This window comes from Ambystoma mexicanum, chromosome 4q (assembly GCF_040938575.1).
Source record: "Ambystoma mexicanum isolate Mex_15411 chromosome 4q, UKY_AmexF1_1, whole genome shotgun sequence".
Lineage (NCBI taxonomy): Eukaryota > Metazoa > Chordata > Amphibia > Caudata > Ambystomatidae > Ambystoma > Ambystoma mexicanum.
In genome coordinates this window covers 1,122,419,500-1,122,491,588 of record NC_090928.1, presented here as the reverse complement: position 1 = coordinate 1,122,491,588, position 72,089 = coordinate 1,122,419,500, and positions in this window count along the sequence as shown.

Sequence of the window (72,089 nt, the reverse complement as noted above, 5' to 3'; positions counted from 1 at the left end):
GGGAGTGAGAGAAAGAGATAGAGAGAGAAACAGGGCGCAGAGATACAAGGAGAGAGAGAGTGAGGGAGTACTAGGCTCTGGGGCAGCTCAAATACTGATACTCTTTTTGCCTAAAACATGTCTCGAAAATTAAGACATTTTAGATATTGTACTAAATTGATTTCCAAAAGGTGATTTTCTATGGCAAAAGCAGAAAAAATGAGAATTAATTGAGCTGACAAAAAAGCTTAGATTGGTATCAGCATGATACCAATTGTAAAACAATTTGAAACGAATACAGCTACGAGCGTCTTCAATTGGTATCATGGGCTGCATGATACCAAATGAAGATGCTCATAGCTGCATTCGTTTTAAATTGCTTTACAATTGGAATCATGCAACTGTATTTGTTTCAAATTGTTTTCCAATTGGTATCATGCAGCCCATGATACCAATTGTAGAAAACCGTAGCTGTATTTGTTTCAAATTACTTTACAATTGGGCTCATGCAGCCCAGCCTTGAATCAAGGGTGTTGTTTTTATGAAAGGCAAATGCTATTCGTCCTGTGCAATTTTGGTGGTTATGCAGAGCCAATTTAATGAAATATGCATATTTCACCTTGATATGCTAATTTCTGGTGACATCACATGCCATTGCATTTGTTGATGAATCCCCCCACTTTAATTTGTAGGACTTGACCCCTGGTAGTGTTCTGATGTTTCATTTCTGTTTGTGGGTTTATTAAGTCACCATGTGTGGGTGGCATAACCAAGGAATGATGACCCCTCCAAGAGAGTTCATTTTTTGGCTAGGTATTATGGGCTCTTGCAGTTACTGCTACTGCATTGCCCCTGTGTCTTGGGCCTCATGACTTCCTTCCATGGAGAAGTATAGAGTTGTTCCCCCTCTCTCCTGGGGTCATAGGACGAGCAAAAAGTAAACTGAGGGGCTTGAACCAGGGTTACACCTTTGAATTCAAGCCCCTCTGTTTATTTGCTTTCCACTTGTCTGCTGGAAGTAGTGGCGCAGCACCATTTCCATGGAGCTGATCAGGCTATAGCCCTCCTCCCCCACCACAATCCAAAATGTTAGGCTGTGGTGACTCGACCTGGCTGTCCTACAGAGCGTGGCCAGACAGAACAGGACACAACATTTTGTTCCTCACTGACAAAGGCTTTGCAATTACCAACTAACAGCAGCACCTGGCAATTCCTATACACAGTTGTGTTAAAAGCAAGTCAATACTGTTGGATTAGCGATTGCTTGTTTTTAATAGGACTTCAGTGACGGACACTCATAGTGCTTATAAATCAACTTGCAGAAGGCATTAACTCAGAAGACTGCTTTGAAAAAACACTGACAGGCACTTCTGTCTCACAGTGTGATGGTAATGCTTGATAAAGTTACCTCGAAGAGATTCCAGGAGGATGTGTTCTGGGCAGGCTGGAAGTGGGTGGGAATGGCCATATGGATGTGGGGGGAATTAAGTCTGGATATGAAATGCAGCCTGCATCGTGTGTGATGCACTAAAGTCATGAAGTTAGATATATTGCTGTGTAATGAGACTGCCAACATATTCCAATTGCACTTTTTACAGTAGACAACGAAAAGTTCCTGGTTAAAGAAGAGTGCCAGAGAGCAAAGACCAGTTAGCAAGGTTAGTCTTCCATGCCACAGTGGGCAGGTGGGATGTCAAGGGTAATGTGCAGATCACTGCTGGTTGGGGATGTGGCATTTTGAGGAGTTAGAGTAAGTAATCAGGATCAGGCAGTTATGGTTGCGCCAGTCACTTCCCTAACTTCGAGCATTCTCAACTACTATTCAGTCACTCCATAAACATACCAAAATAAGGAACCCACACAGTCTGTTGGATGCAACCTGGGGAATTAATTTTTTTTCCGTTTGAGCAATGACAATGCAGTGTTCATAATGTAATTGTTTGTGCAACCCTGGCTGCTCCAACAGTATGCATACTCTGTTGGGTTGGAGCAGCAAGGGAGATTGATTAATTGTTTTCTGCTTTTAAAAGTATGCAATGTGCAGCTTAGCAAGGATGCATCTTTGTTCTGTATTCCACCAGGAACATATTTTGACATTCCTGAGCTAAGAAGCAGGATCTGTACATCACAGAAGACACCACTGCAGCTGAAACCGCAGCTGGCTTTTTCCTGACCGGTCAATTGGGAAGGAGAGCACCACACCGCAGCAGAAGACTGCTAGCCCAGTCAAAGGACACAATGGAGAAATTCTTGCAACCGTCGAAGCCTGAGAAGAATCGCTCCCATTTGGCCACACAGATAAGTGCATCTGACAGGGCAAAAAAGTACAGCAAGATAATGTATGCAGATGGTGGAGTCATGTTTTGCTCTGTATGTAATGTAGCTGTGGACCACGTTCGAAAATACACTGTTGATGTGCACATGCGCTCAAAAAAGCACACAAAACATTGCGGAGATGATGCTGAGCCTCATTGAACCTCAAAACGTCCCAGGCAAACTACTGTTACCTCAAGCTTTGGAAAAATTACAGCTGCTAGGGCAGCCAATCATGATCTAATCATTGACTGGATCAATGTGTGCACAGCCCTAAATATCCCGCTAAGCAAAACCGACCACCCTGTGTTGCGCAGGTTCCTTCATGACAAAGTCCGCAATGGTGGCGCCATCCCTGGAAGTCACCAGCTCCAGGAGAGGTATTTGCCTGAAAGATACAGGCAGGCCAAAAATGACCTCAAGGAGAAACTGAAAAATCAAGGCATATGCATCATATTCGATGAGACACCGGATGTTGAAGGACGCTGTGTCCTCAATATATTATTTGGAGCAGTTTGGATGATTGATGGCAGTCAAAGAATACACACATACCTTGCTGACACAGTGTTCCTAGCGCAGTGCAACCATGCCACAGTTGCACAGGCAGTTGTGAGGGTTCTCACTGACTACGACATTGCATTTCAAAATGTTCTGTGCTTCAACAGGGACAATGCTGCATACATGCTTAAGGCATACAAAACTGTTCTAAAAAATCTATATCCAAACTCAATCCACATCACATGCTTGGCACACATCCTCAACCTTGTTGGGGAGTCTTTCCGAAAACCATTTTTGAGCTGAATGCGTTTATAATGTACTTCTCTAGGATTTTCTATATGGCTGGTAGCAGAAAGCGGAGATTCTTACAACACCTCACTGAGACCCATGGAATGCAACCCCGAATGACACCCGACCCATGCAGTACCCGTTGGAATTCTTGGTTTGCTGCAGTTCAGTATCACTGCAAACATTTCCATACATATTCTGGTTTTGTGGAATCTGAGAAGCATCTCAGCAAGTCACCCCCCGATTCCTTAGAAAACCTTCAAAGGATTCTTAGTGGCAACAGCAAGAATTGCATCAAAGTTCAGCTGGAGATGGTGGCTGACAAGTGCCAGAGCATCCTGTTTCTTACTGACATCTTTCAGAGTCAGATACCTGTTGCCATGAAGGTGTACGATTATCTTGAAGACCTACACATTAACTTTACCAACAATTCTGTGCTGACATTGGAGTCACTGCAGCCTTTTCTTGACTCCAAAGAAGGAACTACATTGAGTCTGAATCAGAAAGAACAACTCATGGATCAGCTTACTCAGGCTTTTGAAAATGTTCTCGACAAGCTAGGCAAATACATGGATCGTGGTCAGCCTGGGATAAACTTCTTAAAACAGGTACGCATATTTAATCCAGCACGCCTTAGCATTCTAACACAAGACAAAAATGATTATTCTGCTATGCCAGGACTAAGTGAGGTTCCTGATCAGGAGTTTCTTCTGTACTTTGAAATTTTAGGTCCAGAGGCAGTTCGTGCATCCGTCTCTGGAATAATTGACACACACATTTTCTGGCAAGGGATGGCTGACCGTCTACCTGTACTATCAAAAGTAGCTAGGGCATACAAAGGCTGTGTCATAAGTTCTGCCGATGCAGAGAGGAGAAACAGCATTTACAAAATTATTTTGTCTGCTAGGCGTCGATCGCTTGTCGAGAAAACAATACAAGCACTTGTGTTTTTGCACTACAACCAGCAGCAACGGGATGTTGAGTTTGCTTGTGGTTCAACTGAGGACTTGCAACAAAACTGTCTAGTTTTAGAAGCAGAGTCTGAAGATGAGTCTGATGAAAACTAAAATACTATTTGTAGGTTTGTTAAAAGTTCCCCACACCACCTCAAACGTTCCTGTTTCAATGTGCAAAACTCTTTACTGTTCAAGTTCTTGGTTTTAGGCTAAAAAAGATGTTAAATTATGTATTTTTCAACAATAAAAAATGCCGCAAAAAACGCAGTTGTGTGCCGCAATTTTTTCATTTTTGTGCTGCAATATTTTCCATTTCATGCCGCAATATTCTGGAGGGTCTGACATATGAAATACACAGGATCTCCCACATATATTGGTTCCACTTCTTTATCAAGGAATGCTATATTCCTGCATCTGGTAAATGTTCCTACCTGGAAAGAACCCTTTTTCTTTAGACAGAATGGGACAGAATGAGGGTTATAATTCACTGTATATGAAGGGGGATCCGCATCCTTATTCCCATGTAGGTTCATGTGGAACGTGATCACAGAAGTTTTATAAGGTACAGACAATCTATCCTGTGGCATTATTGCTGGTGTAATTAATCGTCTTTTTTGGAACATGGAGCAACCCACCGGTTTCATAATCACTTCCTCAAATTCATTCATATTTGTTTTATCTAGTTAACCAGTTTCACTTTCGTTCCATTTCCCATAATATAGGGCACTCAGAGAAGCATGACATGCAGAAGTTAAGGGCGGGGGCTGTACATACCATCCTATTCCCTGACCACCATGCTGCGGCAGGTGGGCACAAACCCAACAATTATTTTTTCTTAGGATTGAGTGTGTCATATTCATTATTAACAGCAATGTGTTGTTCCCATATCCTTCCCTATGTTTCTCTTCCATTGGGGACAAGGTATAGGAAATCACATGGACTGGGCTTTCCGTTGTGGAAATGTTCATCATGGGCAAAAGTACTTCAAGAGGGTGCATTTCCTCTAGGTACCATAACACTGTTATGGTCAACACTGGGGCTAATATACTCATTATTCACATTACTATGGTTAGACCCAGCATACAATTATTTTTACCATGTCCTTTTTTCACCTTATTATGTACTACGTTTAACTCGCTATCAGCATTGGTGCAAGAGGAGGCATTTGCTGGTTCCGATATTCTTCTCGTCCTTCTTCTTCTGCTGTGCTCGTCGTGAATATTGTTTGCTCTTGTGCTTCTCCGGATGTTGTAATAGTTCAATCAATTTCTACGATCTTTTTATGCCAGTTTTCTGTCTGCCTATTCATCTGGCAAGGCCTCCATGTATTTTGCACATCGCTCTACAATTTCAGAGCAGCTTCCTTTGTACCACGTGCGCCCCGCTTGTTCACTCGGGTTCCTGACACATGGATTTAGCACCGAGGAGTTGCGTTTCGTGAGCTGTCTAATTTGCACAACTCTTACGCCACCCTCCTCTAGGCCTCCGTTCCCACTTCATCCGAAAATAGGAAACAGAGGCAAGAAATTCACCAAGAGATTAAAAATGTGATCACTCCTTCTTTCTGCTCCGCAAGTTGTACTGATTTGCTCCTGGTACCGTGTGATCAACAAATAGTGCGGGTGCACTTCCGGTCTCGAGCTTGGAGTCAGCCTGGGGCACAATGGCAGATGATGATGGGTACCCAGGCGACAATGCAGGCTGTGGCGCAACAGAAGATGGTGGGCGCCACAGAGGTATGCACTTGATGTCGGCCAGCAGAGATGCAGAATCTGCTGGACAGCGTTGAGGCACTCTTTGGTCTTCTGTTTTTATGGCAATCTCATCAGGCTTTGGTTCAGGATCAGGCAGTTTCTGTGGCAAGGGACTGGCAATGGCATTTTTCGTTTCTGGAACCGCTGCTATCTTTTTCTGGTCTTTGTCCCGATCAGTTGACGTGTTGAATGGCGATGGGACTTTCTTGGCGTGCGTGGCATGAATCAACACCTTGCGTCCATCCACGCGTAATGCTGTCTGCGTGGTGAAAAGTACCTGGTAGGGCCCACGCCACCTGGGTGCCAGCGATGTTTTCCGCTCATAGTTTCTGATGAGCACCCAGGTTCCTGGCTCTTATGCATGTCCTGGGCCAGTATACCGCACCGGTAATGCCTCCTGCACCTGCTGATGAATCAAAGCCAGTTTTTTTACTAACAAATTACAATAAATGCTGAGTACAGGGTATTCTACCTCGCACATTTTCTTAGGCTGAGGTGCGCACCACACATTCGCCGGTCTCCCCATTATAATCTCATAGGGGGAGAGCCCAGTTCTGACCTGCACTGACGGTCGCATGCACAGTAACGCATCTACCCAGCTTAATTTGCTACCTGCACAGATCTTACTGATTTTGGATTTCAAAATTCCATTATGGCGTTCTATAAGACCAGCCGAACTCGGATGTCTCGAACAATGGAATCGCTTATCGATCTGCAATCCTGCACAAATCTGCATTATCACTGCACCTACTAAGTGCGGACCATTGTCCGACCATAAGACACGGGGCAGACCAAAGCGAGAGAAATACTCTTTTAGCATTACCTTTGCCGTGCTCATGGCTGTGCAATCTTTCAAGGGATATGCTTCTACCCATTTGCTGAATGCACATATGATCACCAGAATGTATTTCAGATTTTGGCATCTCTCCATCTCTATGAAGTCAAAGTGAATCACTTTGAATGGCATGGAGAGAGGTCCAAAAATTCCTGTTGGAGTCACTGTTCCTTTTCCCACATTATGCTCTAGGCACGTGATGCAGTTTTGCACCAGCCTCTCAGCATTCTTTTTTATGCATGGATTTTCCCAGACTGTGGCTAAATGCTGGACTATTTTCTTTGCACAGATGTGTGTGGGACTATGAGCCATTGTAACCATTGCGTTTACATATGCATTTGGCAACATCCAATTCCCATTTTTTTGTCCACCCAGCAGCCCTCCAAATCCAGTTCTGCAGAGCCCTTGGCCCATCCCTGTATTTCGTCGGCAGTAGCTTCCGCCTGCATTTTTTTAACAGTCACAATTCCATTTTCTATCATGCAGGGCACTTCCTCTGATTGTACTGTCAACATTTTTGTACTCAAATCAGTAGCAGTCTGTTTCGCAATCTTGTCTGCAAATGCGTTTCGTTCTCCCACTTTACATGTTACCTTTTTATGCGCCTCGCATTTCACTATTGCCAGGTGCTTTGCACACGTAAGTTCAGACAGTAATCGCACAATCAGAGGGCCATGTTGAATTCTAGCCCCATGGGATGTCAAGAAACCTCTCTCGGCCCATAATCGGCCAAAATTATGAACTACGCCAAAGGTGTACTGGCTATCAGTATAGATATTTACGCTCAAGTTCTCCGAAGTTTCACAAGCTCTTGTTAAAGCAATTATCTCTGCTGCTTGGGCGGAGTTATAAGGAATTATTTTACTCTCCACAACACTTTTTAATGTCGTAACAACATATGGAGCAGTTGATGCGCCGTCAGGTAGTTTAAAACAGGAGCCATCACAAAACAGTTCCCCATCTGGTTCTTTTAGTGGTGTGTCACTCAAATCAATTCTCCCTTTGTTTCTTCCTCAGTAACCTTTAGGCAATCATGGGGAGGCAATTCAGTCCCACCACTATTTTCCCCGGGCATTGGCATTAATTCTGCTGGATTCAAAGCGCTACACCTCATAATTTGGATGTTGGGCGCGTACAATACAATTTCATATCTAGTCAATCTAGCAGAGGTGAGGTGTTGCGTCTGTGTTCTATTGAGTAGAACATCTATGGCATGTGGCACCATCAAAATTAAAGTGTTCCCCAAAACCATCCCTTCTGTTTGTTTCACTGATGCAGCAGCCGCTGCAACAGCTCGCAAACATTGTGGTAGTGCGCGCGCTACAGTGTCCAGCGCAGAAGAAAAATAGCTGCACGGCCTATTTCTTCCACCTTGTTCCTGTGTTAAGACAGACAACGCGCATCCTTCATTCACATGCACAAATAGCCTAAAAACCGTTTCATAATTTGGTGTGCCCAAAACTGGAGCAGAACTCAAAATGTTTTTTAGCGAATCAATTGCTTTTTGACATTCTTCATTCCATTGCAAAGGCATCACAGCATCCTTCTTTGTTAATCCCACCATTGGCTTCACAATTAAAGCGAAGTTCATAACCCATTGACGACAATAAGAAGCCATCCCTATTATCACTCTCACACCTTTCTGTGTTGTTGGAATAGGCATACCAGAAATACTCTTTATTCTCTCTGGTGTTAATCTTCTCCCTTCCTTTGAGAGTAGGTAACCCAAATAAGCTACTTCTTTCTGATAGTACTGGAATTTCTTTAGGCTTGCTTTATGGCCATGCGTGGCTAGATGAGTCCATAATAGAACAGTACCTTCTTTACATATCTCCTCCGTGTCAGCAGCGATTAGTAAATCGTCAATGTATTGTAACAATACACAGTCTGCTGGTAATTCTAACATGTCCAACTGCTCTTTCAACGCTCTACTGTATATGCTCGGACTTTCAGTATAGCCTTGTGGAATGCGTGTGAATGTGAATGATTGTCCTCCTAAAGTGAAGGCAAATGAATACCTGCTTTCTTTGTGTACTGGAATGCTGAAGAAAGCGTTTTTCAAATCAATAACACTAAAGTATTCTGCCGAAGCAGGGATCATTGTCAAGATCGTAGTGACGTCTGGCACTAACGGGAATTGGGGATCTACCACTTTGTTCAGTGCACGGAGATCAATTATGAAAAGGTACGGTACCTCGTTACCCCCTTTCTTGTACACGGGAAGAATGGGGCTGTTACATACACTACCTGTAATCTCTTCAATCACTCCCAATTTCACCAAATCAGAAACAATACTTTTCAATCCTTTTTCTCCTTCTGCTGAAATTTTATACTGCGGAATACGCGGTAGCGTTATTCCTTCTTTCAATGTAATTTTTACTGGCTCTATTTTCAGACATCCCACATCACTGTCATTCACGGCCCAAATGCAAGTTGACACTGTACTCAATTCCCCTGTTAAGGGTTCCGCCATAAATTCAGAAGTCGGCATAGTCTGGGGAGAAATAGTCAAAAATACCCCATCTGGTGTACAATGGATAACTGCGCTTAGTTTTTTCAATAGATTCAATCCTAAAAGATTCTCCCCACAATGCTCTGTTAAAAGAAATGGACAATGTTCAGTAAAAGGCCCTATTGTCACTGCCACTGATTTGGACTCAGGGTTTATTACTGGGGTACCTGCGAACCCTACTGAGATATTTTGTCGCCCTGACAGAGGTATGTCTGGAACCAAGTGATGATCTATCGAGCACTTTTGTGCCCCTGTATCTACGAGGAATCTATGCTCTTCATTCCCGATTTTCATCTCTACATAGGGTCCTTTCAGGTTCACAGGAATTGACACTGGTTCCGACCCCTGTCCTGGGCTGTCCTATTGGGGTAACAACACGTCATATGATGTGTAGTCACCACTTTTATTATAGTATGCACTTGTCTGGTTATCAAAAATGTTCCCCCCTCTCCCTCTATTTCCCATTTGTGCACCTTGCTGATTTTGACTCTGAATAGTTTGATTCGGAGCCTGGCCTTGATTCTGTGCACCATTCCCTTGATCATTCTGATGCTGCTGCATATGATTTCTGTTATGACCATTTGTTCCCATGTGCCCTCTGTGAGGCCTTCTCTGACTATATCCACCTCTATTTTGCAAATGCGGACATTGTGCCCGCCAGTGTCCTTCCTCTCTGCAGTATGCACATTGATTTAATCCCAAAGGCCCTCCATGCATATTCGAATTTCCCCTACTCTGTGCATTTCCCCTTCCTCTGTGGTGTCCTGCTATCTGCTGGAGTAACACCCATGTTTTCAAGTTCGTTCTATCCTTTGCTTCTCTTTTCTTCTCGGTATTTACCCGGTTCTCATAATATTGGTGTCATGATGCCTACCCCCGGGCATCTGGACCAAGCCCATTAGCCCCGGAAGCAGGCATCCAGACATTTATTAAAACCTCAGCAGCCCTGGCTAGGGGCTATCTGGGTTCAGTCCTGGCGCCTTAGGCGCCAGGCTCATAATAGAAATCAGTCCTGGCGCCTAAGGCGCCAGGCTCATAGTCATTGCTTACCTCAGGCAGACCATGCTGCAAATGAATCCAGGCCAACGTGAAGCCTGGAGGGGACTATTTTACTACAGGGACTATTATTTACTTGGGTGTGGTTCTAGGGACTTCTTACCTGGGACTACATTTGAGGCTATTTAAACCACGCCCGACCAGCACCAAACGCTTTGCGTTATTCTGCATTCTGCAGCGTAACGCTCACCGTGACTGCAAGCCAGCATCCAGTCTTCTGCCACGCCCGCCTCGAATCCGGAGCTCCTAGAAAAAGGGGAAAGAAGGAGAAAAGGTTAGATCACGGACATTATTTTAATTCCTTACCTGATTCTGGATCTTGCACGACTTCGAGCCTGAAAGGACATTACTTCAGCACGCGTCGCATCCCCAGCAGCAGCGCCGCGCCATACTCACCAGTCCACAGCATCTTTCGACTCGGCGCTGCCTCCATCATTTTCTTCGGCGAACTCCAATACCTGGGGGAAAACAAAGGAATAACAAGGTGAGCCTAGAGAGCCGACAAAAGCAATCACTTTTACCACCACGCTTACCTGATTTACCACCGGAGGCATTACCCTTCAATACGCCATATCTTCTTATGCCGCATCTATAAAGGGAGAGAAAACAACAAGTTAAACTCACGCAACTTTTACTGGACAGTGTTGGGTAATACAGACAATATTTTTTAGCTGCAATTCAACAAGGGGATGCAAGAGTGAACATCGGACATATTGAACTCTTTGAACTTTATAAACCCCGCAGTCAATATTCCTCCGGAACTCTTCCAGTACCCCAAACCAGTGAAGTAACTGGTATCTACGCGCCCCTGCATGCCACGCAGGATGGAGAGCTCGTCATTTAAAAACATAAGGTGATGATACTAATTGGGAATATCGGAGGTGACTAGTGGGGAGAACGAGAACAGTGGGGAGGGACCATCACTAAAATCCACGGGGCTAAATCCCTTTCTCCACTTGCAGGAGAATACTTCTACAGGTCAAGCAGACAAGATCTTGTCCCATTGAATTCTTTTCTCTGGGACCAATTCTTTTAACTTCTGTACTATTTGTGCTGGTAATGCTAACATATTCGCCCCTGGCTGTGCACCCACTGCTTTATTTTTATCTTCCAGTATTAAATTTGCCCACGTGGCGCCATAGGCCGTCTCATCTTCTACCTTTCTTATTCGTTTCCATATGTCCGCTGGCAAAATTACGGGGAATATTAGATGTATATCACCCATCGTGAACACTGAAGATTGCAATAAAGACTCCACTTCTTTATAAAAACCCAATGGATTATTTCGTATATCAGGAATTGTCTGTTTTATATTATTCACTTCCTGTCTAGAGAAGGGAACGTGCACATATTGGGCTGTGTAATGTGCTGAGATTACCACAGGTGGCACATTGCCTGCCCCCGGAGTCTCTACCTTCGGTACAAAGGTAGGGGGCACTTCTCTCGTGGGGAAAGCCACACTCACTATTCCTCCCCCCTCTCTCATATTCAACAATATTCCAAAGTCGAGGGATAAGGCTATCTCTCCTGTCCCCCGTTCCATCGCTCTCCTATATACCGCCAACAATTCAGGAGGGCTCACCTTCTCCTCGCTTATATCTTTCTTTATCAAATATTCAACCATCGTTTGTAACACTCTCCTTTTCATTGCTAAAGTGTATTCATCAAATATTCCATGTATTTTCATTGTGGGGATCTGAAATCCATTTTGTGCCTCCCGTATGCATACTTTTAGCTCTGCACCAATTTGCGCTGCTGGTGATGCAAATCGCTACTTTCTACCCCTCTCAATATTCTTTCTCTTATTCCCCGGTGTGGAGTACTTCAAAATACTCTTCATCCAATTCATTCTTTATTTCAAACAGTCGCTTCACATGCTCTTCTAATTCTTCATCTCTCCCTCTACAAAGGGCTAATGCATTTAAATCCAACAATCGTTGCGGTGTTAACTTCCCAATTAACTTTTTCCATTGTCCCGACAAATATTCCCCTCATGCATTCCAACAATACCTGTCTTTCGCTGTTACTTCTGAAGTCATATAGGGACGCTAGCGTGGATACCTCACCATTATCATCTATATACATTTCTGCCTGTTCTTGCAGCTCACGCTTTCTCTCCTTACTGATCGTGCTGCGAGTTACTCTCGTACATTCATTCTGCTCAATTCCACTCATGGGAGGGGCAGTCGGGACAGTGGCACCCTCTTGATCAGGAGGTGCAGAGGGGGCAGCGAGAGTGGGATCCGTCTGCTGGGGCCGTGGTAATTGCGGAACACTCGGGGCTAGCTGGCTAGTGGGCAGTGCAGTGTCTGATGTAGCCTGTGGCTGTCCTGGTGTTGGAAGGGGCTGAGCAACGGGAGGGGGTTGAGCGGCAGGTACTGCTATAGTCTTTTTAGTTTCACTCCTCGGGCCCTGTTTTGTTTCAGTTAAGATTCTGTTTATTAATTTGTCCGATGAGTGTAGCTCTCTTTGTGGATATATTTTTCCTATGATTAATTCATCACGCCGTCTCGCCTTTCTCAAGCTATTACTCCACTCCTCCTCCTCCTTCTCCTCAGCTTTCTCCGTCTCTGACTTAAGCCTGCGCGCATGTTTCTCTCTACTTCTAAATCGGAGCATTGCTTCCCTCCTCCAGTCCCTAACGATATCAAGTGCTCCAGGGCGTGCTCTTTTACTTATCAACATCTTTTCCAGGTTATCTATACGTTCCATCTCAAAACTCCCATCCCTCGGCCACTGAAGATTTTCCTGTTTTCTGGTTTGCTTATGCCAAGTTTCACAAAACATTATCGCTCCCATACCATACTTTATGTACATATCATAAGCCGGCGTTCCAAAGATTGTTCACCGCAGCGGAAAAATCTTGCTAAGGTGGACAATACCCCAGGCATGTTTTAACCTTCCCCTTGGCTAATCAAACTTACTGTGGGTGTTTGATTTTGCAAAATCAACTCTCAACCAATATCAGGATCACTTACGAATCGGGGCACGACTCACCTGATTAGTCAATTTGTCTTTTCAGGACACAATTCGTCTGTATACTGACGCAACCAATGACGTTGTGTCTTTGTATCTCGGCTCTGCCTCGTTTCGGGACCCTCGCCTCCTTGTTCACTGGCCAGGGACGTCGATCAGGGATTAGCTGTGTGCAGATTTGCAGCAACGAATCTCATCACTTACGCAGGGCGCCCCGAACACCTCTTGATCCCGGCTCGATTGCTCCCGTCCTCGCCGTTCTTACCGCCTTCCTTATTTTGCAACGTACACGATTGAACAAGTGGGGGAGGGTCCCTGTTCGGGCACCATCTTGAAGGGGCCCCTGAGGGACCCTCGAATGTGGAAACAAGGCACAGTCACCACACACGAATAGATACGCCAGACACAAGGTTCTTTTCCCTAAATCTAGGTTTTATTGCAATACAAAATAGTCCCAGTTGGCCAAGTGGTCCCACGCCCCGCGACGTGTGTCTAACAAACCTCGGGGGGTGCAAGAGAGCGTGAAACGTACATCAGTTACATATATACGAACGGAGCATCTTACAATCAGTAATGACACATTTGATGCCGCCCCCAATTCATTTCCCTTTCAATTAGAGGTGATGATTGACCATTGTGACAAATATGATACCTTAGACCACCATATTTAGTAACAGTTTGCAATCTCCAATTTTACAGACACCATTCTTTGTTTGCGAGAACACAGCGTTTCTGTTATTCATGGGCAAGCTGCGCGTAGGAGACTGGCACATACCAGGTCTCACTATCTCTAAGTTTCGATTCTCGCTCTAGAAGTCAGCCCGCTCTCCGTGGCCTCACTGGGCTCAGAAAGGGGGGCCGTATAGAAGATCATAATTCAACTCTTTAAATGCTAGTTTCGTACATTGCTATTCTTTCGGGAGACTCGCTGGCATTTGTATACTGATTAAATGCCTTGCTCCCTGTCTTCAAGGATACGTGAGGAAGGGAACCGGGCATTCCTGTCTGGCTCTCCAGTGTAATGTTTCAACATGTTTCTTAGCCTTGGACCATTGAAGTGAAATAATATCTACAGCAAAGCAGTTTTACATGAGGCAAAGTGGCAATGTTAGAGAGAGCAGAGAGAGAAAACAAAATGGCGATTCTGGTCATCTTAAAATGGCTTCACTCTAGTTAAACTAATAGCTACGTAATAACTAATGACTAATGAATATATATTCTTACACTGTAAATGAGGCGGTTGGTCTTCGGCCAACCAATTATCATTCATTTCCAGACCCTCAAGGGGTGCTTAGTTTTTCAGGACTGACAGGACCTCTATATCCTAGCTATCACCGAGACCTGGCTCCACAGCACCGCAGGGCCTGCTCTCACCCATGCCATCCCACAGGGCTACTCTATTATCAGGCAAGACCACCTCAACTCAATAGGAGGTGGTGTAGCACTCATCTTGAAAGATCACCTAGAGGCCAGCCAAATCACATCTAACCTGGGTGATAACATGGACGCCCTTGCAATAAAAATCGCCCTCTCCCCTAATTCCACCATCACCAACAACCTCGTTTACGCCCACCTGGCCCACTACTGGAGTTCCAGGAGAACCTCTTACACCTACTAGCAGAAAACCTAAAAATCACCTCTAAAAGCATCCTCTTAGGTGATCTCAACCTTGGTTTCAATGACAAAAAGGACAAACCAGCCAAATCTCTTACTCTAGCCCTAAAGGAATTAGGCTTCAAGCAAAAAATAATCTCACCCACACACAACACAGGCCGCATCCTTGACTGGATAGCCGACCACAATTGTGAGGTCGACATCAGCTCCATCACACCCACTACCTGGTGAGATCATCACCACATTCATTTCCTCATCCCCACCGCTACTCATAAGGCCAAAAAGCCTAACCATATCCCCCCAGCCTTGGCAAGATGTGCTAAAAACCTTACCAAAGATGAGATCTTACCACACCTCAGCACCCTCACGACAGATCTCAGGTCCTCCAACCCATCAGTGCTAGCAGATATTTAAAAACGCATCATACGCTCCACAATAGATATTATTGCCCCTCTACAGAACAAAAAAGCTAAAACAGTGAAACACTCAAACACCTGGTTCTCCACTGAACTAAAAGAGCTCCACTCTCATAAACGTAAAGCACTGAACATCTGTCAAAAGCTACCCTCCCCATCCACGCTATCCGCCTACAAAAGAATTACCTCACAATACAAAAAAGCTGTAATTACAGCCAAGTCAGCGTCCTATAATGAAAGAATTACTAATGCTAGCTCCGAATCCAAAGAACTCTTCACCATTTTCAAAGAACTCACTACAGCAGCTACCAAATCCCAAGATATTGTTAAAGACCAAACCTGGTGTAACACTATACAATCTGCCGTATTGAATAAAATCGAACTCCTACAGGAAAAAATCAAGGAGCATCACAAGAACCTGTCCCAGCACATTAAATTAACCACCAGCACAGACCAAATGCTCACCCCCAGCCTAGTGCCTCCATCCGCAAATGCCCCCATAACTCCATTTAAATTTAGGGAAGTGACTGAACATGAAGTCATTGAGATAATGAACAGGATTAAACCATCCAACTGCAAAGGAGACCCTTGCCCAGCTAGCCTAATTAGAGACTGCACAGAAACTCTCGCCCCATTTCTCAAGTCCTTCATTAACGCCTCATTCAACTCCAACACAGTTCCAGACAGTCTAAAAGAAGCCTGGTAAGCCCCCTTCTAAATAAAACCGACTCTCGACACAGAAATTGCTAATAATTATAGGCCCATCACCACCGTGCCATTCCTGCTCAAGATCCTGGACAAAGTTGCCTACACGCAAATTCAGGAATTTCTAGAAGCCAACCACATTTTAGGCAAAAGACAGTCAGGCTTCCGACCGGGACACGGGACTGAGTCAGCCCTTCTCGACCTAAAGATAAAACTTGGGGACATCATGGACAAAGGCAAACTGGCACTTCTCCTCCTACTGGATTTGTCCGCCGCCTTTGACCTTGTCAATCACGACATCCTAGGCATGCACCTAAAAAACGAATCACACTTCTCACCAGAAGCCATCGCCTAGGTGGCCGCCTTTCTAAACGGAAGATTTATGAAAGTCTTCTCAGACACATCATCTGCATCCCCTACCAATACCATTGTCCACTGCAGTGATCCTCAGGGTTCTTGCACCGCCCCCACACTCTACAATATATTCACCCTCCCGCTCTTCAATGATCTCGACGCTCGCAACATAGCGTACACCAACTATGCTGACGACACGCAGGTACTACTCCCACTAACTGGGACCTATGAAGAAGATGCAACAGCACTAACCAAAATCTACAAAGCCATACAGACTTGGATGGCTGCCAATGGCCTTTGCCTAAACAGGGGCAAAACAGAGATCCTCCTAGTAGGTACCAGTGAAACTCTCTACAAACTCCCCCCGCAATATAAAACCTTCAATATCGACAACTCCACCATCACAGTCTCCAAGACTGTCAAAACCTTAGGTGTCTACCTAGATGCCTCACTATCCATGTCCCGCCAGGTTAACACCATAGCCTCCTCTGCTGCACTCACCACCAAGGTCATCAACGCAGTCAAGCCCTTTCTCTCCACAAAAAACTGCCTATCCATCGCCAGAGCCACAGTAGGCACCAAATTGAATTACTGCAATGCCCTATTCCTAGGTACCTCTGCTAAAAATCTAAAAAAACTCCAAGTCACACAAAACAACGCACTCCGAGCAGCACTGACCATCCCCAAAAGGGAACATATCTCTCAAGCCAGGAAAGAAGCCCATTGGCTGCCAGTAAAGGAACCTATACTCTTTAAAGCCATGGCCATCACACACAGATGTCCCTCATTAGATGCCCCACCCTACCTCTCTGAAAGAATCACCCTCAATTCCTCCAACAGACCCACCAGATCACACCTCGCCAATCAGATCTATGTACCTACTTTCAAAAGAACCAAAGCGGGAGGATCTAGCTTCCAACACCTCGCACCTAAAAATTGGAATGCCCTGCCAACCACACTAAGGAATGAAAAATCATACACCATCTTCCGTAAAACCCTAAAAACCTTACTGTTCTGCTAAATGTACAAAATTAGCCTACATAGTCATGCTATTGCACTGTAACCATAGTAATAGCATAACATCTTCATCTTTATATTACAACATCTCATTCATATCTTTACTACTGTACTGGATTACTGTATTCAACACTGTATACACTATTGTAACCAACTTTGCTTCATATTACCTATGTAAGTTTAAGCTCACTGTAACAGCGCCATGATGCCCCAGGGCCGCCTGTGCATTTTATAAATGCAAATAAATAAATAAATAAATAAATACTTGTGCCCCACTGAGATGGCTGACCGGAAGGTATTGACGGTCCTGAATGCCTTCCCCTGCATGGCCAAGGATGCTAAGAAATTAACCACATGATTCACATCCCCTGAAGCGGGATGGACATCCCTAGCCAGGCTCCAATCGGTTCATCTCGCCCAGGCTGCTCTATTACACTTGGTTGTTCTGGGTGCCCATGATTCTCCAATGAGCCTTTCCTGATAGGCCTGTCTTTCTTCAGGCAATCCTGAAATCGTCCAGGCCACCAAGTGAAGGGTACCCGTGAGCACCATTGGGTGGGGACACCCCTCAGATCCCGAAGAATCCTATGCCAACTGGGTAACAACACCGGATCATCACATGACAGATCCAGCAGATTGGGGAACCAGGCTTGGCTCTTCCAAGCTGGCGTGATGAGCACCAGACTTGCATGTAGCCTCCTCGCCTGCACTAGGGTCCTCACGATCACTGGTGTAACGTGGGCCCCCGCATTGCCCGTGATGCGGGTGCCCCATGTTGGCCATGCCCAGCGTGGAAGCTTGGCGGTGGGGGAGGCCACCTCAGCAGGGCTTCCAGGGGGCCCCCACATTTTGTGCCAAGCCACTGCTCGCTATCATTGCAAATGGCGGGAAAGCGTAAACTGGCTTTGAGCCCCATTCCTGCAGGAACGCGCCCGTGGCGGCTGCCTCTGGGTCCGGCCTCCAACTAAAAAAGCACATTCAGCCTGGATGTGAACCGGTCCATTGCACAGGGGTCTTTCTAGCTAATCTTGCTGAGAAAGACTTCCTTGTCCAGTCGCTACTTGATTTGCCAGCCTGGGCAAGTACTAGGCTGTCACGCTTATTTTCCTGGCTAGGCAGAGGTGGCAGATTTCTTTTGGCTATCTCTGGTAGCATCATGGACTTTGTTCCGCCCAGCCGATTGGTGTACCTTACTGCTAAGACGTTGTCCATCTTCCGCAAGATGCAGCATTGTACTCTGTCCTGCATCACGATCCGAATTGCAAAGGAATCTGCTAGCAGCTCCAGGCAATTGATATGCAGCCTGGTTTCCGAGAGAGACCAGCGTCCCTGCGTCAAGATCACTCTGAACCGGGCTCCCCGGCCCCTGCGGCTGGCTTCCAACTCTATCAATAAATCCAGTTGGGAGCCAACTAGGGTCTTCACATTCAAGGCATCCATGTGCTGCATCCACCACTGCAGCTCTGTCCTTGCCTCCTGCCTCAGCTGACCTTTGTGCACGTATGAGCGGCCCTGTCATAGATGCTGTATCTTCAGCCGCTGCAGTGCCCAGTAATGCAGAGGGCTGTGTATAGAGGATGCAAGCCTCCCAATTTAACTGGCCAAATCCCTCAATGACACCCGTCCTTTTGATAGAATCCCCTTCATTTGCTTCCTGAAGTTCTTGATTTTCTGCAGCGGCAGACTCAATGTCACCTGCACTGAGTCTACGACGATCCCCAGGAATTCTATCCTCTGGGTGGGGGTCACTTGGGACTCCTCCCAGTTCACCACAAACCCCAGCCTCTCCAGCAGTTGAGTCGCCTCTGCCACCTGCTCTCGTAGCAGCTTGGAATCCTGGGACAAGTTGTAGATATCGTCCAAATAGACTATCAGCCGCATCGCTGCTGCTCTGTCACAACCGGCTTTAGCACTTTGGTAAAGCAACATGGCACTGAGGATAGCCCAAACGGGAGGCAGTTCCCATAAGAACTGAAGGAAACGTTGATGCGGCTCGTACATGGGGACTGCTCGGTACACGGCCCTGAGATCTATGCACGCTTTAGGATGTCTCGTAGTAGATGGATGCCTTCCATCTTCAAAATGTCGATAGAGCAGGAAAGAATTGAGCGCCCTGAGATTTATGATGGGCCTTATCTTTTCCTTCCTCTGCACAAGGAAGAGATTGCTCCCGAAGCCTTGCGCTCCGTTGCTGGCCTCCCTGATAGCTCCTTTTCTTAAAAGCTTTGCAACCTCCTGTCACAAGCCCTCTCGCCTGTTCAGAGAAAACTGATGTTCTGGACAGCTCTGTCTGCACGGGCTCTATGTGAAACTGTAGCTAGAAACCCTGACCTGTACCTAGTACCCAGGTGTCTCCGGTGATCTCCTGCCATGCTTGCAGGTACGTGGCCAACCTGCCGCTTAACACCGGATTGTGCCGCAGGTGCTCTCTGCTGTGGCGTTCACTCTCACCAGGACTATCTCCTGGCTCTCCGTTGGCACCTCTCCAGCTTCGACCTCTGCCTTGTGCCCTGCTGGAAAAGAAGGGGTTTGGTTTCCTTGTGTCCTGTGCTCGACAGGAACACCTGTAGGAGGACCTTCCTCCAGTATGGCCGACCGAGTGTCCTCGTCCTCTAATGGGCCAGCCAAAAACACTAGGAGCAAGCACCTTCTTCAGCGACACCTGTGCCTTGTCCAATGCGGTAAATGTTTGCACAAACTTTGTGACATCCTTGATGAATGCATCTCCGAAGAGGAACCGCTTCGCGGAACCGACCACATCTGATGCTGCCAAATCCACTAATTTAGGGTCGGTTTCTACTAGGATGGAGCACTACATCTCGGCCGCAAATGCAGCTAGCATCATGCATACCGCCCTCTGCGCCCATCCTGCCATCACCTGAAGGTCGATCTCACTCTTGAGCCATTTGGCCTCCTCTGCCATCTCCATGATTTTATGTCATGATTCCTGCCCCTCATGTCCCCAGCCCTCCAAGATGTCAGGCTGGAGCCAGGCCACAATCACCTACATGGCCCTCAAGGGCCTCTCCATCCCTCCAAAGACCCACTTGGAGTCAGACTTGGCGCTTGTGGCACTAGACTCACTCCCATAGGATAACATTGGGGATTGGACTTGTAGTGCATTGATGGGGACAAGATGGATGTCCCCACATATTTCGGTTCCCAGAACTGCATGTGCGGTCTAGTCTTTTGGGTGTGGTTCAGCCCAGAGACACCTGGGATACCCAGAGACTATTTAAGCCACACCCAGGCTGAGAAACATGCTTTGCGTTTTCTGCACCTGCAGCGTGACACTAACTGTGTTCGGATCGGTCTCCAGTAGGCCTGCATCTTTCTTCTGCGCTCAGCTCCTACAAGAACAAGAACACCGTTAAGAACAGCCTTACCTTGCGGCGCTTCTGCCCATCATTCATCGCTCCTTCTGTTCTGCGGGTATCTTCGGCGGTGCCATTCCCATCCCGGCACGCCACTTCTTAAGGAAAAGGGAAAAGAACAGAAAAAAGGCATCAGTAAGCATTCTGCAAATCTTTGCTTATTTTTAAATACTGTACGAGCTTCAAACGCTTACCTGAATCACAGCCACTCTGGGGGAAATCTGTCTCCGGAACTTCTCATCCATCTGCAAGAGGGAAAAGACACTCCAGGTTAGCGTGGAAACATTTAGAGGCGCCGCATACCACGCTTACCCACCGCATTTGTTCTTCATAACCAGCATCCACGCTGAAAATGTTCCGGCACCTAAAAGACACAGAAAAAGAACTCAGTTCAATGCAAATACGAAAGGAGTGCATTGGGCATCACGCTCTCACTTACCTTCAGCGCTACTCATCTCAGCAGCATGCTGCCATCCCCGGACGCCGGCCATCATCTAAGGAAGGAAAGGAACGAAGTTAGAGAACTGTTCAAAAGACTCATTATACTTACCTGTCGGACTCTTGCCAGTGAAGTAACTAGGCAGCAACGAGCCTGCATCAATCAACGCAACCCTGCGCTGAAAGCAGGACAGAGAGCATACTATCCAAAAAAACAAGGTGAGCTGTGGATCAAAGGGAAGAGTTGGACCCTGGGGAAGAAGGGGTTCAAGCACACAGAGACAATAGGGAGTTAAACTCTACCAATCCTGTGTTTCAGGCCCAGTATCCAGTCGAATATCCTCCAGAGAAGGGTTTGAGGTCGTAAGAGGTCAGAACAGGCTGAGTGACGTCCCTGTGGATACCAGATGAGTGTTACAAAACGCAAAGCCTCACATCAAAATCCACCTGGGCGTCATGGAAACGTCAGAAACCGACCAGTTGGCCCACAATTTGGGGCAGCTATGTTCCGAAGTACATGCAGCCAGGCAGGAGACCAACACCCTGAGGAGAGAGCTGATAGTAGCCAAAGAACGCACTGATGATTCAAGCCGGCAACTTCTCAAATCACAAGCAGGGCATGCACCATTGCCGGGAAGCGTGCCATCGATGCCAGCGCCATCAGCCAATCCCGTTCAGATAACCCTTCCTGGGGCAGTTCTCTTGGCCCCACCCGAACGATTTACGGTGGATCCCAAGAGGTTTGCAACGCTCATGAACCAGTGCCACCTACACTTCCTTTGTAGGCCAGGGGCCTTTCCGAATGACCAATCACGGGTCACTTTTGTGCTATCCTACCTGAGTGGTAGCGCCACAGACTGGTCTGTACCCTTTGTGGCCCAAGACGATCCTCTGCTGCATGACTTCAGGGGCTTTCAGCAGGAGACGGAAATGCTGTTCGCCCGTCGTACTCATGGGCAGGCATTAGACAACGAACTTCTGTCCCTACGCCAAGGGAATCAAGACCTATTAACATACATAGCCACGTTCAATAGACTCGTAGTTGAAGCAGAATGGCCAGTGGAGAAGAGAACCATGTTATTTCATCAGGGGTTGCGGGGGGAGCTCAATGATGTTCTCGCACAAGTAGTGAACCCCCAGAAAGACTGCTCAGAATTCATTGACCTTGTTGTTCAACTGGATCATAGGTTGCAGGACCAAAGAGCAGATCGAACCAGACCGGACCCTCGCCCTATGTATGTGTGTTCAAAGGACAATACTGCCCGAACAACGGAAGGTTCAGGAGAACCAATGCAAATCGGGGGGTTAGATCCCCCTTGACTAAAGTGGAAAGGGATAAAAGAAGAAAGCAGCAGTTATGTCTGTACTGTGGAAGGTCAGGTCATTTCCTTAAAAAATACCCTGTGAAGCCACCGACGAGGACGGTAGGGGCCACGGACAAGGAAGATACCATCAAGGAATCGGAAATCGACCCAGCCCGGCAAGTGTAGGGGTCCATTTGTTGAGCGAAGAAAGTGAACTACAGACCTCCCATTTTGCACTATCTGTGGTCTTGATAAATCACCAACAACCATCTCGGATGCATGCAGTAAGAGCGTACATGGTCAGTGGAGCTGTTGGGAATTACATCGACCAGGATCTTGCGCCAAAGATGGGGCTTCCGTTATGCCCTAAATCAACCACCAACACTGTTACCACTGTCGACGGCAAGGAACTAGTTTCTGGTCCAGTATCCCAATGCACTGTAGATTTAACCCTTCTGTGCCAGGATGGACACCAAGAATCTATCGTTTTCGACCTCATTAAGGCACCACAGTTCCGGTTCATTTTGGGAATGCCATGGTTGGTAGCTCACAATCCTCGAATCAATTGGCAAGCAAAAGAATTGGCCTTTCCCGAGACTTGCGCCTGAACATGTTATCGCCAAGAGAAACAACCAATAGACACCAGAACCTCCACGCTTGCAACTGTGGCAATCGGCACCCTACCAAGTGAATACCAGGACTTTCAAGATGTCTTTCAGAAAGAACAGGCTAATACCCTGCCACCGCATAGACCATACGATTGCCAAATCGACCTGATACCCGGCGCACAAATTCCTTGTGGGCGAATTTACGCACTCACGGAACAAGAAAACCAGCACCTGAAGGCCTATCTTGACCAATACCTGGCCACGGGTTCATCCGTCCCTCAAAGTCTCCAGCAGCCAGTCCTCTATTCTTCATACCGAAAAAGGGGGGAGGGGGCTTGAGAACGTGCATCGACTATCGCGCACTGAACCAGATTACCGTAAATAATCGCTACCCCTGCCACTGATTCCTGAATTGCTTGATCAAGTCAAAGATGCCCAAATCTACACAAAACTAGACCTGAGGGGGGCATATCACCTTGTTCGCGTAAAACAGGGTGACGAATGGAAAACCGCTTTTCACACCAAATACGGCTTGTACGAATATCAAGTAATGCCCTTTGGTCTTTGCAACGCGCCTGCAGCATTTCAATACTTCATGAACAATGTCCTATGGGAATTGATTGATGTCTGTGCTCTAGTGTACATCGACGATATCCTAGTATATTCTGCATCAAAGTAGGACCACGTTAAACGTGTCCAATCCGTATTGGAGAAACTCGATCAACACCAGCTCTACGCCAAGCTCGAAAAGTGCTCATTCTACCTCTCTGAGGTGGAATTCCTGGGCTTTATTCTCAGCCCGAATGGAATCCGAATGGATGTACACAAGGTAGATGCTATCCTGAACTGACCATCCCCAAATTCATTCAAGGGGGTTCAAATTATGCTGGGTTTTGCAAACTTCTACCGCTGGTTCATCCCAGGATTTTCGCAAATCGTGCATCCCATCACGTCATTACTAAGGAAAAGCAACAAAAAGTTCCAGTGGACAACAGAAGCCGAGGAGGCTTTCCAGGAACTCAAAGCAAGATTCACATCTGCCCCAATCTTACGCCACCCTTGCCCTGATCTCCCATGTCTGTGGAAACAGACACCTCAAGCATGGCTATGGGAGCCATCCTCTCACAAAAGGACCCCAAAACGGGCCAGTTACACCCTGTTGCCTTCTGGTCATGTAAATTCACAGCCCCTGAACTCAATTACGCTATCACAGACAAAGAACTCCTGGCCATTAAGTCAGCCTTTAAGGCATGGCGGCACTACCTCTTGGGCGCCAGACACACAATCACCGTAATAACTGACCACCGGAACCTCCAGTACCTAAAAACGGCAAAGGCCCAATCCTCACGACAACTATGTTGGGCTCTTTTTTTTGCTGAATATGACTACGTGATTACATTTCGACCAGGGGTGAAAAACGGGAAGGCCGATGCCCTTTCCCGTATGGGGGTGGAAGAGCAAGGGTATCAGACCCCTGACCCAATAGCAATCATCCCGAGTGACAAGCTCCTAGGAATCACAGCAACCATAACTCAGAAAGAATTACATGAAGAAATCCAAAACCTGATGAGTCCGGAGCAATTACAAGCGTGGAGTGCACAAGGAGAATATTACATGATAAAAGATCAGTTGCCCTACTTCAGGAATCGTTTATTCTTACCAAACCAAGAACTACGAGAACAAGTCATGTCCGGTTATCATGATTCCTTGATCGAGGGCCACCCCGGAATCGCTAAAACCCTAGGCAAGTTAAAACGAAATTATTGGTGGCCCACGTGGCGTAAAGACATTTTCCAATTCATCCTATCATGTTGAGTGTGTGCTCAAAACAAGTCATCCAAGCAGAAACCGGCTGAGCTATTACAACCATTGGAAATCCCACCAGCACCCAGGCACACATAGTCCCTCGATTTTATTACTGACTTACCACCCATTCAAGGGTTTAACACTATTCTTGTAGTCGTGGACCTATTTTCAAAAATGGCACATTTCATTCCTCTTAAGGGGCTCCCAAATGCTTCCACTCTGGCAAAGGTATTTCTTGAAGGCATCATACAGCTCCATGGGTTTCCTTCAGTTTTTGTCTCAGACCGAGGTACTCAATTCGTATCTAACTTCTGGAGAAAATTCTGCTCTATGGCCCAGATCGACATCCGACTATCCACCAGTCACCATCCACAAACGGATGGTCAAACTGAGAGGACAAATCAGATGCTCGAGCAGTATCTGCGTTGCATGTTACACCAAGCTGAAGGAAGATGGTTCGACCTATTTTGGATAGCTGAATATGCTTATAATAATTCCCTACACACCAGCACTGGGCAGACACCGTTTTATACCATGTATGGCAGGCACCCGCGTACTTCTGAGTTGGACGTTCCTACAACCCTGGAAATGCCAGTAGTCAAAACAATACACACGACCATTTCTCAAACCTTTAAAACGGCAACTGAACACCGACTTCAAGCGAAGAATCGCCAAAAGAAGTTTGCTGATCAACACCGAGCAAAGGCCCCCAACTACCAAGTGGGAGACAAAGTCTGGCTGGCGTCTAAACACCTGTCCATTAAAGGAGCCCGAACCTTCCGTCCAAGATACCTGGATCCATTCACCGTCACCTCTGTGATAAATCCTGTGGCGGTCAGACTAGCTTTGCCATCAAACATGCAGATTCATCCTGTGTTCCACGTGTCTCTCCTTAAACCTGTTCAACCTGGGACCCGGGTAGCAATGCCACCGCAGCCAGTAGTAGTCGCCAGGGAGCCAGAATTCGAAGTCAAGGACATCCTAGATTCAAAGTTCGTCAGATCCAAATTAAACTACTTAGTAGACTGGAAGGGGTATGGTCCACAAGACAGGACATGGGAGCCTTGTGAGTACATCCATGCACCTCGCTTGCTTAGACGATTTCATCAAAACCATCCAACCAAACCAGGACCAGACAGAACAGCCACCTTGAGAGGGGCCTTGGGGGGAGTGCTGTCATGATTCCTGCCCCTCATGTCCCCAGCCCTCCAAGATGTCAGGCTGTAGCCAGGCCACGATCACCTACATGGCCCTCAAGGGCCTCTGCATCCCCCCAAAGACCCACTTGGAGTCAGACTTGGCGCTTGTGGCACCAGACTCACTCACTCCCATAGGATAACATTGGGCATTGGACTTGTAGTGCATTGATGGGGACAAGATGGATGCCCCCACATATTTCGGTTCCCAGAACTGCATGTGCGGTCTAGTCTTTTGGGTGTGGTTCAGCCCAGAGACACCTGGGATACCCAGAGACTATTTAAGCCACACCCAGGCTGAGAAACATGCTTTGCATTTTCTGCACCTGCAGCGTGACACTCACTATGCTCGGATCGGTCTCCAGTAGGCCTGCATCTTTCTTCTGCGCTCAACTCCTGCAAGAACAAGAACACCGCTAGGAACAGCCTTACCTTGCGGCGCTTCTGCCCATCATTCATCGCTCCTTCTGTTCTGCGGGCATCTTCGGCGGTGTCATTCCCATCCCGGCACGCTGCTTCCTAAGGAAAAGGTAAAAGAACAAGAACAGAAAAAGGCATTAGTAAGCATTCTGCAAATCTGCACTTATTTTTAAATACTGTACGAGCTTCAAACGCTTACCTGAATCCCAGCCACTCTGGGGGAACTTTGTCTCCGGAACTTCTCATCTATCTGGAAGAGGTAAAAGACACTCCAGGTTAGAGTGGAAACATCTAGAGGCGCTGCATACCACGCATACCCACCGCATTTGTTCTTCATAACCGGCATCCACGCTGAAAACATCACGGCACCTAAAAGACACAGAAAAAGAACTCAGTTCAATGCAAATACGAAAGGGGTGCATCGCGCTCTCACTCACTTCAGCGCTACTCATCTCAGCAGGACGCCGCCATCCCCGGACGCCGGCCATCATCTAAGGAAGGAAAGGAACGAAGTTAGAGAACTGCCCAAAAGACTCATTATACATACCTGTTGGACTCTTGCCAGTGAAGTAACTAGGCAGCAACGAGCCCGCATCAATCAACGTGCCCCTGCTCCGAAAGCAGGATGGAGAGCACACTATCCAAGAAAACAAGGTGAGCTGTGGATCAAAGGGAAGTGTTGAACCCCGGGGGGTTCAAGCACACAGAGACAATAGGGAGTTAAACTCTACCAATCCTGTGTTTCAGGCCCAGTCTCCAGTCGAATAGCCTCCAGGGAAGGGTTCGAGGTCGTAAGAGGTCAGAACAGGCTCAGTGACATCCCTGTGGATACCAGGTGAGAGTTACATTTTAGTGAGTGGCCCCAGGATAGATATCCAGTAACTTGTCCTGGCATGATGACCAGGATCTATTGATGCCCTTCCTTATGTCCTTTGCATGTTTGGGCATAAAGGTCTGCATTTTAGGGTCGATTACAGGCGTAACCACCCTCTGTCTGGCAGCAGGGGTCTGGGGCGGCCCGCTCAGAGCTTTCTGCGGGCTTCCTTTGACAATGGCATCTTCAGGCACTTGCTCAGGTAAGTCGCCACCTTCCTGCATGGGTCCCACTCAGCTGCCCTCGGGTGCACCATGAGGTCAGGGTCAAACTCCCCTTCGGAGTGTTCTGGCTGGCTATTGTGCCTCTTGCACTTTCTTTTCGCTTTCTTAGGCTCAGAGTCAGGCCTTGATGAAATGTCTGCAATGTCCAACTCCTCATCCCCGGAATAGCCAGAAGTGCTGCTGTCAATCTCTCCCATTCGCTCTTCCTCCGGGGCAGACAGTACACCCCACGTGAAGCGCGGTTTGTGGACTCAGGCAGTCTCTTCTTAGAACAGCCAGGCTTGGCGTGGTGTCTGAGTAGTGAACCCGGGGGGGTCAAGTCACTCTCTTCCCTATGGGTCTTGTGCTTCTTGGCACAGTCTTCCCCCTGCTTTAATTTGCTTTTCACTGATTTCTGCAGAGGACAAAAAGTCTGGGGCCCTGCAAAAAGGAGAGCCAGTCTTGCGGCAGGTCTGTTTTGCCAGTAATACGCACCCAATCCTGCCCAGAGTGCCGTTTGCAGAATCCTCTCCTGGTCTGCAGGCGGCCAGTGTGAGCTTGATGGTCCCTCCTGAGGGTACTCTGATCCTGAAGTGTCGCCTTCTCCATACTCCATCATCTTGCTGCCTGATCACACTGTAGGCTGTTGCCACTCTGTGCTAGTTGAAATTGCTCAGGTTTCCTATGTCGTGTCAATGTTTGCGGGCGTGCATGTGTTGCAGGAGAAGCCGGTGACGAGGGCTCTCTGGTCGTGCAATCATGCCTTCACCCTCGTTCTCCATGGCAGAGCTTGTCGCTCAGCTAAACTAAGTTGACCTAACGTTTGAGCTACCCAAACGCGAGCAAGTTTAATAAAATATGAAAGCACTTATCTTCACAGCTCCTCAGCAGCGAGAAAAGAGGAGACAGAATATGCAGGGACAGTTATGTGAGGAGACACGACCGGATTGGAGGGCAGTATCACGTGTGGACATTCAATAAAGAGAGCAGAGCATAAATACAAGCCTCTGTGCCTTGACGTAGAATTCAATATGTGTTATTTTGATGTTATCCATCTTATCGGAGTTATCATGACCTCCTGATTGTAGAATACAATATAGTGGGTCAACGAACAGCCTCTAATTTTAAATTCACCAGAAATAATGTGGCAGTGATAACAAATTTACATCAGGAATAATACATTGGAACGAGTTACCCCATTTATACATTAAAACTAAAGCACACAGATGCATGGTGTTTACTATGTTTCTTTTCATTTCCATGTGCATTTATGTATATTTGTTTGTTCTTATATACTTCTCTGTAATTAATTCTATTCTACAAAAACAAGTTGCAACTAATATTTTTCGACATTTATTCAAATAGGTTATATACAACATCACTTGTATGTAACCTAAGATACCACTGCAATGATTTAACATGTTAACATGCAAAGCAACAACCGCAGTTCGACATGCAGAAGGCATCTGTTTTACTGCAGCATCATTACTTGCTGTGGTGTTGAGATGAAAAGACTACTGCTCTGCCAAGTACCAAAGTACTGGAGCGAGTAGTGGTTAAAGCACCTACTCATCCCCCCACTACTACTAAACCAGCACTGATTCCAATCATGATGGTGAAATAGGCACAGCCCGGCAGATATAACTTCTTCGCCATTTGGTGTAGTGCAGGCCCAGCGCAGGCTATACTCTTCATGAGGGGTGTGCGCTGGTGCAGAAGCAAAGAAGCAACAGCGGTATGGGGGGGTACCAAAATTAACGGTGCTAACAAAATGGGATATTTTATTAAGTCAGTCAGCATACTTTTGTTCGATATAAAAATCTTCAAGTCCTTACGTAACATATTTCCATAACAAATTACAGTTGTTAAAATTCATTTATGGGCATATTTCCAAAACTTGAAAAAGAAAAAGAAAATTAGAGAAAGAAACAACAGAGGAGAGCCTCTAACGCACTTTGCCAAAGTCTTGCACTCAATTAGCAATTGAGTTCTAAATGGATGGGAGGGGTGACGACGTAATGTGACTTGTCTACATTGATATCTATTGCTAAAAATGTTAAAACCTGTACTCGAATGGCGGTGAGTTTGTGTGTGGTTACTATGTTCATAAAACAATAGAAATAATTTTATTTTAAAAAAAATAGTCATTGAGTTCAGTAGCTCCTTCCTTATCATCAAGATCTGTAAGTAAATCGAGCTGTTGCAAAAATTATGTGAGTATGTAGGCTCTGCCATAGGAACATCATGGCTAATCTGGTATCCCTGACCCCTACCTCATTCAAAATTGGCTTCAGATACCTGCTCCTCAGATGCTTCGCCTTCACATAGATTGACATAAAATGCACCGTTGACTCTCTCGCCGCCCCACACATAACACATTGGTCCAATTCGGACCCTTTCCAAGATTACGTGAAGGCAGCCACGGGGAGAATCCTCAGTCTCAGTTGTACGTATAGGGACCTTTCATATGGTGGTGTGATAAGGTCTAAGGGCTTTCTGCGGGCCCTTGTTTTAACTTCATAGCACCAACCATCAACTGGTCGCTTGCCCTCTGGATCACTCCATTTCTTATTGTTTTCCTCCTTTCCCTCGGCTGATTTTGGGGGTTATACCAAAGGTCACCTTCTCCTGCACCTTGGAGGATCTTTTTGACATGGATAAGCCAGTCAATTGATTTTTCTCCACCCATGAGCATCGAGTAGCGTAGGGTGTCTCTATATTTTTCCAGCCCTTCCTGATTTCACAGTATCGACCATAATTACACTGGGCTGAGTGGCCACAGAACCCTCCCCGGGGTTACCTCCAAATCTAGGAGTACCAAGGCAGAGGGGGCACTCTTAGGTAACAGGGTACATTTTTTCATAAATGTGTGTTTGCTTGTTGTTATTTTTGCAAGGTTGGTGTGCCCCCATAGTTCAGCCCTGTATACAACAGCAGGGACAGCCTACCTTCCATATAGATCTAGGGCAGGGGAGATAGCCCCACGGCCATGTCTTGCATGGAAGGCTAGAATTGACCCCCCACGTTTTTCTAGTGTGGAGACTGATCTTTTCATCTGGACAGCCATCCTTCAGACTCTTGGAACCAAACCCCTGGGTAATCTAAATGTTTAACTTGTTCAAGCTGAACTCCATTCGCCTTCAGCAGCATGGGCCTGGCTTTTGCAAACACCATAGCCTTTGATTTTTCAATGTTCAGAATCAAGATCGCCATTAAATTATCTAATCTTTTTGGAGTCGTAGACAGTAAAACAGCGTTGTCCGCATAGAAGAATGTGGGGCACTTGTCGAAGGCCATATTTGGGCAGACCTGGCATCCTTCAAGCAACGCCCTAATTACCTCTTCAATATACAAATTAAATAGGGGGGGGGCAAGGCACAGCCCTGCCTCACCCCCTTCGTAACTTCAAAGGAATAGGTCTTTTCTCCTCCCAGGTCATATCGAACAGATGCACTATTTCCCGTGTAGAGGAGTCTAATTATCCAAATCAAGTGGGCAGGGGTGTTATGTGAGATTAGTACATTCCATAGGGTTTCCCTAGATACTGAATCAAACGCTGTCCAGAGGTCTAGAAATACAGCATACAATTGAAAGCGATCTTTAATTGAACAAACAAAAATGCACACAAACTAATAAAAACACTACCACCCACCCCTGCAAGGCGAAATACAGAGAAAGCAGACGTTAAAATAAGGGGCACTCAGGATTTGTAGACAGCAGTGCTCAGGCAAAGGTTTTAGCAGCAAAACATCAAAGTTATTGAATATGCTTTTCAAAAGTTAGAGAAAGGGGCTTAAATATCACTAGCGTTCTTTAAGACAAACTAGAGGACAGGGCCCCTTCAAATATTTTTTGTTTCTTGTCTTTGGGGCTCAACAGCATCAAATCAGGCTTTTATGTGCTTTACTGCTGTCAAGTCTATGTTAAGACAATTGAATTGTGCTTTCACAAAAGTGAGTTGACATTTTGTTAGTTTTAAGTGAGGGCTCCTGATGAATCTAGTTAGCGTTTAAGATGACTTAAGTTAATGTCTCCGGGAGGGTCAAGTCAGCTGTCGAGTAGGCATTGAGACAATGTTTATGCTGGGGTTGAGTCAGCATTCACGGCAGGCGAGGTCGAGCCAGCGGTTGAGTCAGGTCAAGATGATGCTTCTGTTGGGACATGTCTTCAGTTTAGACTCAAAGAGTCAGTTGCTTCCACAGAATTGAGCCGGCAATCGGGTCGAGTCGAGGTGATCTGCTTCAAAGGCTCAAGTCAGCATCTGAATGCCAGGAAGATCAGGTATGCAGTTTGTAGGACTTGGAATGCCAAAGGTCGCACCATCAGTCCGGTAGCGGCTTGAAGTGAGTTGAACTATCTCGAAAAGTGTCTCACAGTAATGGACAGGCTTTTGGCTGCCATGTGGGCTTTTTAGTCACTGGGAGACCCAGATCAGGGTCTCAGGGGCAAGGTGAGTCCTTTCTTCTGCCCCTACCAATGAGAAAGGTTGTACAGAGCATTTGCATGGTGCAGCCAGCTCTAGAGAGTAGATTGTGTGTGCTAGTGTCTCAGGCCTTGTGAAGCCTGCTGGTCATCACAAAAAAGGCCCTTAGGATGGTTAGGGGGCTTCCTTGGAACAGCGGCAGAGCCAGCAGGACAGTATCAGGGTCGGCAGCCAGCGTGCCACTCACAGGAATCTTTCTATTTTTAAATATCACTGGGGCTGGCAATCAGTCAGGGCCCCAATGATATTTAAAAAATACAACCGTGTTAGTGGCAGACCAACATGTGCGGTCCAGCGCAGCGCTCACAGTGTTGCCATAGCAACCACATTAGTGTTGCTGCATGCAGAGCTAGCGTGGCCCATGGATTCATGTCCTTTCGGGGTGAGCCAGCACCAAGCACCCACATTTGTCCACAATGCTGCTGCCTGCCGCTGCCCCAGAAGACCGAAGATAGGTGTGTGTGTTTTTCTGCTTTGATGTATGTATGTACATACTGTGAGGTACCAGAAGTAAGGCTTGGACTAAAGGTCGGCATGTTTTTGGGTATGGACTTTTATTGATCATGAAGGGTTGGGAAAAAGGCCTCTCTATCCCTAAATCTAAGAGAGGTTTCCCTGCCTTGACAGAACTAGTGAAAACAGTAAGAATATCCAAAAGTATAAAGTATGTCCAAGTAACTTCCCCAAACTCTATCTCTGTCCCTCACACTACATACTAACAATACGGTGAAAACGTGATCTCGCTTTAAACAAAACAGCGTTGACCAAGACTACATAAATGTTCTCGTCCATTCGGCCTTCCAAAGGATTTAAAGAAAATGTTTGAGAAAATAATATTCCAATACTGGCGCGTTGCTCCTTTCCCCTAGACTTCAAAGGGATACATGTCTTTCCAGTTTCTTCACATAGAAAATGCAAGAGTTTCTTCAAAAGTGCAATGCATTCCTCAGTCCCAGGGTTTTAAAACCCTTTGGATCCAACCTTCTATTTGGGTGCGAAACCTAGACTTGCTAGACTTGAGGGGTCTTGGTATACTCTCCTGCCAAGACCCAGTTATCTCATATACTGTCTTTGTTTCTTGTATAGGGTTCCAGCCCCTGTTATTTCTGATTATGGTCAGAGACACTTTTATCCTTGGTCTCTCCTTTGGCTGTGGGTCCCAGACTCGCAATGGAACCTTTGGTACATTTGGTTTACTCTTCTGCCAAACATAGGGTTCCTTGTTTCCAATCTTGCTTTCATAAGGAGTCTCTAACTCCCTTATACTTTCTACTTTATGTGGGTGCGGGTCACAGACACGCAATTGTTGTCTGCAATAGCCTGGTTCAGTCTCCTGCCAAGCTAAGTTTCCACTTGTCATATATTCACTTGTCATGCAATTATTAATGACTGGGGTATCTGCCCGTTGCTTCTCTGTATTCCTTTTAGTGTATTAGTCCACAATACTTTCTGACCCTCATTTGATCCTGTATGTACTTCACCCGGCTTCCCCGAACCTCCTGCCAATCTCCACCGGCCTGCATACCTTTGTTTTTGGGACGCATCTTCTGGGCAGTGGGAATTCCTCTCGAGGCCCCGGTAGCCTTTGGACTTGCTCTTGGTTCAGTTGTTCTTCTGCAGTGTCCTGCATCCTTCTCGTGGTCCACTCTCGCCTCAGCGTTGCTGTGGACATGGAAAGACGTGACGCGTCTAGTCGATAAGTGAGCTTCAGAGTATCCAGCTCACTGGCTACATTCATTCTCTCTCCTTCCCCAGCAAGCGGCGGCTTGTCTGCATTTTGGTATTGCGTCTTGCGTGTACTGCTTTCAGCTGAGAGCTGTGCTTCCACGGTCACTGCTAGCCAGAGGGATTCTCATTTGGCTTTCAGCTGTGCTAGATTTAAACTCCTGCATTGGGAAAGGGAGTTGTTCTGAACCAGTCAGAATTGTTAAAGGACTAGACGGTTCACTTCGGTTTACTAAAGTGATCTTAAACCTCGCAGTCCTCTTCCTCGTCTCAGTACATGGTTTCAGATGTAACAAGTCAATGGGTCTCATTACACGGACGGCGGTAAGGGTTAACAGTCACCGTTAATGGTACCGGTGACCGTTAACCCTTACCGCCTTACTACGAGGTCCCTCTGCGGGTTGTAGACTTTAACGCCTGCTTTTTGCAGGCGTTAAAAACCAACCCGCAAAGGGACCAGGGTGCTAATTACGGTACCACAATTTGCGGCACCGTAATTAGCTCCTTCCCCATTCCCATAGAGCCCTATGGGGCAAAAATGGGAATGGGGAAGGGCAATGGGGGAAAGGGGAATTACCGCCCCGCCAACCTTGGAATAGGGCGGTAATTCCCTTTTCCACCAAGGCTGTGCCGGTATTTTACCGGCATGGACCAAGGTGCTAATAGCACCTTGGTCCTCCGCCTACCGTGTAATGAGGCCCAATGTCACTACTGGTTAGCTCTTTACTCTGCATTAATAAGCTAGTTGGATTGGTTCCACAATAAAACGTATCAGTCGTATCAGGGCAGATGGAAGGGGAATTTAATTCTTGAAAAGACGTTGAAGGACTTTCAACAGGGTGATACCACGTCTCTTGAAGATGATCGTCCTTAGTCTCACAAGGGGCTTACCTCCTGCTGCGCACTGCCCCCTGGGGCATTATTGTACTGTGGGCACACCTCCCTGGCCCCCTGGGAAAGGTCTCCCCTAGAGGAGAAGAGAAGACATCCTCAGATTCATCACAGTACTTATGTATGTAAGTACGTAGCAAGGGATTTACAGTGACCATGCACTTAAGAGGCTAGGACTTTAGGACTGACACAGTAGTAATGCATTTTGAAATCTGCAGCAGGTAGAGGGTGTTGACCTGTAAAGAATGGGTGTGGAGCACATTTCAAATGCCATTGAGCAGAACAAGTGAGCTGCCATGCCTGCATGTTTGGTTTTGCTGGTGAGGACACTGTTACAACATGGTAAATGTTTTAATGTGTAGTTGGAGATGGTGATGTGAAAAGTGAGGTAATGTACGTTTTTACTGTATAAAAAAGTCTGACCCCACCAAAAGACCTAAAACAAACACCACGAAAAGTTTGGACTACCAAAAGTCTGAACTTTTCGTGGTGTGTGTTTAGGTGTGTCGGTGGGGTAAGACTTGAGGCTGGAGGTTTGTCCCCCGCAACACCCCGCTCTCTATGCTATACAGTATAGTGAGCGGGGTGTTGAGGGGGACACCCCGCAGCACACCTGAGAAAAGAAAATGGGGGCTGCTGGGGTGTACTTTACAGTATATTGAGCGGGGGCTGCGGGGGAAACCCCTGCAGCTTCTGAAATAAAAAAAAAGAAAAGGACCCTGCGGCACCAGTTCCCGATCACGGAAGTGAAACGTGACTGGCACCGCAGGGAGACAGCGTGAAGGAAAGGTAAGTAGGGTATGGGTATGTTGGAGGTGTGGGTGGGGTGTGTTAAGGGTGTGGGTGGGGGTGTGTGGTGGATGTGTTGTGGGTGTGGGTGGGGGTGTGGGTTTGTAGGGGTTTTAATGCGTGTTCGCATGGGAAATGTGCAAACCTTTTATGGTTTGCTCATTTCTCATGCAAACTTTTCCGTCGCTGACTTTTACGTGACGGAAAAATCACGCAGATCCAAAAAGTGATGCAGTGTGGGAACTGGGTGCTGGGTTTGCATACTGTTAGTATGGAAGAGGATATGGTAGAGGTGCACCTTAATTGTGCTTGGTAACTATGCTGTGTGCTGAACTGTTGCACTAGGGCCAATGTCGTGAAACAGTTGTGGTTAGGTTGGTAGTGTCACAATAGTTTGTGAATGGGTCTGGGTAGGGGTGGTGGAGGTTATTTTGGGTGCATGGCCGAATGCCATGCACTGAAGAGGCTAGGACTTTAGCATAGACCTTGTAGTAATGCTTTTTGGAATCTACAGCAGGTAGAGGGTGGTGAACTGTAAAGAAGGGTGTGGCGCACATTTCAGATGCAATAGAGCAAAACAAGTGAGCTGCAATGCCTGAATGTTTGGTTTTGCTGGTGAGGACACTGTAACAACATGGTAAAGTTTTTGATGTGTAGTTGGAGATGGTGATGTGAAAAGTGATGCAGTGTGGGAACTGTGTGCTGTGTTTGCATACTATTACTATGGAAGAGGATATGGTAGAAGTGCACCTTAATTGTGCTTGGTAACTATGTTGTGTGCTGAATTGTTGTAATAGGGCCAATGTTGTGAAACATTTGTGATTAGGTTGGTAGTGACACAATAGTTTGTGAATGGGTCTGGGTAGGTGTGGTGGAGGCTGTGGTATGTTTGTGGATTCTGCTCATAGCGACCTGTTTTAGTGAATGGGTGCAATGCAGAGGTTCAGTATGTGATTGGTGGATGTGTGTGCAGGTCACCTGTTTGCGGCCACCTCATTCTGTGGTAAGTGGTGGCAGGTACATTTTAGAAGGGGAATGAATTGCACATGACATAGGTTGAGTGGGAGCGCAGGTGACTGTGCTATGTGGATGGAATGCGGTACTTGGGCATATGGTGGCATGCATGGGTTAAGGAAGCTGCGTTGGGTTTGTGGAAGGATTATAATATTGGCTGCATGGACGAAGGCCGTAGACCGTAGGGCATGCAGTGAAGAGCGTAGGCCTTTACCATATCCACCGCAGTAAACCAAGTGTGGGTGTACATCTGGTGCAGGGTGGTGCTTGCATAGTGTGGTATGTGCACATTGATTGCAGTAGGCTAGTGTTGCGAACCAAATGTGGATACTTTGCAGTGGCACTATAGTTTGGGAATGGACATGGGGATGGCTATAATATGTGAATGAAAGTGTACAGGGGTACAGGAGAGTATTTTGTTTCTACATTATGGTAAGTGGTGCAATTTGTTGCTGTCTAGGTCCATGGCGGTGCACAGGTTGGGTGGTAGTGCTGGTGGTAGTGCTGTGTATGTGGATAGGCGAAGTTGGTGAAATGGATGGTGCTATTATGTAGCAGTGACAGTCTTGAAGGTCTAGACTGTTGCATGGCTGAAGGCCGTAGGTCATGTACTCAAGAGGCTAGGACTTTAGGACACACATGGTAGTAAGCAGCCAGAGGGTGGTGACCTGTAAAGAATGGGTGTGAAGTACATTTCAGATGCAATAGAGCAGGAGAAGTGAGCTGCCATGCCTGAATGTTTGGTTTTGCTGGTGAGGGCACTGTTACAACATGGTAAAGATTTTGATATGTAGTTGGAGTTGGTGCTGCGAAAAGTGCTGCAGTGTGGGCACTGGGTGCTGGGTTTGCATACTGTCACTATGGAGTTGCGGTGCCTGTGTTGAGGGTGTAGCCTATTGAGTGTATGGCCGAAGGTGGTAGGCTGTAGTCCATGGATTGAAGAGCCTACAACTTGAGGATACCCATGCCACTAATGCAATGTTGACTGTGTATCTGGTAGACGGTGATGACCTGCAAAGAATGGTTGTGCAGTACGTTGCAGACGCCATAGAGCAGTACAAATGAGCTGGCAGGTGAGTATGTTTGGTTCCGCAGGTGAGGTGGCTGGTAGAATATGCTAAAGTTTTGGATTTGTGATTGGCAATGGTGCAATGAAAAGTCACGCAGTGTGCTCACTGGGTGCAGTGTGTGCATAGGCACAGGTATGGTTAAAGGGCAGCTTCTATGGGTTGTTTGCTATGATGTGTGCAGAATTGTTGAGGTAGGGCCAATTTTTGACAACGTTGTGGTTAGGTTGGTAGCGAAAAGATACTTTGTGAATGGCAGTGGGTAGAGGTGATGGAGGCTATGGTATCTTTGTGGATGGTGGTAATTGCGACCTATTTTCGTCAATGGGTGCTTTATGGTGTGAGGGAGTTGGGTTGAAGTGCCGCTATGTATGTTATGTTTGTGCACAATCTTAGCTGCCTACATGGTTGTATGCATGCATTCACAGTGTTGTGGGTGTGAGCAAGGGTGGAGTGTCCAGGTATGCCGTGGAAAGAGGCTTCAATACTTTCAGTTGGAAGGAGTGCAGGCTTTTTGGGCTACAGTTTATGAGTGGGGTTTCGGCTGCATGGATCTCCTTTGCAAATATGTGGCGTCTGTTGGTACTGTACATATGGTGGTCGTGCATTTTGGAGGACAACATTTGGGGCACACGTCGTGTTTATGTTTGCTCGCTTATTTGAAGAAGTTGATGAGAGCTGTGATGCAGATATTTCCTACTGCAAAGGCGATTTGCTCAGCGATGACACCAAGAGGACAATGGGAGCATGCGGGTGTGAGTTGTCCACAGCTAGAGGTTGAGAGATGTTGGATAAACAGAAGCATGTGCGACTTTATGTCCGGTGTTGGGATGTTCTGCACGGACTATGAAAGCATTAATAACCATCAAGTGTTCCAGTGGTTCCTGGGAAATGGCATTTATTTTTACTTCCATTGGCAATGCTGTTGTGTTTGCTACTGTGAACAAAGCGTTGCAGAGAATCCTGTAGAAATGCAAGATAGCTGTTTATCTTCAGTGGAGAAAAATGTGAGGAGGAGAAGCAAACAGACAGTGAGCAAAAGAGAGAAAAACAAGAAAAGAAAGATGGAATGCACATATATAACAAAAACAGGACAAAAAAGAAAACTAAATATATGTGTTTTTAAACACCATCCTAAAGACACAATACCCACCCCTTTATTTCATTTCCACCCCTCCACCAACCCCAACACCCTCTCAACCCCTTCCCCCTCCAGTGTCTAGCACTGTAATGCAGAGCAAACCGCAGTACTTTGAGGATTAGACGTGGCACATGCGGTTGTTTTTAGGATGGCAGCTATAGCATTGCCACTGTGGAAGCAAAGCAATTGGGCATTGTGCTTACTGGTGGTGTATACACAAAGACTGTGAGAGAAGGTTTGTTTGTACAGATAAATATAGGAGGCTATGGTGAAAGTGTGCAAGGTAAGGGGCATGCATTCTGTTTGTATACATGCACTGCACGCACTTGCTTAACGTTGCTACTATAACTTCTCTGCTGCTTTTGTGGGATCCCTTTTCCGACATTTGTAGTACATGCATTACAATGGGAAGACCATATTGTGAATTGTATAAGGTACGTGGCAGGCATGATGTTGTCATGCATGCAGTGTGTGCATCATATCATATGATGGGCTATGGTACTTTTTGCCGTTTGTATCGCGCCTACATACAAATGTGTGACGGAGCGCCGAGGAAAGGGAAGCAGAACGTAGGCCACACAGAGACATTGATTCCTCTAGGCCAGCTGACATTCGCAGTGCGCAAGTGATTGGGAAGGGGGAGGGCAAAGTTCAGTATATGGGAACAATAAGAAATAGAAATACATGCAACTATGGCCGGTACTGGCAAGTGGAAGGATAAGTGTCGACATAAAGTGGTGGCTGCACTGTTAGGGTTCTAGAAAGCAGTATGCAAGTGCAGGGGTTGGCAGAAAGCTAGTGCAAGGGTGGAACTGTAGGGAGGGAGCTGGCATGGGACACAGATTATAGGATGGGTAAGAAACCAGTGCAGAATACTTTTTAGCCAGGAAATGAGCAGGGAAGAGGAGGGGAAAAATAAGAAGTACATGGAAAGGTTTTCAAGTGCTTTCAGAGCCTACCATACTTCTCCTCAAGGTCCAGGGAGACAGAGAGCATGTTGTACAGGGAGGCCGCAGCAGATGAAACACATGTACCACCATCTGGTTGCGTGTACAAGCAACTGATCCAGATGGAGTAGGAGGCTGATGAGGGAAAAGCTAGAGCAAGCAGATATTTAGGAAGTGAGAGGGGAAGGTATGTCATTCTGCGTAATGCACAGGGCTTTTATTTTATTTTTCGCAGTCACTGGGAGCTACTGTACACATTTTAGTACAGCAGAGATAGGATCCCTGCCATGCAGGCGAAGGACAAGTTGCGCACTCGGATGAGTTGCTGAGGACAGAAAGTGGAGGGGGTCACATTTAAAAAGATCCTGTGGTAACAATGCAGCGTACACAGCACCACACCCGTGCAGACACCCATGCAGACCTTTTGGAAAGTGCCTGTAGGTTAAAATACATTCAGTGGTGCATTTAGTGCCTTGTTTTTACGAGTTATGTAGTAGGTGGGTTAGTGGGGAACCCATTTTGTACGATTGTGGGAAGGAAAGAACAGAGTTATTGTTTTTTCGCTAATATAGTGTGCAATATGGTTAAATGAAAACATTGGAAGCACATACCAACAAATTGCCACTTCATGGTGGCAGATGGGAGGAACATCAGTATGCCTTTCAAAGACGTAGTGGACACTTACAAGCAAATATCGTGCGCACAGGCACTTATAACAGAGTTGTGCACATACCGCCCAAAACATTTTCATAACTGTGGTTTGTGGTGATGGGTGCTTATGTGGATGAATGTGCATGTATAACTCCTGCAATGTTTTACTGCAGTTTCCACTGGACGTGCTTCCAATAACAGCCCACATGCAGCCTGATGTTGTAACTGTACATATAAAGTGTTGTGGAGAACTGACATTGTAAGATGCTGCAGTCTTGGAGGGCATTGGTGGAAGCGTGTTTGAATACTTACAAGTATCTAATAAGGGCGTGGTGGGAAGAGGATAGTGTAAAGGGAAGAAGGACTGTTCATGAACTGCTGGGGTGCGGCTCTAACTGTACTTTGCAAGGCGCACATTCTATATCCTGTGCTTTTGAACATGCTGGCCAATGGAAATGCGATTGTTGCAATTGTCCAATGAGGTGATTAGAGTGTGCATCACAGGAAAAGGAGGCCATATTTTGTTTCATTACTGTGTGTAGTGAGGTGGGCAGAGATGGCAAAACGCAAAGTTTTCATAGTGGGTGATTGGTTTGTGCTCGATCTGCTCCAGTATGCTGTGGAAAGAGACCTTAATGGCGATTTGAATTCGGACGAAGTGGACGTTTTGTGGTGCGGTGTCCTTGTCTGTACTTTTGACCATTTGGTTGAATAATGTCGACAAGTGGCCACTTTAGGAACTGTAGACGTTGTGGTACTGCACTATAGAGCATTGCTTTTGGGTTCAATAGCGTGTGCAAGTGTGTACTGTGAACTCAAAAAGATGATGAAAGAAGTGTAGCGCATTTTTGCCACTGCGAAGGTGCTTTTCTCATGTACACCACCAAGTCAAGTATATAACTATTCCAATTAATGTTGTCGGCAGCCCGAGGTGGGAAGGCGTCTTATCAACAAAACGCCATTCATTCCCCTACTCCCGCGCGTGCACACCTGCAGAAATTCGCAGACATCGCCACAGTTGCAGGGTTGTATGTGTAACATACGTCCATTTTGCAAATGCACATATTCTGTTTGTGATTGTGGAGGGCACAGGATTGCGCAGTAAGCTTTGTGGGTGTGGAGTGCATGCCGAGACTGTGGTATACAGTATATTTGTTCACCTTAATGCAGAGGGTGAGCTTATGGCTGTGTGTTGTGTGAGTCACAGCGTATGCTTTGTGGGTGAATTGCACATACATTACTTGACAGTGAATGAAAAACTGCGTCCGATGGGAGTTGTGTGCAGTGTATCATGTAGGTTTGTATGCGGCAGGAGCACCTACACTGAAGTGATTGCTTTTAATTTGTCTGTGTGAGACTTTGGTGATGCTCAATCCCGATGACATTATTGTTGTTGATTGTGTAGGGAGAAATGCACACCATGTAACACGATGTTTAGTGGCGTTTGTGCTGAGGGGGGTAGTAGGACAGGAAATGATTTTGTTTCCGATCTCCTGCATAATGTTCTTTCCCAATATGCAGCCACCCATGTAGGGACATTATTTTTTTATTTGGTGCGGAAATGGAGGAAGCGTGGTACATTGTGAAGAAGTGTATTTGTGTCTTTTTACAACTTGTGCCATTGTCGTACTGTATAAATGGGAATCTATCCTTTGACAGCACGCGCATTTTTCCCACACAAATAGCGTTCTTTTTCCTATTACTGCACTTTCCATTTCTGCACGCTCTACACTCATTGCTTTGGTGCCCTTTTTGGAAGTATAGGAACAATGTTTCTCCTTGCTGTTGCACACTTGCACCTGTGAAAACGCACGGCAACACGCACAACCATCTCTTTCAACAGCCACCTATTTCTACCCGTTTCCACTGCAGTGTTTTCCAGACTACCACCGTTCCATCCATTTAGCATACAATTGTGTGGCTGGTATACGAGGCGGGCACTGGCTCCCTTCATTGACAGTTACATTGTGACACTCTAAAAGGAGCTTTCTATGATGATTCCGCACTAAAACCATTCTTAAAGGGATGTTAAGGTGCAGGTGCAATATTACAAACATAGCATCATTTCTAAATACAGTATCCTAAAACAACGTTATGTTTACAGTGCCCTAATAAAAACCTATGAAATTCACTAAGAAAAAACATTGTTAAAGGGACGTTATGGTTAGGTTGCACTACTAAAAACCTTTTGCCTTTACTGAAAAAAGAAACCTACAGCAATGTTATGGTTAAAGTGTCCTACTAAAAACCTATGAAATTCAATGGAAAAATGTTGCTACAGGGACGTTATGGTTACAGGTAAAACCTAAAAAAAACAGAAATTCGCAAGTTATGGTACGGTTTGCAACCATAACTCGCGCTACCACTGTGCACTGCAAGGACTAACATCCATGACATCAAAGATGACATCACAAATGGCATTGATGACATGACTTATGACATCAAATGTGTGCCTCCCTCTTTTTTTGTTTAGTGACATATGTACACCAGGTGCTTTTCTTCACTGACAGCCAGGAACTAAAAATTGAAAAGGTACTATATTTGTAGACCTTACCCTTCTTATATGGTTTTACACTACTTTCTTTAGGGTTCAGGCACATGATAAGATACATATACATAGGGGAAGAAGTAAGCCTGAAACACAGCAATCATTTTTATTTTTTTATTTTTTATTTTTATTTATATGGTTAATAAAATCAACCTTTCAAATATCAAGAGATAACACAATATCAAAACACTACAATTCATAAAGGCAAATTTGCAGTTTGTTCATTCACCCCAGTCAATTACGCTAATTATGAGTATGCACTAAATATTTCATCCAAAAATCGTACAATTGCTATTTTGGTCCTTAAGGCAGTTGATGAAAAGATACAATGCCACAAGTTCTTATGAATATGTGCATTTTGGTCTTCAAAAAAATTTCCAAAACATTTTTTCCGGATAATGGCTAAATTTGTACAAAACACTAAACAATGTTCCAGCGTTTCTTTTTTGTCAACATTCTTACAAAATCGACATACATTTTCTGATTGCATAATTTGATTTCTGCGAGCCTGAACATCTAATGTCGGCCAAAGGTTCAACCGAAAACGGAGAAACTTCTGACGAGTCTTTGAACAAGGAAATTTGGCCAAATAATCAGACATTGTTCTACATTGCTTGTGCCCAAATAGCGCTCGATCAAAATCCTTATAATTGAGACATTTATTTTGGGTCAGAATCCAATCATGTTGCTGGACTTTCATTTTGGCACGAGCTTCATTGTTCAAAAGTAACTCTAAATTAACTGAGGCATCAGACATTGCATTCATAGTAAAGATACACCATTGTTTTGAAAAAGCCTGATTTTGCTCTAAAAGATGACAGGCCACCTTTCCCAAAATGTCTGATCGCTCTAAAGACAATAGACATTTACGGAAAAAGGCACAATATTTCCAAATTACAAACGAGAACATTGAGAGTGAACCCAATTCAAATCGAATCAATGGTAAAGGTGTGCAAGCTGGTAAATGTAGTACTTGTTTCCAAAACAAGGATTCAATTCTATCCCACCATTCCACAGGTTTAGGACTGCGAGCCTCAGACCCATAGGTCAAGATTGGCATCACCTTCTGAGAAAAGAAGATGAGAATATGTTTACACGTAAATTTGCCAAATTTGGCCATAAGTATCTTTGCTTGCGCAATTAAGGACCGTAACTTGCCCTGGATCTCTATGTCAGGGTCAAGGCTTGGTAAAGTATCCACTATAAGAGTGCCCAAATACTTATAGTTGGCTACCTGTTCTAATGGAACAATGTGTAATCGCCAACAAAAAGTTTTAACTTTACAACTTTCATGCCTCTTACAAACCATTATTTGGGTTTTATTAATATTAATTGTCAAATGGTTCGTATCTACGTATGTTTCAAGGCCATGCAAAAGTTTCTGAAGACCAGTATGGGTTTTTGAAAAAAGAATCAAATCATCGGCATAAAACAAATAAGGAACATTATGCCAACCTAAGTGGGGAGAGTCACTCACAATTTGACTCAGAGTTACGCCAAAGTCGTAAATGAAAAAATTTAAAATGGAAGATGCCAAGATACAACCTTGTTTCAGCCCTCTGAATGTTTGAAATTTCGAGGTCAGATCACCTCTCAAATTAAGTCGAACCTGCATGGTAGTATTAGAATGTAATAGAGTGATTAAGGATAATAGAGAGGATGGACAATTATGTTTGATCAACTTATGCTGTAACAGTGATCGATCAATGGAGTCAAAAGCGACCTGGAAATCTACAAATGCTAGATACAAGGTCTGCCTTTGGGCTGCGTGATCAGAAAGGAGTATTTGTAGCGTGATGATGTTAGGGATGGTACCTAGTCCAGTCACAAAGCCTGATTGAAATGGGTCATTAAGATGGACCTGCGAAATCCACTTCTTGAAGTCTCTTAAGATCAGTCGAGAAAAGATCTTTCCTGGCGCATCTAATAGTGCCATAGGCCGATAACTACACGGATCTTTCCTGTATCCTTTTTTATAAATAGGAACAATGATAGAATGAGTCCAGGATGACGGTAATTTTTGAGACTTCAAGATGAGTCTAAAGATGGTGAACAGAATACAGCTCCACACTTGTGGATAGGCTTTGAACATCTTGTTGGACAAACCATCTGGACCACAAGCGCCTGAATTGCTCGCTTTCTTGATATACAAAAGAATATCTTCAAGATCAAATTCTAAATGGAATCTAGGCAAAGAATGAGAACTGTCTAGAAATGCGTCATTAACAGGCAGTTTGTAAAGATTAGAAAAATAAGCAATCCAGGCATGCTCTTAGACTTCATTTGCTTGGATTATTGCTTGAGTGCCAGAAGTTACTTGGTTAAGATAGGACCAGGTTTTAGAGATATTCTTACATTGGACAGCAGCCAAAAGTAGCTGACTAGCAGTGTGGTAAAGCTTTGCACGCCTTGCCTTCACCCAATTTCTATTCTTTGTTTTAAGGTTGGAAAGATGTTTGTGTCGAATATTAGCTGGAAGATTCAGTACATTTCTCTTCTGTTGTCGGAATAGGCGCTTGCGATCTCTAGTTTCTAAATCAAAAACGTGCGAAAATTGAACACAGATAGAATGTTTTGATGAGAAACTAGGGACTTGAGACCGAAACACTTGTAGCATATCAGAATAACAAACATTTGGGGAGTCAGTAGTGAGGGCTGTAGCAGCTACTGCCTGTGTCAAATAGAAATGAAAAGCCTCTACTAACTTCTCAGTCCATCGCAGTCTATTACCGGCATTGTTAACACAAAATTGACTTTGCAAAATTCTGTCTCTATGCATATTACAACTGCTACTATACTGCCAGACAGCTGTAAGTTGTTTGTGATCACTCAGCTCTGAATGCACAATTTTGAAATCCACAACATCATGTAACAGGGACACATTCGTATACATATAATCAATGATAGATGACGATGAGCCCCTAAACCATGTTGAGGATGGAGGGATGTCGGAATGGAAAGCTCTGTTCAGCCTTGTGAGATTGTGATGTTTACTAAATTGTTCCCATTGTTTTATACGAATGGAATTACTTTGTTTAGTCGAATTGATGCAATCCAGATTAAAATCTCCTGCAATAAAATGTTTTTGAGCCGAACCATCCATATAATTAGCTAGAGAACTGAGATCATTATTCAAGAGCTTGGAGTGACCCCTCGTATTCCAACTAATGATAGAAAAATTACATAGCTCAGCAGCTTGACCTAGCTAATGCTGTTTTAGAGGAATCTGACAAGATCTTTCACCTCGCAGCTCATAAACATGATTTTTATGGTTGACATGGGGGACTAATTGCTGCTGATTTGGAGCGCCTAGGTCAGTAACTTCCAATGAGACCTCAAATCCTAGATCATGCAATTGTTTTTGAGCCGCCCAAATAGCGTTCTAGACGATACGTGAATCCATCCAAATTCGCACAACATTCGTTTTCAAAGTGGTACAAAAGTCAACCAGAGCCAAGTCATAAGAGCTAATGTCTTCTAAGGATGGCACATCAGAAAAAATGCTCAGATTGGAGTTACGATTTAGGACATATTGAGGGCACGGATATGGCCTACAACTGAGCAATAAGCTAAAATTAGCAGGACGCTTGGCCATAGGCTTAGTTACAGGCTTGTGGGCCGCGGGCTCTGAGCCCCTATTAATAAGAGCCATTGCAGGCGCCACACTGGACTTGGACTCTTTTTGGCAAACAGCATGTAGCAATTCAAGAAGTTCAGGGGCAATTTCAGCCAGGAGTGACCGTCCAACAGCACTGGTAATACCCCGTAATTCGGTTTGAGGCATCGGTTTTGCACCTGTCACCAATGGGCAAGCTGTGGGGGTAACTGCTTTAGTTAAACTCAAACCAGTATTAGGAAAAGATGAGTTGTTTGCACTTAGGGGATGCTTAGATGACAGTGCCTCAGTTGGAGTGGCGATTTTTTGGGCCATACCAACCAGGCCAGACATATACGCATCAACAGCACGACGAATCTCCTGTCGATGGAAATCCAAAGGCAGGCTCGTGGCTAAACCGCTTGAGGCATCATCAGCTCTAGGCATGGGTGTGGGCACGAGAGTGGCAGCCTCGGCCTGACAGTCCAAGTCTTCTGCCAGTTCAGCCAATGCATCAAGTGGAGCGTACGGCAGCATGGTATTTAATTCTTGTAATGTGGAGGCGGGAGTACGTATCAAGGCCATTTGATGGTACTTTTTTGCAACTGCAGATGATGCAATGAGCGCACTTTTTTTGGGTAGAGCAACACGGTGGAGAAAGCTCTTTGTTTGGGCTGTGCCATTTTTCTTAGCAGCTGGAAGATTTTTAGATTTTTTACACTGGGGAGTTTGAATGGATTTCGCACCAGTCATAAGTATTTTAGGGGTAAAGATAGTATAAGGCACACTTGGGGCTTCCTCTAGCACTGGTACAGGGTATGGAAACCGTTGGTTCAGCTGGACTCAAATTTGCCTGAACCATGGAGTCCACAATAATACTTGCAAAACAAGGCACTGCTGACGATGTAGGTAAATTTGCCACAGACGTGGCAACATTATTTACCCGAGGTACTAAAAGTGCTTCAAAAGAGGTTTGAGTACCTAAAGATACTTTAGTGACTACCGGCTTATCACTGATGTCGGTTGAGGCATAGGATGAGCTTTTTTTTTTTGCTGTAAAAGCATTGAAGCACTCTCTTGCCATGTTAGAATTTGATCTAATTTACACAAATGATCATCCATCTTTGAGATTACTGAATCAAAGAGTCTGGACAAAGATTGTAAGGAAACATGCATTGCCGATACTGTAAGTGCCACCAAATTTCCTGGATCCACTACCGCTTCCGCTTTACCAATTGCCACTGCTGGCATAGGATTTCGACGTGGAGTCGGTACATGATACGAGTCTTCACTTTCTGAACACTCGGAATTATGGTCAGAAAACATGACAGGAGACTGCGACAAGTTCATCATGGCTCTCTCAGGTAGCAATTGTTGAGAGAGTCTCGAGGGATCCATATCTAAATTAACCACTACAACATCATTGGTCACACAGATAGGCGAAACAGCCTTCGCTCCAACAGAAGCTGTTAGTGGTAGGTTATGAAGTATCATACTGTCGGATAAAGAGACTCGAGACGAAGAGCTTTCACAGGGTGTAATACTAGTGTGCACTAAGCAAGCGCCATCTGTGGAAGTCACTTTTTTTGAGGAAGGCGGGCGAAGCACACCCTTTAGGTCGTGACCTGGAGTAGAGCACACTTGTAAATTGGCGGGAGCTCTCATATCAATAGGTGCAGACATTGCAAGTTTTTCTTTACAGAATAACCTAATATCAGGCAGTGGAGGCCTTCTAGGACCAGCTTTCATGCTGTTTCGACCACGAGCAACAACTGGAGTCGAACAGCGAAAAGGGACAATTTTATTATTTGAATGTTGTTTGGGCTTGGTTAGCAAGGTGTTAAGAGGACCCTTATGACATCCAAGATGCATAACTGGAGGCATCCCCATTGTCAACGTAGGAAATCTTGCTTGCATATTCCAACCACCTGTGATTACTGATATACACAAAATAGTCTACAACCGAACAATAAATTCAATAAAAGGCGCAATCGCACTAAAACCAATATTCCTTGAGTGACTTTTTACGCTAAGACCATGAACCCAAAGACAGGCTTACTAAACAACTGCAGTCCGTATTGTATTAATAGGGATCTTCACTGACAGTCCCAATCTTACCAAATCCAACACTTGCGCCTCAGCGCCAAACAGCCGCACAACAGCACAGCTAGCGGCCTTGTCACCGCCGGGCTTATCGCCGCAAGGGTGGATGGCCGGGTGCTTTATGGCTGGAATAGGTCATGTGATGTCCCACGTGACTAGCACCGGTCCCGCCTCCTCAGGACTGCGCTTCACGTCCAGTGCACAGGGGTCCTGCAAGAGCCCAAGGACAGCTCGCAGGGCAGGAGTCTCAAAGTGAGGTTAAAAACGTTTGCTCCCACCGTGGAGTAAAACACTTGGTAAAGGCAACATGAAACGCTGCTCGGGCGGATGGCCGGGTGCTTTATGTCTGGAATAGGTCACGTGATGTCCCACGTGACTAGCACCGGTCCCGCCTCCTCAGGGCTGCGCTTCACGTCCAGTGCACAGGGTTCCTGCAAGAGCCCAAGGACAGCTCGCAGGGCAGGAGTCTCAAAGTGAGGCTAAAAACGTTCGCTCCCACCGTGGAGTAAAACACTTGGTGAAGGCAACAGGAAACCTTTTCTGTGCATGAAGATAATCAGTTAGGGTATGAGAACTTTCTGGTAGTACTGCTACTGGTTTGCTAACTTTACTTTCTTTGTATATGTTGATATGTGTATGTGTTGTCGTTTCTTTAAGTTTTGTCTATAGTAGTACAACTATGTAGTAAGTATGGCATTCTTAGCTGCTTATTACATGTTGCACAGTACACAAAACTTTGAAACAAAAGCATTCATCATTTTACTATCCAACAGGGAAGATTTTGAATAGTGCACCTGTATGATGCATGCTGCAGACAGTGCCTACGTTTCTTCATGAGTTGTGTCATGTACTGGAAATAACTCTGTAATGGAATGGTGTTCATAGAAATTCATTGGTTAATGAACTGTTTATCTCATGATAGTTTTTTCAATGATCTCTGATAGTTTTCAGCCAACATTACAATGACAATCCCTTGTGGAGGCTTTTCATGAAAACTAAATATACATGTGATGTCATCAGTCATGTCATCAATGACATTTGTGATGTCATCTTTGATTTCATGGGTGTTAGTCCTTCAGTGCACAGTGGAAGCGCGAGTGATGGTTGTGTACAGTACCATAACTTGTGAATTTCTCGGGTTTTTAAGTTTTACCTGTAACCATAGCGTCCCTGTAATGACGTTTTTCCACTGAATTTCATAGGTTTTTAGTAGGGCACTTCCACCATAATGTTGCTGTAGGGTAGTTTTTTCAGTAAAGGCAAAAGGTTTTTAGTACAGCAACTTAACCATAACGTCCTTTTAACAATGTTTTTTGTTAGTGGTATATGATGTATTGAAGTATGCATTCATATGCAGTGTGCACTGAGGTAAATACATTGTAATCTGCGATGTATATACAGTATTTTGAGATGAATACATTATATATTGAAATATATACACTGTATACAGAGATGCATACATTATATATTGAAACATACACACTGCTCTGAGATATGTTGATTGTACATTGAGATGCATAAACTGTTTATTGCGCTACATTTTACATATTGACATGTATACACTGTATGCAAAGATGTATACACTATATATTGAGATGTATAGATAGTATATCGTGATGCATCCATTTTATATTGAAATGCATATAGTGCAGAGTGAAATGCATACATTGCACAGCAACGTATGTATATTATATAGTGAGGTGTGCATGCTACACTCTAATAGCTCATACACAACATGCTTAAATGCATGCATGATATAATGAGAAAATGCTTATAGTATATACTAAGAGACATGTATGTTATATTGTAATGTAGCTACAACTTAATAAAAAGACATACTGTAAACTGAAACTTCTCGTACACTCAAAACATATATATTGATTATTAAAATGTCTATGCTGTTCACTGAAATGTATTTACTACCTGTTTAAACATATACATGATATATTGTTACATGATATATTGAGAATATGTCTACACTGCAATGAGAAGCTTGCATATAGCATGGTTAAACTGCTTACACATGAACAGTATGTTTATTCACACACTACTGAAAATGGGACATCATTTGCAGTCCTGTCCACTGGAGGGCGTGGCTTGTTCTTCTTTTGCTAGTTTCCCTTTCCACAAGTTGTTCATGGGAATAGCTGCACCTTCAGAGACTGGAGACATTTGCTAAGATATTCCCTGCCTGCCAGTTTCTTAAAAGCCTGACTGGTAGCCCGCTAGCCTGGGCTGCTTTGTGGTGAGTGCTTGTGTATCATTTCTGTTGGTTTTGGAGACAGGAGAAATGATTGCCAGCACAGCAGGATGCTACTGTAAATATTCAGCAGTGGGCCCAGGGTTTAAGGTCTGTTGGCCTGAGGGCGCAAAGTGGTTGTTTATTTGTCATTATTACTCTTGTTTCTAAACAGCCAACAGGCCTTTAAAGTGCACATATTTGAACCATAGAAATAATTATGCTACAGTCCCTTCATATTTTTTTTTTGGATGACAGTAAATGAAAGGAGACAAGGCAGACATTTGCCACAAATTATGCATTTTGGAGGCAAAGATTGCTTTTTTCATACGTGCATAGCTTTATTCTAAAAGAAATCTCATGTAACATTTTATATAAAGAAGCATATTAGCAAGTATGAATAATTCTTAAGCATTTAACACCAGAAGCAGGTGGTTGCATCCTGTAGGATTTAAGCTCAGCATGTCCTGCACTCATGTGGTGTGTTGAAACCATCATCTTGCAAATATTTTGTATATCAAAGCATGCTGCTATACATTCGAATATATGTGTGACATTCGAATATGTATGTGAGTCATTTGTATAACAGACATCTCAATAATTCTGTTTCAAAATCCCTGAACCACTTTAGATCACATTTATAAATCTGCACATATGTTCCAAAACCTGACATTTTGTACTTTTATTGGAGAATATTGCATATAAATGAGTGGCCATCGGAAGGTTATCTATCCTTGCATATTGCATCAGCTTGATGGCCAGTGCCTACAGCAGGTTCAGCCCAAAGGGTGTACTTTACAAATGTAGTCACTAATTCGCTCACTCTTTGGGCCTTGTTACAGGTTTCGTGGTATTTCTGTTGTACATCCACTGAAATACTGTCAAATGGATTTACTGATAGCGCCACTTGAGCCCACTGATTTGCTGCGGCACTACACGTGGTGATAGGTGTTGTAAATCCCCATTTACTCCACGGGGAGTTCGGCAGAATCCTCGCCAGCAGTAATTCCTCTGATTTAGCAGATATTTGGCAGTAAGGTAACACCTCACTGGTAAACCTGCAGTATCCTGTTGTCGTAATGCAATGGGTACCACCGCTTCCCCGCACTTTTTTCCTGCACCACCGTACTTGTAATGACGCCCTTTATTTCCTTTCAGCCTGTTGGCCTATGAATATGAAAAGGGGTGTAGAGTATAGTGCTGGGGGGGTTGTGGTGATTGCCACAGTGACTATAACAACACATGAAGTGTTGTGACAGTATACATGCATTGAGAGGAATCATGGCAGTGAGAATAATATAAACTTATAGCACATTGAAGGCGGGTAGAGTAGGATTTGCCAACACCACCTCTCGGGTGCTAGGTACGGTGGTGGGCAAGTGAAAAACCAGAAATGATATTGCTTCTCCCATACCATATTGGAATAATGTTGGTTTCTAGTTGTGAGCATAATGGTGCCAGGCCAGAGATTTAAATTACAAAGCATGGGTGGGGGTAACGGGAGGTTACATCGCTGTAGATTTGGTCGCAGCCAAAACCATAGCATTTTCTTAGCCGCGTTTTGCTGGAAATATATGTGGGGGGTGGTTAAGGGTAATAAATAAGGTTAGGGGAAAGGGGGAGCTGCGGGGGTCTGTCCTGCACATATATTTGTGGGCAAAAGGGTTCAAAAGAAATAAAAAAGAAAAGAAAATCGATGGATCTTGCTGCAAGCAAATGTCTTGCAGTATTCGGGTGCTTGCTCTGCTATGAATATATCTCCTGATTACTGACTTGTTTAGGTGTCTGAAGTTCTGCGTGTTCAGCCTCATTTTCAGGGCCTTCTGTAAATAATTGGCTATTGAGCTTGTCGTCCCTCAGCATTGGTCGCTTGGGAGGGAGTCCGTCATCGCTGTCTGTTCCCTTATTCCTACTGGCTTCATAGTTTCTAGTAAGATTCCTCTCCAGGGAACCATGTCCCATTTCCAGAGGGGTGGTTTTGTAATCTTAAGAGTTTTTTTTAGACTATGCCAGTCACCACCACAGTGTTCTAGCAGTGCTGAGGCTTCCCGGAGTGTGGCATATTGTGATAAAGACCTTTGCTTTTATGGTCATGTTGGCTGTTATAGGGTCACATAGATCCTATATTCCTTCTTCTATGCTGGCAGCAACATTTCCAGCTGTGGCATTCCATTTCTTCACCAAGGGGATACCCCGTACCACCCTGGCCATTTCATCTCCCACCATTTATTCCCCTAACGGTATCCCCTGTGTGGGAGGAGAAGCAGTTATTCTAGCTGCGCTGATGTATATCACTTGTACGCAAACAACAGATAACTAGTGATTCCAGGTGGTTATGATTTACCTAATTTCATTTTGCTCCTAGCATAGATCTAGCAATGGTGGCTAGATGGGTACAGAATGAAGTGTGCTAAATCCCTCTATTTGTCTCTCATTACATTGAGGGTGTACAAGTATGTTACTTTGATAAATAAATAAATGTGCAGGAGGGACACATGTGAACTGTGGCAACGTCTGCCCCACCCCAACGATAGCATGCCACCATTGTGCCCCTGGTTTCTTTTCCTAGCAGACTTTTATTCGGTTATCCCATCTCACATTTTACAAAAGAAAATTGTTCTGCCACATACTGAAGGGCGCATGCGCAGAGAGCAAGGACTGCTTGGGATTAGTAGAGAAAGGATGAAGGACTGAGACAAGCGGCATAAAGCAGTATGGGCTGCACTGAACAATGAACTGTTGTAGATAAGCGAATATCGTCAAGGGAGTGGAGGACATACGCACCTCAGCTGAGGAAGCGAGACAGGAAGTACTTCTTTTGGAAGAGATCCCCACCTCCCGTCATGTCACACTTGACTGGAAGTACGTAATCATACATCGCTTCTGTTTGTGAACATTGTAGATGGACTCAACCTCTGAATGAATGGGGTTATTGATTAGTGGGAGGGAGGATAAATGTACCGAAAAATAATGGATCTGGAAGGTGTGTTGAATAGGTATTGTTGTATGTCACCCCTCCTGGGAACATGGTAGCTCCCAGGACTTGTGTAATGGTCACATGGTGTTAACCATGTGACCAACCTAATAAATGGGACGAGCCGCTTCCGGCTCATCAGTCGACCAAGGACTGACTCCTGCGTATGATTTGCACCATGCTGGTGCCTCGCAGCATGCCGGGGGCCTGTCCACGTGTCACGGCATCCGGGATGGTGCCCCTGCTGGGCAACACAGCCCCACTGCTTTCTGTGTACCGTGTGATCACGGCTATGGTTGCAGCCCCGGCCTGGGTGCCCCCAGAGTTGAGGCTGCTGTGAGCTGGGTGCCCCCAGCACTAATGTCCTGTTTTGGTGATCCGGAACACACACAGTGCCCCCTGCCACCCGCCCTTTGCATGATTGCAAAGTAGAGCAGCTGTAGGCTTGGTGACCCTGGCGTATGGTGGGTGACCCCGGCGTATGGTACGGCCCACCCTGGTGACTGGTGGCGGGCCGCTAACAATGCCAACGAGGGCTGGTCTGGGCCCCGCATGCTGGAGTGTGCGGGCTGCAGGAAGCCTTTATGTGTTTGCTTGTTTGGATGGGAGCGGCGTCGCCCGCGTGTGGGGAGGCGGCCGTGGCCGCATAAGAAAATAGGAAGTGTTGCGGGTGGTCCAGGGCCTGTGCGTTGTTAATGTACAGGCTGGCTGGTGCCCGCATGGTGGAGAGGCGGCGGAGTCGGCCGTGGAAGGAAGAAGGGACAGGGAGGGGCACCCGGTCTGCTCCCCGCGAAGTGAGGCACCGGTGGAAGAGTCCGCCCGGCGGGGCCGCGTGTGGGTTTGGCGGCCCACCCAGCGGCTACAAATAAAGCTAGTGCAAGGAGCGGCTGGTGTCTCCCTGCGGTTCCTGCAGCAGGGAGGAGCAGTCAGTGGGTCCTCGTGTGCCCATTCCCAGAGGACAAAAGAAACTTTAAAAAGGAGGAATGAGGCCTGCGGCAATCCCGGAAGATGGGGGATGGCCTGATAACACCGGCCGCGGTGTGACAGTGACAAAAGGGGTATTGAAGCCCGTGGCGGCACCGAAATGAGGGGCGTCGCCCATCAAGACCCAGGCCTGCCACAGTGGAAAAAAATAAAATATGAGAACAAAATGACATTGAGGTCCGCATCGCCCAATGGAACAGGCATGGCCCATCAAGACCTGGACCTGCGACCCAGTGAATAAAAAGGGGAGCAACACTGGGCCGCTTTTCCCGGCCTACCAGGACACATAAGGTGAGGCTGTGGGGGTGTGGCCCCCCAACCCCCAGGACAACAAAAGTAGTGAGTGAGGAGCCTGGGGCAGCCAGAGTACCCTGTCTTTCCCCACAGCATCACAAGGAGAGGGCCCGCATCCAGTGGGTGTCCCACGGAGCACTGGCCTGGGCACCGGCAAAGAAGAGGTCCCGAATCCAGTTTTCGGCCCACGGAGCACTGGCCAGTGCACCCAGCGGCCCCCGAAGGCCCATCGGATCAGGGGTGTTGGCGGCAGGCTCCAGGTGGGAGAACTGTTATGCACCTGAATAGTGAAAACGGTGCAAGGATGCCCATGCTCACCATACAGGGGCAGGCCCCCTGCTGGCGTGCCGGATGCGCGGTTGCCACCTCAGAGCCATGTGGCGGTGACTCCCAAGAGAAGTGGACGAGGGTTGCAGCTCTCGTGAGTGCTTGTGCGCCCTCTGCCTCCAGCAGTGTCCAGCAGCACCCCAGGGCGGAGGGGGAAGTGAAGGGAGTGGGCCGTCATCCCGCCACCAACCCAGCACCCTGCCACGGTTCTCCACCCCCACCATCTATAGGCTATGCCAAGGTGGCCCCTGGTACAACCAGGTGCGGCTTTGCCGGCCCTGAACTTTCATCTTGCCGCCAGCATCTGGCACAATTGTGGCCCACTGTCTAGAGACTAGGCCAACGTGGCCCCTGGTACCCCCAGGTGCGGCTTTAACGGCCCTTGAACTCCAAACTGTCCTGAAGTGTTCTCAATGGAAGTCGGACTGGCATCCTGCGGACCTGCAAGTAATCAAAGTGGACCCAGCAATCATACACATAAAGGTTGGGAGCTCGCAGACCTAAACTGGCCCAGCCAAAATATTGTGTGAAGCTTTATTCCGGGGCTTGTGGGCTTTGTAGTGAGGGGTGCAAGATGCGAGCGATGGTGTTGTGTCAGTGGTGCAAGATCCACTCACCCAGGTTAATAAAGGGTGTGCTTGCATGTGGAGTTTCCAACGTTTCACCAGTAGCTCACCAACCCTGACTGTCACCCCGTGGTGACCTGGGCCCCTAAGTGTGGGAAGGTTAGTTGTAGTTATAGTACTAGTGTGGGTATTGTGGTGTGATGTTATACTGCTTGGTCGTTATGAAAAAGGAGGAGTGTTGTACGTCACCCTCCTGGGAGCATGGTAACACCCAGGACTTGTGTAATTGGCACATGGTGTTAACCATGTGACCAACCTAATAAAGAGGACGAGCCGCTTCCGGCTCCTCAGTGGATCAAGAACTGACTCCCGCGTATAATTGTATGCACCATGCTGGTGCCTCGCAGCATGCTGAGGGCCTGTGCACGTGGCACAGCATCTGGGACGGTGCCCAGGGGAGTTGCTAGGTCTGGAAAAGACCCGGGGCTAAGCTGATGTTGGAACTGTTGGGACTGGGGGCTAGCTAGTCTTTTGGCTGTAGCTCCTGAGATTCTATCCGGGGCTACAACGAAAAGATCAGGGGCTATAGCCCCCTTAGCCCCCCCCTAGCAACGCCCCTGACGGTGCCCCTGCTGGGCAATACCGCCCCACTGTTTTCTGTGTGCCGTGTGATCACGGCTATGGTTACAGCCCCGGCCTGGGTGCCCCCAGCACTGATGTCCTATTCCGGTGATCTGGAACACGCAGGGTGCCCCGTCCGGTCTGCCCTTTGCATGATTGCAAAGCGAGGCAGCTGTCAGTCTGGTGACTGGTGGCGGCCGCAAACAGGTAGGTGGGTTTTGCTGTGCTCCTTGACTTTCAAGACAGGGATTAAATGTGAGCCTTATTTCTCAGACAAGGCCATTATTACCGAGCGGTAGAATACCGCCGGTGGTAACTGTCAATTAACACTAGCTGGAATTAACTTCCCATTACAGAGGGGGAAGATTCTGTCCGTGAATAAAAACCACTGTGTGCATTACCACCAGTGGCAAATACCACCAGGGGTGATTACCAGCAGCGTTAAAAATATAGCAAACATTACATTACCACCAAAAATCACCAATATGGAATAAAATACAGCCAGGCCAAGGCTGTGCTTGCTGCCCAAGACCATATTTTAGCTGGTATTAAAAATGGTGCCATGCATAACTAGCCACTGCCACATGAAGGAATCTGTCATGTTTGAACATTCGACACGCTATGGTGGAGGAGCGATCTGCGCATTCCGTGTCACATGCCAGCCCCGGAATTGTAAACAGATGAGCAGATGTATTTTTACCACTGACAGGATTTTATCTCATGCAGTATTTGTGTAATTACTGCAAACGTAGAAAACTATTTGTTCCACTGGTGGTAACGCGAATCTAATACTACCCGCAGTTTAACGCGACAGAGCAAAAATCTCGTCAGATCAGTAATTACCACCTGGTTGTATTTCTTCTTTAGACCCTGTCTTTAATAATATGGACCTCCATCAAAAGTGTAAATGGCCTGATGAGACCTCATGTCTGGACCTTGGTAAACGTGTTGCCATTAAAAACAGTTCTATATGAACAGTGCTGGAAATGGAAGCAATTTACTGGGGGCACTCTCTCATCCTTGTAGGGGTGGGCCTGCGGGGAGGAGCGGGTGGGGCCAAGGGACGTAACCCCAGACCAGATCATACAATATAGTATCTCTTCACAGAACCCAATCCTGACGATTTGCATAAAAGCAAAGAGCATTATGGGAAAATAATAATGTCCACAATTATAAATTTGAAGCATGCCTGATAGTGATTCAGTAATAAACCATTTTGAGGGAATAATTGAAGTTGGGCTCTGCATTTCTTTTTATTGGTTGCACTACTGACCCTAAGAGGACCATGTCTGTACATTGCAGGACATATATACCAGTTTGGAAAGCTGCAACAGAGGAGGGATGCATTGAATATGAGGTGGTGGGTGAAGTACAGTGTGAAGAGTGTGGCTCATCCAGTGGAGGAGGAAGGGGGGCACTTTGGGGTTTCATATGTGGGAGAAGGGGGTGAATTGGGGTATAGGGGAGTTGTTGGCTGTGACGGTGGTGTGTGGGTCCCCAGTCACAGTGGAACGGTTCGGTTGATGTGAGGTTGCCTTTGAGTGTGGATTAGGTGAAGGCTGTGGTGGTGAGACGGGTCATGGATGAGAGGTGGGTGAGTGGGGTGAAGGGCAGGTGGATGTTTGGTGTCCGTGGGAAAGTGTCGGTGAAGGTGGACGAAGTCTGGAATGGAGGAGGGGGAAGGGGGTGATGCTGAATCGGTTGAGGATAGGGCATGTGGGGCTAAGCATGAGTCGAGGGACTGTGCAGTGTGTGGGGTGCCTGAGACTATGGGACATTTTTTGCTTAGGTGTGAGAGACATGTTGTGGAGAGAGAATTGATGAGGGTTCGGTTGTCTGTGCTGGGTGTGGCTGAGATGAGTGGGAAGGCTTTGCTGGGAGGTGACGGGGTGAGAGGCAGGAGGAGGAGCAGTGTGTTGTTGGATTTTGTGAGACAGACGGGGCGGTGGGAGGAGTTGTGAGTTTATGTGGGCTATGTGTTGATTGGTGGGTTGGTGCACATCATCCTATTGGATGGGGAAGCGCCTGCGTGGGTCCGCCCACGCATTCAGTAATTAAGAAGAAGAAGAATGCTGCAACAAGTATGTGAGGATTTCTCTGTTTTTGTTGTCAGTTTGTTATACCACCTCATTGAAAAACTAGCTGCTGGTGCATGTGATAACTCAGCTTCAAGGCAAATCATACTAAGAGTACTGTGCCTCAATGAGCAGTCTGCTGGAGACACATGATTGGACAAGTCCATAGGAGTGGTGGTGGGGCAGCTCTCCACTGAGCCTTGTCATGCAAGACAGCAACAGCACCATTCCTGCACTGTATATGAAGGTGGTGGTAGGCATGTGCGGCTGCACTTGGCTCCCTAAACTTGCTGCACTCCACCCTGAGCACACAGGCAGCCCACGCTTCACCATGCATGATGATGGAGAAGCTTGCGGGTGTTGAGGAATATCTTTTTCAAATGCAGCTGTTCTACCTTGAGGCTGAGCACCCTTATTGTTTGTGCTGTGAGGCAATGTGTCACATCTCAACCTCCTGCTGAGAGCGGAAGAGACAAATGCCAGTTGCCAGAGTGATTGGAAGGGTAGGGAGGGTGGGCAGGAGGCAGCTCATTCTCACAGATGTGAAGAAGAGTTAACGGCTTGTAACATTGAAGCTTCGCCAGAATATAATAGAATATAAATAGACTGTGCGAGCACCCCAGCACATGTTGAGGTGATCATGGGCTCCAACCAACAGTGCACGCCTGTCCCCCTCCCAACCCTTCAGGATGACACGCTGTTGGCAATGTGGGCAACCCAGGTAGGCATTCACCCACCAATCCCGTAATCCCCAACTAGGGAAAACGAATAGAGTTTACTAGCAGCACTATTTACATTATTGAAACTTGACAATAGATATATATATATATATATATATATATATGCATTTGTTCACTGCTGCATAAGTACGTAGTGGTCATTATCCTGTGATGTCACTTCCTGTGATGTCACTTCATACAAATTAAGGGGCCCTACACTTTATGTGCAGCACTTGGCCCCACAAATCCTAGGGCTGGCCCGGGTGGTAGCAACACAAATGGTAATGATGGGAATCCCCTATTTGCTTTTTTTGTGCGGGGCACACCCTGCCCGCCTTTGCCCCTCTCTCCCCTCTCCATCTTCGTTACTCACACGTTCTCCCTGCATTGGGTGCCATTTTGTGCTTCTGCGTCGTGTCTCATACTGTTTTAACTTCATTTTAATTGAGGCAGTTGCGGCAGAATGCTTCTGCTTTAAACACAGACAAAAGAGCCATGGATTTCGGTAGTGTCCCTCACAGATGTTTCATTAAGCTCCCAAACAAGGGACACGTCGCCAGCACATGTGTGATAGTTCACATCTGGCAGGTGTAACAGATCATTCCCCGGGTTTACAAATAGACTGAATGACTTCAGGACCTAAACCTGGGGGTTCCCCCATGCTCCTCACGGGCACCCATGCAGAGGGAGTTATAAGTAAACTAGTTGAAAAGCCTGTGTACACGGGCCAAAGTGCGTAAAGAAAGAATGAGTGTTCATATATTATGTGGTATGTTTCTGTAATTTAAGTTAAGAGAAATAAATTGACACAGTAGGACCACTATAAATCCTAAGTCAACAGCTCCCTCTAGCGGTGACTACAGGTGAAGCGGGCAATCTCTTCTGCGCATGACTGCATTAGACAAACATACATCTGGCCTTTTATTATAGTAAGATATTGGAACCTTCATCTGGCCGCCACCAACATCCCAACTACCTCACCTAATAGACCAAGAAGCAGAGACTGGTATATTTCTATGTCCTAAAGGCGGTTCAAAGGTTAACTAAGTAGGAGTAAGTACCAGATCCAGGTCCGGCTTCTGGTGCTCACATATTGGACCGTGCCACAAGCTGTGGAGGTGGTGGCTTCCTTGGGGCATGCTTGGCATGGAGAGACTCACAGTTTAGTCAAGATGCCAAATGACTCTGAGTGTTCCTCTGGAGTAGCTAAGGGGTATTGACTGCCATGTCCCACCCATATATACAGTACATCTTAGGTTATACACAGAGCTATTTCTGGGAGGATAGCTTAGCGGCAACGTGCCCGCCTTGGAAGCAAGACGGCATGAAGCCATACAGGTTCGATCCCCGGGTTGGTGCTTAGAAACCTCTGAGTATTTAAGCACGTTATAAATATGCAACTAAAACAAACAATTCATGTAACAGGGCCTCGATGCCTGTGGGCTGTGTGAGCGCTTTAGAAATTCAAAATAAAAAATAAAAAGAAATAATCCATGAGCACACACTTACCTTGCCAGAGGCATAGAGAAGCGGGTGTGGTCCTGCAACACACCCAAGGATATCATAGAGTTTGCCAATGTTCTTCACAATATAAACACAGCGTTGCCACCACGAGCTCTGCCAGGGTTTCGGCTCGGGTCCAGTTTCTGTTTAGTACCTTGTTTTGTTTTTCGGTTTAATGTAGTTGATGCCAGAAATATATCACGTGGCGCCAGAAGGAATTTCATCAACAAACGCTAATGGCAGTGGTCGAAGTGTTCAAAAAGAAGTAGTGGAATTATGTTACCTGCTGGCCTGCACCCACTCCCCACAAACCCCATTTCCACGCCCCCTCCCACACACAATACACACCACCAAACACATGCACCTGCTGTTTAAGGAAACGTTCAGTGCCTTGCAGTAAAAGTGCAAGTTTCAACGTCTTCCTATACTTTTATTTTAAAACGAAACCATTCCGGAACGGTTTCTTTTTAAAATAAAAGTATAGGAGCTGTAAAACGTCATTAAAGAAAAATAGAAGAGCACCGTCCCCAACCGCTCCCGCTCACTTCGACCACTGGCTAATGGCGAATATGCGTGCACTCTTTACACATCCTACACATTTTCCATGCTGGCTTCTTCTGTAATCATTACATGGTGTGTTTTACCACCGGCTGAACTCATCTAATTTTATGATGAATCCTAAAATACATATTTCCTAGTGTTTTTTGCCAGATTTCCTCGTCCTGCAAGCGTTGTAATAAGAGGTGCTAGTATTACCCAAATTAATGGTACTCAATGTATTGACATGAGAAGGCTCAAATCTTTTAGGCAAGCGCTTAACAATAGAAACAGTGCCGCTGTTAATTCTGGAAACTGATTGGCTCGGAGCGGTTTGAGTCCTGTAGCAGTGCACAGTTGCGTCATGTTCTAGATGTGCCTGCGATTTATAAGCAAAGCAACAGGGCTCAACAAACGAATAATTAATCCTATATGCGCCCAGATACCTGAGGGTTAGGTGCGCTCTATAAATGAATAAATAAATGAATCTCAGTGTGATACAAACCCTCTGAGAACTTGACGACAAATGCAACTGAGCATTAACAGACATTGGTTACACTCTGTGAATCAATAATGTACAGCTCTGACAGTTTCTCTGGAAAGAAAACAAAGAACAAACATAAACAGGCACCGTCAGCAATTAGCACCCAGGTGGGCGCGGCAGCATATCAGGTTGCTCGGATCACGGGCTAAATCTCATGATCTAAGTAGCGTTCTCACCTAGCTTCCCGCTGCTCGAACCCACATGCCATTGTTTCTCTCTCTCAACTGTGCCCCAGCTGCTGCCTCCCTTCCCTGCCCTGCGCCTCCCTGCCTCCCACGTACCTGTAGGGGTTAAGGCTCGGATCCTCGCTTCCATTTTCATGGCAGCCATGTTGGATGAGCATTTGTCTGAAACCACGAGTTGCATGCTATCTGTGACCCATCGTTTCAAGCAAGTCCATTGCTATTAGCAGCCTGCGACGTGAACCTGGGGTGTTCATAGCAATAATGACGGGCTCCTCTGGGCTGTACTGGGTTCTAATAGCCTGGGGCCCGAGTTAATAGGCCAGAGCCGTAGCCCAATTATATACAACACTCGATGATCTTTCCCATCATCCCCCATAAGCCAACACCTGCACAGTGGGGTCTCTAGAAATGAAACCAGGGGGCACAAATAGATCTTAGGTTAGGTGGGAGCACAGACAAATAAGGGTCAACCGGCCAAACTGGTTTAAGTAAACATATATTTTACCAAGATGTTGGTATTTATTAAGAATGAGGCATTTAGCAAGATCCGTGTAGGTTTACGTCAATAAAAGGTTTGCATCAAGGTAACTTATGTTCAACGGTTGCAAAAAGGCTCTAAAAAAACTTCATAAGGCATTTGGACTGACAAGTTTACTGTATCTTTTTTGTTTAACACATTTTCTCATCATGTGCTGTTGTAACTTTAAATCAATTAATGAAAAAATACATAAGGAAAAGATTTTAAAAAAACACAGCACCCTGAATTGCACCTCAGCCAAACCTGCATAGTCCTACTCCGTCATGATAATCCAACAATCTTTCTTACAGAGCCCAGACAGTGCTTTCAACTGATCACCCATATCAATTATATCAATTATATCAATATATTCCATCTAACCCTTCCATATTGTTTCAAGATTAACACTAATATTAATATCACATCTTTATCTAGAGTTGCATTATGAATAATTCCCTTTTCTAAGTGCTGCAATAAGTGTTATTCCCCAATTTAATCGTAAATTTATGGGGGCTCTAACATTTAGGGGGCGCCAGGGAGGCTCATCGATCGACTACTTCTGAATGTCGGCCATACACTGTGCTCTTATTAACCAGTTTTTGGTAGTCAAGGACTTGTGTCGTGACCACCACCCACCAAAGTTCATATTAAATTGGCATGAGAACCCAAGGGCTGGTGCCAAGCTACCCCATTGAGGAAATGACTTAGGTGATCAACAGATATTGGGTCAGCATTCTGCTATTTTTTCAATATTATTGAAAGAAGATGCAGAAGTAGGTCCTATTTTGACTACTTCTTCTTCTCCTTCCAAAAATGATGGTTGCTTTCGTGACTAGGATTCCCTCCCATTATGCATGTCTATGCAAAAAGGACTAGCATACTCGTCCTTGGCACTTAAGGGGTTAATACACTTGGTGCTAATCGATGGCATGATAAGCTCTGGGGCCAAGCTAAAACGGAACTCTTGCAATGCCTTAGGATACAGATGGATCAAAGCAACACATAAGGATGGCCAGAGCTAATTATTAAAAGGTCCTGGAAATACGGAAATTAGAGTTAGACAATCTGGCCTGGCGAGAGTTAGAAGTGGCCTCTGTTTAATGTAACTGGAAGACATTTTGGGATTTGGTGACTAAGGGACCATTATATAAAGGTGTGAAGTACTTGCCTTGAAGTAGCCGTACCAGATCAGGAATGGATCGATTATTTCACCACTTTCTATAAGAAGCCAGCCCTATCTCAAGAAGCTGATTTGTATGTATCGAATCCGGGTAGTAACCCCTTTACAAATCCTTACACAGAGCGCGCTGTACCTGTGGTATTTATTTTGAAAGAGGTGAGGGAACCCAGTATGGAGAAAAAGAGGGGCACCTGGCTCTTCCCTGATCTCTCCAGGTAATTCACAATGTGTAAAGACAAATGATCAGGGCGACCCCGGTTGTTCAAAAGGATGCAAGAACAATTTAATGGTACTTATAACATAAACCTTGTACAGTATATTTCATACAAAACAATGATTACCACAGGTAAATGTACCTGACACATTCCCAGCATAAAACATACATAAATGCATTTCTAATCACAGTAACGATTAGTACATCTTTGAAATGTCTAATGACTCAAAACATACATCCCCTTAGAAATTGAGGGGGAACTGATATTGTTATCGATTTAAACATCAAACAATAATAAGTGCCCGGTATGCGTGATGGACACTGTACATTTTATAAAATGTCAACATGACTGTGTTTCGGCATTTAGCCTATTTTGGTGGCTGTAGGTAAGACAGCCTTCATTAGGACCAGGAATTGTGGTCTAGGTTCTAACAAACTCTCCAGTGGTGAGAATCTATTAAAAAAAAAATGTACAGTACTAAGTGTGGGTCCTTGTCTGGGATAACTATATACAGAAAGCTCCGAAGGTAGCTAAAGCAGTGTCCCCAGGAGGGGAGACTTACTGTGCCTCAATAGTGTAGCACGTAATTTTAACACTGCGCCGGTGGTGAATGCTTAATCGAAATTTAAATTGTCCTAGGTTAAGACCTGTTGGTAAAAAAGGAGGTGCAGGCCATAACTAATTAGCTCTACCCAACATTAATTCAAACATTACACTTTCTTACAGGTATTCGCAATAATGAGGGGGCAGTGTAACAACCACTTATCCCGCTCATGGGTGATATTCCGTCTGTATGGTATGCTAACAATACCATGTTGCTTGAGGGTCCTCTAGTGATCCCTGTGCCTTCATCTGATCGGCGAACCTATCCGGTGGGTAATTACAAGGGTGAGGCAGCGTAATGCTGCTCGGGTCACCTACTCTAAACATAAGTGCAACACTTGCGTTTGTGTAGGTGGCGAATATAGTAAAGCCTCGTGGATCGCGCAATCGATTCCATGTAGGCAGCGCGTTGTTTGATGCCGCGGTATCCACATGACCAACGAAAGAGTATGCAAATACATACAGTTCGCACAAGAGATAAAGTTGCTCTTACCTGGGTGTTTCTCTTGGGAATTGTCACTCTGTGTTGTGTGTATGGCTGCTGCGTGCGAGTAGCCGTGTTAGAAACCTTTGCGTCCATTGTCCTGGTAACCAGACACATTGGTACTGATAGGATTACAAAAGTATTTTGAGGGCAGCCATCTTACAATAGACCGATGATAGGTGGAGCTCAAGATATTCGATGGTCAACCTATTCCATATTGCTTAGTTAATATATGATTGGGCTCTCAATTTAAGAAACAAAATACATCAACCAATTAGGATAAATTGGGAAAACTATTGAGGAAAAAAATGAAATTGATTAAATTAGTAGACATTCCATAACAACAATGTGTGGATCACTGTAGATGCTCTTTGATGAACAATTCTATCTGTGCGTGCACTGTGGTCCTCTATTAATACATAGTGAGACTTCTAGCTCAAGATATTCGATAGTCACACTATTAAGGTGGCTTTGTTACTGTGTGGTTTGGAGCTCTCCAACAGAAACAAAGGCGATACGCCAATTACGGATGAATTGGGCCAAATATTTAAAGTATTTGACATCAGTAAGTATTCCATAGCAACAATGCGTGGAGTGCTGTATATGCTCTTTGATCAACCGATCCGTCAGTATGTGCACTGTGATATATATACGTGAGGGAACCCATACAACTACAGGCTCATAATCGCTCCCCAGGCCCTGAGGGTGTACCAGCAGTCCTTTTCCATTACCTTATTAAAGTTTGGGCCACTACTGACATCTGTTTATAATGCTATTATGGCCACAGATTGAATCACATATTCTTGGGAAAAGTGATGATTGTCACAATATTTTAAAAAGGAAATAGGGCATACCAAAATCTAAAAGTATCAATATATTTGGTCGCTGTTTAGTAATGAAGTTGGGAGGGGCGGGTGGCAGAAAATGGCAGAAAAGTATATTCTTTCCAAGATCCAGTTGGCTTTTCGGTTGGGTTTAGGGACCCCCGAACTGGTCCTAACCCACTACCTACTCATTGCTCATTGCCTATTTGTTGAAAAAGAACCAATATATCAGGCTTTCATGGACTTGAGCACTGCATTCGATAAAGTAAACAGAGCCAAATGATGTCAGTTGCTCGGGTCATTGAATTGCCCGCTGGCTATTCTGGAAATTCTGAGGGTTATCCATTGAGATAATCAGGCATGGGTTAGGAATGGAAGTATGGGTCACTGCACACCAGGTGTTCTGGTCAGTGCTTGAGTGCATCAAGACTGCATTCTAGCCCAGCTGTTATTTTCAATCTATGTCAACAGCCTCAAGGATGCTGTAGAGGGCTGTAACACAGATATCCCAAACATTAGACATGTGAATCTCCCTGTGCTAGTCTACGATGATGAAGCTGTGTTATTGGCTCGCACCCCTAGAGTGCAACAAATCCTCATTAATAGGTACACTGTTTTTATGAATGAATTGGACCTACAAGTCAATACGACAAAGTCGGCAGTAATAAGAAGTACTTTAAAATGCCCAAAATGACCAGTAACAACTGGGGTACACCCCAGGTACAGGAGTTTGACTATCTGGGTATCTGTTTTTAGGGGATCTAATGGCCAAGTCATATTTAGAAAAGCAGGCCGTTCGTTTTGAGGCAATCTTTAGGCAGAATTTGGCGATTTATAAAAATTTGCAAAGCCCAACCCATTAACATTTTTTTAAAGATCTACTAAGTAAAAGTCAAAGCTGAAGTTAAATATGGAGTTTCTCTATTGGCCTTTTCAAAATGTACAGAGATTCAAAAGACTGAAAATGGGTTCCTGAAGAAGATATTAGCCCTTCCGTGATCTATTCTGCATCACACATCGCAAAGGGAACTGGGCTTGGATTTGTTTAGATGATGAGCTATATATAGAGCCTTTGCAACACTAGCTCTGCATCTGGACCAACCCCAAGGCTGAGCTCTCACATGTCTTACTCTCTAATTTTAAGGAAAGAGGAGGGGTGGGTAGGGGGCACTACTTATTTCACGAAACTGAGTTAAAGTATAGTCGTCAATTAATTGACTGTAAATGGAATTTTAGACTCTTCAGGTGCATCTGGGGGAAAAGGATATCAAGGCCACCTGAGACCGAAAAAAACAGAAATACAACCAAAAGCTGGTTGTTGCCAACCAGCACCCCTGAATGCACTCCCAAGGGGTATAACCCCTGATGCTTCTGTACATTTCTAGTTATTAATATTCAAAATTGTGGATACAGCTGAAAGTAGCACTTTTCAGATCAATGTTGTGATGGCAAATTCAATAACACAACAATTCTCAATTAGCATTCAATGATAAAAGTCATACACAGTTAAATACATCTCACTTGGGTCCAAGTTGTGTGTAAACATATATTATTAGAATTAGATGTTAAATGTCAACCTTGCATATACATCACCAACATAATTCAAGTGAAGAAGTAGTTCAAAGAAAAAATTAGTTCAAAGAAAAAAATGGAAAGAACTCCATTACATTGTTGTATGTTCATATACAATGTCCGTTTTAACAAAAAGAAATTGAGCATATATGTTTTTGCATCTCCTGACGCACTCCAATGGTGGTACAAATATTGCCAACGCGTTTCAGATAACCATATCCTTCTTCAGGGCCCTGGAGTGCATGCATTCCTAGGCTTCATACAACATTTTTCGATAATTCATCTATAAAAAAGGCCACAAAGATACATATAAGTAATAGAATTTTATTCTAATGTTATTCTCAGTCAAAGTCAACTCTGACAGTCACTAATCTCATTGCCATCTCCGTTGGACGTTCCAGATCTCACCAGGGACCAAAAAAGTACAGAGGAGGGACCTGGCCTATATCTTGGCCAAGCGTAGAATTGCAATGTGTTGGAAAGCGGCCCATAGGCCTAGGGTGGAGATATGGTGGGCGGACCTCTTGAGATGGGCAGAAGCAGAAACTGTGCTATGGTTTGAGGCTGTCACTAGGGGAGGAAAGGAGGAAGTGGGCCCCCTGATAGCCTGGAGGCAACTGGTGACCTCAATGGCAAACCCCCACCAGGTCAATCATGAAACAGAAGACTCAGACAAGTCGACAAGCACTGAGATTCCTGAAAACGCTCAGGTAGATGGCACAGATGAAACGGCTCGAGTTTGTGGGGAGGGAGGGGTGAGGACGGAGAATAGCCCTGTATAATGTGATGTTTTGATATTGATTATGAAAGTCCTAAAAGGTTGTAATGTTTGGTGTGTTGTTTGTTTAAAATAAAAATTGTTTAAAAAAAAAAACAGAGGAGGTGCAGGTCAGTCACCTAAGATGTAAGTCTAGTAGTGAGCTACATAATACATGATTCCATACCCACTTACCCGATACCTATCAAGTAGTGTTGGTCAATTCAGATTAGTCCAACAAAGAGACTGTAACTCATTCTGTCACACTGTAGATAAGAAAGGGAAAAATTGAGGAACTGTAAAAGTACCTGTCAATATACATAGGTACGTATCAAATAGAGAGGAAATCCTGACCAAAATGGCATGCACTACCGCCGCTCTTGACATGCGGCTGTATCTTTATAACTATCATTGCAATATACTCTATAGCAATAAAAAGACTCCGCCCGTGTCCTAAGATGGTGAAGAGGAGCTAGAAATTACCAGCCACCAAGTATATCTAGATCACGACAGTCCGATCACCCGCAGTTCCAAAATTCAAAAGAGCGCGTGGTTGCCTATTCCTCGCTGCCAGTACACAATTCAGTATATGCTCAGAATAAAATTATATCTTGTGTCCAACAGCACTTACCTGGTGCCGCACAGAGCAGCTCCGCTCGAAGCAGAGTGAGAGCCGCTGCTCAAGTGCATTGTAACTCCAGTGCTTAATTTGTGGCAGTGTTTGCCGGTGGGCAACACCGGCAGTCTTTTTTGGGCACCGGAACATCAGGGGGCCAGCTCTCAAGTGCAATTTAAATTGTTTTGTTTGTTCTTCCTCCTCACCTCTTCCGTTTTACTTTTGTTAATTTCATGCTGAGCTGCACCTATCGTGTCAGCTCTGCAAGAAACAGGGTGCCATTTAAGAGTTCAAGAAGGGATACAGTCCTGTTCCATCCCAGGTTGCATGGCAACGAGCCATTAATCAAGTTCCCGGGCCCTCACATGTGATGTGATTCCTGTCACAGGTGAGGCCTGCCGCTCTCCAAACCCTGCTTCTGACAGACACTGGAGCCTCAGAGATAAAAATGACTAAATCTTGGGAAACTGAAGGTAAGCAAACCTTAAAAGATGTAAGAGTTTATATACACGTAAGAACATTTTTCAAATTGTATGAGATCTACAAACGGCTGCTCTGTGAGAGCTGAGATGTAGCCCATGCATGCATTATTGGTACTGTAGGCAACTTGCAATGAAGGGTTAAAACGCTAGTCTCACACCATCTTTCGGCTGTCTGTTGAACTAGAAATAAAACGTTTGTTTTACTTCAACATTTCCCGTCCTCTAGCTGCATTTTGCATTTTCAAATAGTGCTTGTGACAGCTGCTGTAATGTGAAGTGTTAAAGAGAAATGGATTACATTTTTAACCATGTATTTTCACGTCCCAGGATTGCTTGACAGATTTGCCTTTTTGTTTGTTTATTCTTCTCACTTCTGAGCGCTGTGATAATCAGTTGTAACATGGACCTAAGTTATGGAAATAATATTTAGCCAGTAAAGTGGATGATAATAACGTATCAAATTGGGTATTCAGTTGATCACCTTTCCATTTTGAAGTGCACTTGTAGGGTTCAGACTGTGGCCATCCATCCATCAGTTTGGTGGGATAAAATGACTCAAAATTCTAAGCACACCATTTCCCAGTGTTGGGCTTTCATGAAATAACAATGTATTCTGGGAGCTGTAGTCTTTTAACTTCAATTAAACATAAGTAGCCGATTCATGTGATTTGCAAAAAAGGAAGCCCAGGACTGGAAAGTGGTGACCTGTTGTCATGAAGCTTTCCAGAAACGTTATCCTCAGTGCTTTGTTAGCATGTCTTCTTGAGGGCCTCTGGACAATGTGGGACACTTATTTTTGGAGCCCGGGTAGATTTTTTGTTCCAGTCCGACCCTGTATGTTGGTGTTTGTTTGTGTCAATGCTGTTTGCTTTTATGTGTGAATGCATGCAAGGAGTTGTGTGACTGGTGGATGAATGCATAGGTAAAAATGTTGTATGTGAGTGTGTGTGCCAGCCCCAACTCCTACATTTATTAGCCAACAGGCCACTAAATTTAGGAGTGGGGGCATGGCATCAGGGTTGCACCTAGGATACAATTTCAGGGGTAGGAGCTAAGACCTAAATGTTGGGAGGGACGCCAACTTCAGAGGCTATGGGGCAGAGGCTGACTTACTTGTGTGGGAGCATCTAACTAAATTGTGCATTCGAATGAGACTATTCTGGTGATGCTTCAATGTTACAAGCAGTTAACCCTCGCCTTCATTTCTGAAATGTCACACTTATGGAGTGGTGTGAGAATGAGCTGTCTTATATCCCATGTCCCCACTTGCCTTCTAATCACTCCCCTTGCATGCAAGTGCTAACCCCACATCATGATTTCAATTGCCTAAAAATGTATGGATATGAATGCAGGTGCTAAAAGTGAAATGTTTTATTAATTGAAAGACCTTTATTAACAGCAAAGCCCAGGCACCATTTAACATCTGTGTCCTGTCCCATCCGCTATGGCTCTGTACGTCAGCCAGGCAGGGGCACAGCCAGCCTCAACATTTTGAGATCTAGATGACAGTTTTGAAAGCGGCTAGTGAGTGGGGTCAATAAAATAATTGCGCTGCTGGACTCTCCACTGAGGGATGGTGTCTGGGCCTTTCAGCTTTTACAGTTGAAAGGGTCCCTCACGCAGCTGCCCCATATTGGCAGTCTTATGACACAGAAACATAATGATAGTCTTCAACTTTTAACCACCTTTCTGCATTCTTTTGATTTCATTATTGATTTAAGCACTCCATAGATGCCTTGGCCTATTTTTCCAAATGGTAAGGCAAGGGGTGCCCCCCCCAACATCAAGATGAAATGGGCCCCCACCAGCCCTGACACATCTTCATCCAGTCCTGCTCCCACTTCCCTCCCAATTCGCTGAGGCTTGTCAGGAAGATGAATAGCGGTTTCCTATTCCCTTTGGCCATTAGTCGCACCACCCAATTTCAGTGGCTATTTAATTTCATAATGCTATGCTAATCAGTGGAGGTGTGGGCCATCTAAAAGCTGAGCCCAGAAGTTAAGACATGACCAAAGCAAACATAAGTGTTGCTACCGGGCTAAACTGGACCACATTGAAGGTAGGCAAGTCTAGCCAGTAATAACACTTATGGTGCACTAATGTGCACTAATGTCTGGCAGAGGGACTCCCAGGACCCCCTTGTCAATTTGCATAATTAAGTAACTTTGGGTCTCAACTTAAGTTACTAGGGGAATCCAGACGTGGACCCCTTGCTCACTATTCTTAGAGAGGCACAGCTCCTCCCTACTGATGAGGTTCAACCAGACCGAAACACGTGTCTGGGGATGCTGTTGGTACTCTTGTTCAGAGGAGAATTGCCTAGCATTTCGGTGCAGGACTGCCCCAGGGCAGGACAAAGACTGATATGTTTGGGATATTTCTTCTCTGTGAAAGATAGTGAGCTAAACACTCTGGGTAAGTCCCTCGTAACCAGGACTAATGTCTGGCAGAGGGACTTCCAGGACCCCCTTGTCAATTTGCACAGCCAGCCTGAACATGCTTTCTGCAGCATGGCATTTTAACTGGCTGGGAGTCCTTGTATGGTAATACTGGCATATATTGGTGCAGCCTGCATGCACATACATTGGAACAACCAGCATGAATATATTTTTATACTGGCATATGTTGTGGGCAAAGGTTGGTGACTTGCAACTATTAGGTTGTTCCATGTGCTACCATACAAAACCAATTGCAAACTGTATGGCTTTCTACCCAATTTGCAAAGAAAGTGCCGTAAAATGCATCATTTTAACCCAATGTTTCAAACATTTTTGTGGGAGTGAGAATCCCCCTCAAGCGCCCCTTGATTGGTTTGTTTTCC